The 72,089-nt window shown below is 34.4% G+C and overlaps 1 protein-coding gene across 1 annotated transcript; it reads left to right on the top strand.

The window, feature by feature from the left end:
• Positions 1-27,507: 27,507 nt before the first annotated feature.
• On the top strand, positions 27,508-58,308 carry LOC123555035 (uncharacterized). Its single transcript, XM_045345564.2, has 2 exons — positions 27,508-27,664; positions 53,628-58,308. Exon 2 carries the CDS (start codon positions 53,651-53,653, stop codon positions 55,160-55,162), a length of 1,512 nt encoding a protein of 503 aa, XP_045201499.2. The 5' UTR covers positions 27,508-27,664; positions 53,628-53,650; the 3' UTR covers positions 55,163-58,308.
• Positions 58,309-72,089: the final 13,781 nt, after the last annotated feature.

Raw genomic sequence — 72,089 nt, 5'->3', positions numbered from 1 at the left:
AAATGCATGTCAGCTAAATCAAGTATCCTCATATTGCCGCATTTCAGAAAACGTTCCGCAGAGTAAACAGTCACCCTACTTTCGTTTTCGAGCAAATAAATCGAAAACACGCTAATGTAAGTATGGAAAGTGTCTTATTTAATGTAAAAAGCGTTCCTTTTGACTCCCGGTTTACCCGCAAATGCGCTATAAATGGGAGAAAGAATCTATTTACTGGGGATTTTTTTCGAATACACCAAGGAAGCATATTGATACCAATATAACAGAACGGTGTTACACTTAAAACTCACTCTGTATTGTCTAATAAGCATGCATAATAATTAACTAGAGGTCTACGCATTTCCACATGTTTCCACGTTAAGCGTTGACCTCACGTCGACCTACTATATCTTGCGCCAAACATGCGTCATGAATAAAATCCTTTTTTTTTTTTCATAAAAAGACATTTAAGAATCGAAATAATATATAGCAGAACAAGGATATAATATATCTTAATAATACAGATCGGTTATTAGCCACGTGTATAATGCTCTCATGAAATTATTCCGCAGGCGTATAATCTCTTCGTATTCTTTCAGTATATTAAAACATAACCCTTTTCAAATGTTGTTCAAACGCGCCACCAGATATAAAAATAAGAAAATAAATCAAAAGATATCTCATAAAAATATGGCTTCCGGGTGGTCTAGTTTCCCTATATGACTTTGAAAACGTTGTTCTCATCGAAGTTTAAAGTAATTTTACAGAATTGCTTCTTGTTATATACACGCCCGAGCTGTGAAACTCTGGTGAATGTTACAGGGCCATCGTGACCCTCTTGTATGCATAATGATATCAACTTTCATGACGGTTGCATTTTGCTCGTTATGATGTTTGTGTTATTGTTTTATTCTGACCAATAACTATTCCAACATTCCGTTTGTTCGGGTTGTAACATTGGCATTTTCTTGTATACTTCTGAAATATATGTACAAGTACAACTGATTAAGCGAATTTGATGTAGGCATAACGAGTACTAAAGAATACCAGTGTCAGAACATTATCTGCTGTATTTCTTCTGTATTAAGCTTATTTTAAATAATCTATTCGCAATACAAAAATAATGCTCCAAACGTTTCAGTTAATTTTAAAGACTGTAGAATGATTATAGTGAATGAAAACCTTCATGTTACTAGTGTATTACTTCACCAAACAGATTTACCAAAATGTACATTGTACTTGTGTTGTACTTTACAAAACTGAAAACTTACCAAAATGTACATTGTATAATTCATGAACTATTATACTTTAAAGCTAAAGCACCACTTGAAATAGCAATAAATTTTATTTCTAATTCAAATTTACCTTTGTTCAAACCACGTCGCAATTTTGATAAATATGCTGCAATCAAAAGTTTTTTTAAGTTGTTTAGATACACTGTACTTATGCAGAGCCACCACGTAAGTCATGCCCGTATGGAGCTCCCGACAGTTCTTGTGATATATTTAGTCGACAGTGAAGATCCGGATATACGTGTCAAATTGAACCTGGGAGATCACATGGAACATGCTGCCAGGACCAGGAAGGTAACTGCTACTGACCTACACTTATACTCTTTTGTAACTGTTTCGTTTTGATGATTTAGATAATAAATCACTCACACCCTATAAAAGACTGTACTGCCCCTCTTGCACTCTGCCCTCGAGTGATCAAAGCAATAAACAGACACGCGAAAGGTAAGAAATCGTCTTCAAATTCATTATTTTGCATTACACTGCTTGTGTATTTACATTTAACGATAAGTCTAACATAAATATATGTATACGGTTATATAATAGATAAAACTGACATGTATTGTTTACAAAATGCTGCCAAAATGTTGACTGATCACACTCATTGCATGAAAATTCACCCGACCAAGTCACGAAACTGATGAATAACACGTCAAATTGATTTGTAATCCAATAATCCATGATATTTTCTGAAATAAGTATGCATACTACAGAAATATATGTAAATAAGATGTTTCATATCTGTTGCGTTTTCAAATGAAATCATTTTTAATCAACTTTCAACTTTCAACTTTTATTTCAATACTTAGGCTCATACATAATGAACAGCAAAGCATCACAGTAAAGAAAAACATTTCAAACAATATCAATGGCGGTAACATATGTATGTTTAGTGCAGCGATATATTAGGAAACGGCAGCCTAATTTATTATACACTATATAATTATTTGTTACATGGATCATAAATGTACGTGTTGTTTCTGAAGACAATTTATATTATTTACCATCGCGATATAAAATTAAAATTTATTTGTTTACTATTGCAGCTTTCCGAAGGCTTTACGGTTTACTTCAAGTTGATTGTTATTAATGAAAACTAGCTAGTATTAGCGAAACACCAGATTATCTTCTGTATAAATGGTTTCTAAGGTTATGATTCATGTAACCAAGAACATTAATTCAAAAGATACATCTATACAAATAGTTTTCAGCACGTAACAAATTTACCATTACAATGATTCATGTAACCAAGGACATTGATATAAAATATACATCTAGACAAATAGTTTTCAGTACATAACAAATTTACCATGACAATACAATGTACTAACAAAACAATGAAATAATTCTATTTCAGCGTAAATGTATTAGACAATGAAATTGTATTTCAGCATATACGTATCAAACAATAGGGTACTATTTTACAATATATAACAATTATACAGTTTGCCTTAAACATTTATATTTTTCATTATCTTATTCATAAATAAACTTAAGTTCCTAAGATTTTTATAGTTATCATTAGATAGTAATGCTCTAAATTTTATGATATTTGGTCGTTGGTAATACTTCTTGTCTATATATTTCTTTCTTATATCATTAAAGTGTGAACATACTAATACATAATGGAATTCATCACCAATATCATTGCAGAATAAACATTTTCTTTCGTTTGAAGGTGTTCCTTTCCATCTTCCAACTTCTATTGGTAAACGATGGTTTCTTGTTAAAAACGACATCATTCTTTGCCATAAATATGTAGGTAAAGTATTGATATACGTGCTTCGTTTATATACAGTTTTATAGAGCTAATACATATTTGTATTTGATGTTCTTTCAATTTCCGCATACCATGTTTGTATGAAAATATATCTTAGTTTTTGAGAGCATGATTTAATTAACCACTTGGGATTTGAAAAAAAAAATGACTATACCATATTCCTGAGTATCCTGATGTACAAAGTATATTTTTGATATTCTCAACCCATCTATCAATCTAATCGGTAAAAAACATTCACTGTGTTCCGACTAGCCAATTTTGATATTTGATCTGAACGCATATCTTGCGAGTACTGTTGGCAATAATATCCTTTAAAGGCGTAAATGGAATAAAAAAAAGATGCATACAAAAATTTCTCTTTTGATCAGTCGTCATGTATATAATGTCGTTTAATGTCGAACCCCTCGTGCTATGCTTGTACTTATCCATTTGGGGGTGGGGTGGAGTGTCTGTGATAATTGAATAATGAATTAAATGCTTCAGCATCGTTTACATGCAAGTATTCAGTGTTGGTTTTACACACATATACTATAATAAAATACAGAATTAGAAACTGAAAGTATACACAGGGTCTACTATGTCATGCAAGGAATTAACCGTCGATTCACTATGGAAATCACGCGAAGAAATATTACCTGACGATTTCAAATATATAGATGAGATGAGACAGTCTGTCCGTCTGCCAACAATATGATCCTCTGATTTTTTGAAAACTATTGCACCCGCATGTATCCGGCGAATGGACGTATAAATAGAAAACAATAACGAAAACATTATCGGAAAAGTCGAGTAAGTCCTTATTTGTAATTCAGGGTTAACTTCATGGTTAATCAGTCAACAAGATTCGAATAGTACAACTAATTTTTTACGAATAGCCTAATGGTTTCACTACCCGATTCCCCCTTTCTCAATAATAACATAAACATGATATCGTTAAAATACCGTGTACGAGTAGTACAGCTGTGTTTAGTCATGATTTAACCGTTATTTCTCATGTTTGAAATAATTTACATTTGATAGTGATAACGCTTGTACACACCGGGAATCTACCCATGCGGATTTATTCGTTTTCATTGCTAAGCCTGGCTCAATCCACTTCCGTTGTTTTAGAAATGGCGTGAGTTGTACCTCGTCTTGTTTCAATATCATCGGCAAATTTCGACATTTAAAGCTGTGTGTTGTTTGGTAAGTATAAATGTATGATAAATGATTATCAAATCACGGCGGGTAGTCGTAGGTAGACGATAGAGATATTGCCATAATTACGGCCTCTAGAGAGTTAACAGACTTTTCCTTTGATCTTATCTGGTGACGTAGTTTTTGACCCCAATTGACCAAGACTTAAACGTCACCTATAGATTATCCAGATTAATATTATGACAAAGTTTTATTACGATATGGTCATACATGTGGCCTCTAGAGTGTTAACTAGCTTTTCCTTTGATGTGACCTGGTAACCAAGTTTTTGACCCATCTGACCCAGATTTTAACTCGATCTAAATATCATCAAAAGTAACATTCTAAAAAAAAGTTTCATTAATAAAAGGTCACAGATGTGGCCTCTAGAATGTTAACTAGCTTTTCTTTGATTTGACCTGGTGACCTAGGTTTTGAACCCAGATTACCCAATATCGAACTCGTCCAAGATTTTATTGAGAGTAATATTCTGACCAAATTTCATTAAGTTTGGGTCAAATTGTGATCTCTAGACTGTTAACAACCTTTTCCTTTGATTTGACCTGGTGACCTAGTTTTTGTGCCCAGATGACCCAATATCAAACTCGTCCAAGGTACAATTCAGAGTAACATTCAGACAAAGTTTCATTAAGATTGGAACAAAAGTGTAACTTCTACAGTGTAAACAGTCAAATTGTTGACGACGGAAGACGACGACAACGACGGACGACGGACAGGGTGATCACAAAAGCTCACCTTGAGCACTTTTTGCTCAGGTGAGCTAATAAATCCTCATTTTTCCTCTAATGTCACTTCTGTCTGTAAAATGGGGACTAATTTAATTCGCAGAATGTATTTTCAGTAAAATAAAACAAGTTTTATTTTAAATTTCGTGTGTTTATGGCAAATACAAGGACAAAACTAAAACAGAGCTGTTTACTGTGCGACGTTGTCAAGAAAGCGATCCACAGAGGATTAGTGAATTCAATCTGGAGCCGTTTCATTACAAATCACCCAATTTACTGTTCATATTTTCACACCTTATTAATTGTAGTTGCGATGATCTATCGGTTTCAATGGGTTGAAATTCTAGAAAATATAGTATTGTGTGCGACACATCGTCTCATTGTGGTCTCATGATGGTGAACATTCGTGCCAAGTTATTTCAGAATCCCTTAATGCATAAAGAAATTATGGCAAGGACACGAGAAACAGACCATGTTTCTCATTTAAGTGTCACTTTAAAGAGAAAAGGAAAACAATAATATGGACATTAACTACATATTGCCGAAGTTCGTGTGTAAACTTTGAGAGGTAGGTGTTATAGTACTGAAGTAACTGCACGACCAAATTTATGAGGAGACATATTCAAACAGACCAAACAGATAGACTGCATGGTAACTGCTATATACCACTCTCCCTCAAACTTCGTTGGCGGGTTATAATTATGAAAAAATACTGCAGGAGCATAAGAAACGCCGATATCTTATAAATAAGTGACTCTCAAACAGGCATACAGTGTTTTTACGAAACTCGCAAGCACTTGTACAGCTCTTAAGCAAGCATGCATACAGTCAGGAAATAACACCGAATCTTCTTTCATTGACGGTTATAAACAAACTGGAGACCTTATCAATGATTTGATTTTATTTTCCCAAACTAGTATTGTTTTTTATCCATGAAACAGTGGAATTTACATGTAGGTCATTCTTCAAGCAAGAAAATATGTACTTTTGACGCCGACAATGTACAATTTCTAGACAAAATCACTGATCAATCGAGTTTTTTGCTACAGTTTTACCTGTAATCAGACTAACACATTATATACAGTGTCAGAATAATTTGTATATTTAATATATTGATAACGTAACACATAAGCACAGATAGTGCTTGACTCCCTTTTCATGTTGCCATTGCTATAAATTTAGAAATTGGGTTATTTATGTTGATTTGGGTTCATTATATGGATAGCTGGGTCCCAGCTTCGCACATTATGTCATATACAAAAGTTAAAGGGAACCAGATATTTGATAGAGCAAGTACTCGTTGTAAAACGTTATGTTTAAATTTGGACCGATCAGAAACAAGTTCTAAAAATAGCACGTCTGCTGGGGTATAAATAGGTAGATGGATCACAGAGAGCTCATTCGGTATCCAGCGGTTGAAGAAGACACATCGAGGATTCAACTAATAATTTATCCCAGTACCTTGAGAAGGAGACTATTGCAGTTACCCTGTCAGAGCGGATAAATTATTAAAAAGAAGACTTTGGAAGTTTTTAGACTAAAGAAGACTAGCAGAATTTCGATAAGGTTTCGAGCTTTAGGGCCAGCGCATAGGAGTTTTACCTTAAAGGTAATTGAATGCTATAGACGATAGATATAGGCTGAGCATCGGGAAGCTGAGACAGAGACCCAGAGTTTGATAATCTACTGAGATAGTAGGAGAGTTCCAGCTTATAGACGGTTCAGCATTATTGGCGAAGTACAGCCAAGGCATCGGGGATAATACCTATATGGTAGTTGAATGCTACATATGAGAGCATAAAGGCGTTGAGCATCCAGGAGTCAAGGCAATCTTATAGAGTTTGAGAGGACAGAGGCCGAGCATCTATGCGATAGGACTCGTATGTTGTTGATTCAAAGACATTGTCTGACGGGAACTTCAACAAAAAGACCAGTCAAGTATAGAGTCTACAGCCTATAGGAGTTTGAGCTAATCATTTTGAATTGAAGATTGATAGTTTGAAACATTTAGTGATTTGCCTGATCCCTGAAATTGTCTAGCTCATAATAGAAATCATTTACGAATCATTGGTACACGAATTCATTTAGGCAAGGTAGCCAGAGGAAAATTCTATATATGAAATATTTGGTCTCACCAGCTCTACGTTTTAACAAAGGACATTCTACATCGTTTGTCAGCTAGTCTAAGACATAGTCACCTTAGCGATTGGACCCAAACCATTGTTCAAGATACTAAAGGCGTAGGCACTTCCCTGGGTCATATAACCAGTATCCTGACATACAGGAACAAATCATGTTCAGCTTCCAATAAAATATAAATATACATACTTTCAAAGCAAATCAGGCACTTTAAAATGCTGATTTTCAACTTTTAGCTGTCAGTTTATTGTTTTGATCACTCGGAAAAAGAAGAGGGGGAGTACAGTCGTTTATAGGGTGTGACACTTTACCAAACTTAAATTATAATAGGATGATCCAGGCGTCTACTGATGTTCAGTATCGTAATCTGAAATTTGAACTTTTGCTCAAATAAATATATATATAATTACATTGCTATATGTATGTCTTATACATTATATGATTGTTGGAATGATGACCCTGATATTTGTCTGATGCCCCATTCAATTGGTTTATAAGTTTGATGATACAGAGTTATACTACAAATCGGATGTTCCAAGCTTTATACTAAACACTACTTATTGTAACGATTTTCATGATCTGCAGATTTAGTCACAGTATGATGACCCCGCTAGTATCTGATGTACCATATGCGAAGTCTGATATACCAGATCTTTTATATAAAAAATTTATCTGTTATAGCCATTACAGGCGTTTATAGCTTTAACGCTACACTAGTTTGTTATATATAAGTTTTCTTTATTTGGCGGCACAGCCATAGTGAAGGTTTTTTAACGAAAACTGATGATCCTTACACCGCTGTGTGAGAATCCAGTCACTAGACTGATGTACCACATATTGGGAGTCAGTAGTCCCAGTTATATATTAAAGTTGTGTACCGATATAGGTGTTATAAATCATATAACTAGTGGTATTAAACCATTTGTTACTGATATCATATATATATATAAACATATAGAATTACGTACACATAAACGTGTAACAGCAATTAGTTGTTTGTTTATGTATTTGGATTATATATATATATATATATATATATATATATATATATATATAAAGTATAAAATTGTATAAAATCAGTTTGATAGTTTATATCTAATTAATTAATGAGTGCTTAAAAAATATCGTTTATAACATTTACCATGTATTTGTAGATGAAACCCAAAAAGCAGCAGGGCAAATCACCTGTTAAACCAAAACCTGGCACGGTACAGACACAAGAAAGTAAAAAAAATGGTCGCGTCAGCAAACAGTGTACTAGTAAACAAACATCAGCAAAACTTAAAGACACTAGCAAACAAACACTTCCGAAGTTAGACCTAACTATATCTACGAACACTAATCGTAGGCGTTTACCGCCACCAAGACGGAGGCATAAAAGTAACACTATACAAGAATCATCTGAAGATGAAGATACTTTGGACCCGGAAAGATCACTGGAGATGCAATCCCAACAGACAGTGAAAACTTCCGGCTCAGATGAAGAAACTCTGGGAGACATTGTATCTGAGCCAAATAACTTACAAATAAGGGAGCGTATTGTGGTACTTCCTTTGGTACACCCATTTCAACACAAAATTCTATTCAAATTGATGAACAGTTAAAGAAGAAAATATGGAACCGCTCATTTATTGAAATGGTTGAACTTCTGTCGTCAAATCAAACCAACAATCAGGCTTTGAACCAATTTACCCATCAAGTGGCTAATAAAAATATAAATATTTCCCCTACAGCTATGTCCAAAAAGGTCAACTCCATTGACTCAGAAAAATACCCACAGGAAACGGTATCTCTATTGAAATATGCCGAGATAGTTGTGACAAAGTATCACGCCGCCCTGACCTTGTATGGCAACCTTATGACAATCAATTTCACATGTTAAAATCATAGTCTGACATACTATGGGACTTCATGCACTATGAACTGTGGTTACGTGCATGTACAGACCCTGTCCAGCCCCAAATACAGACTATACAAAGGCCCTTTCGGGTCAGAGTCATTTCCAACCCGTAGGCACTGGAACAAATCCCAAAAAAACAGAGTAGTCGCCAAGATCTTGACCAAATACCTGCTGGCCCTATAACAGGCAGGGGGAATGTCGAATTCCAAACTGCACATTGCCCCACATCTGTGGTCTCTGCAAACGGTCCCACTACTCTTTGCTCCTTCCAAAACAGAGAGTATACAGCTCAGCCCCTGCTCGGTCAATCACACGAAAGCAGCCCGCCACCCCGCCCCCCCCCCTCCCCGCCTCCCGCCCCTAACAGGCAATCTTCCAGAAAACTTTTGCCAAAATCTTCCAACGCCATGCTTTCTCAAGTCTGTGGGAGTAGAATCTTGCATTCCATGCCTATTTCTCTGTCTTCCATAGGGACCCTACTAGCTAAAGCAGAGCCGCTTACTTCCCTCTTGGATAGGTATCTGCATTCTCGTGCTATATGACCTTCCATATAACACATGAAACATGTGGGCTTTTTAAAAGCTGGCCTTTCTCTTTGTGTAAGCTGAGACACTGGCTGAACCTCGGACGAAGGCTGTATCTCCTTGCTGCATGACAAATTACTTCTATTCATCCCGTTAGATGTGATAGAACCACCATGAGCTTCAATTTATTGTTCTGCCAACTGTGTAATATCAGCTGTCGACTTTGCAACTCCTTCCTTTAAGAATAAAGCAAGGTCCTTGGAACAAGATTTAATGAACTGTTCTCAGATCATAAGGTCTTTCATCATTTCAAACGTATTGTCAACTTCTGTCATTTCTGTCCATCGACTGAAATACCTGTCCAGCCTTGGCCATGAACTGAAAAACAGTTTCACTACACTTTGGCTTGCACTCCCTGAACTTTAATCTAAAACCTTCCTCTGTTAACTGATAACGCTTCAGCACTGCTTTCTTCAATGCAGGATAATCATAAGCTTGCTCTGGAGGCATGCTTGTATAATATTTTACTTATATTATAAGTCCAGGCCTTTTCCTGCCAGTAATGAGCTGAGGCTCACAGCTCATGTCTCTTCTTTCCATCCCTGGCTTTTTGCAACCGCTCAAATCGTTCGAGGTATGCATCCATATCATCTTTACTTTCTTCGAACTTCGGGAATCTCGGCCGTAGTGTCTTACTGTTATGGTGCTCATCACCTTTATCATCTCTTAAAGCTCCGGCATCAGCCTTTACTTTCAACATTTCAAACTCCTGTTCCTTCAAAGCTCGTTCTTCTCTCAAACGTTTAATTTCAAACAATCTTTTTTTTCTGCCTGTTCTTCTTCATAATGCCGTGATTTCTTGGCCTGTTCAAGCTCAAACAGTCGTTTCTTCTCAGCTTCATATGCCTCAAATCTACGTTTTTCATCATCATGACGCCGCCTTTCCTCATCTCGTCTCTGTCTTTCGTCCCGTCTCAACATACGCTCCTCACGTTCAGTATACTCCTTCTCGGTTTCTATCAATATAATCACTAAGCTCAGAACCTGAAAATCCCATTCGTTCTCCCATCGCCACCCATTTATCGTAATCTATCTTGAAACCTTAAGCTGAAACTATCTTTAAAACTCAACTTTATGCTACTCAGGCTACCTTCGGTTACAGTGTCTTCTGGTACACCAACAGAACGTTAAAACCACTAGTCTCTGCACCTCCTAGGATATAGATCCCGGACTAGCCCCCAAATTGTCAGGATACGTGTTATATGACCCAGGGAAGTGCCTACGCCTTTAGTATCTTGAACATTGAATTGGGTCCAATCGCTCAGGCGACTATGTCTTAGAATAGCTGACAAACGAAATAGAATGTCCTTTGTTAAAACGTACAGCTGGCGAAAACAAATATTTTATATATAGAATTTTCCTCTGGCTACCTTGCCTAAATGATTCGTGTACCAATGATTCGTGTGTGATTTCAATTATGAGCAAGACAATTTCAGGGATCAGACAAATCACTTAATATTTCAAACTAACAATCTTCAGTTAATAATAATTAGCTCAAACTCCTATAGGCTGTAGACTCTTTACTTGACTGGTCTTTTTATTGAAGTTCCCGTCAGACAATGTTTTTGAATCAACACCATACCATACGAGTCCTATTGCATAGATGCTTGGCCTCTGTCCTCTTAACTGAAGGTGCAACTCTATATGATTGCCCTGACTACCACTAAGGTAAAACTCCAATGCGCTGGCCCTTGTTGAAATTCTGCAACTCTTCTTCAGTCTATGAACTTCAAACATCTTCTTTTTAATAATTTATTTGCCCTGACAGTGTAGTTGCAATAACCTCCTTATCAAGGTACTGGGATAAATTATTAGTTGAATCCTCGATGTGTCTTCTTCGATCGCCGGATGTTGAATGATCTCTCTGTCAGCCATCTACCTATTACACCTTAGTAGACGTGCTATTTATAGAACTTGTTTCTGATTGATCCAAATTTATACATAGCGTTTTACAACGAGTACTTGATCTGTCAAATATCTGGTTCCCTTTAACTATTACATATGATATAATGTGTGATGCTGATATCCAGCTATCGACATAATGAACCCAAATCTGCCACAAATGACCCAAATCCTATTATTAACTGCAATTCAACAATAATTATAGCAATGATAGCATGAACAGGGAGTCAAGCACTAACTGTGCTGATGTGTTACGTTAGCCATACATCAAATATACAAATTATTCTAACACATAGCTTTATTTTAAATCCTGATTGACTGAGGCAACAGGATATCATGACCTTGTCTTGTTGAATAACATTGTTTGAATATTCATGTAAATTTTATTTATGTTTTACTTAATTGAAATCTTGATTGTAGCAACAGATCTCGATAAATGATGTGAATTTGTTGAATCAATGTTGTACTATTTTGTGCAAATTATTTTTAAGACTGACGGGCTACAGCAATTAACAAATAACGTTGATGAATTCTGTTGATAAGACAGTTTACATTTTGTAGGTGCTCAAGTTTTACATATGATGTGGTATGCCTCACTTAAAGAAAAGGAATGTTATCACAATGTGTATGAACACTTACATGTAGTTATTATATTAATCCTGATTGGCTGAGGCAACAGGAACTATAACACACAATGCAAATCCTGTTTATAGATGACTTTAAATCCTGATTGGCTTAGGCAACAGGAACTATAACACACACTATACAATCCTGTTTGTAGATGACTTTAAATCCTGATTGGCTTAGGCAAAAGGACATAATTTTATTGTTTTTTATCTCGATAGTCACTGTATAAACACTAGTCATTTACCTCTATTTTTACTTTTGTGTTGTTAAAATGAATATTTGAATATCTAGTCACATTACCTTAACAGGTATACATACCTCCCAGTGCTCTTCAAATACTTTTCCCAGAATTGTATATCATATTATTTGTGAGTACGTTTTATTAAGTATATCATCGCCTCTCACTAAATGCTCATTCTTGTCTTGCCGTCTGTGGGTTGTTTCCCGATTAAGAAAACCACCACGCTGCGGCGTATTTTCATGGGCAGATATGTCTAAAATTCAATTTGTATAACTCGACTTTATTTCTCTGTTTAATATACATCTCTTACGGCTTAATAAAGCCCAAATATCAATTTATACCTAGTCTCTAATGAACATTTGGTGGTTGTCACGGGAAACATGAATGTGTTTTATGTGTCATAAAAGTTTTATGTGCCAGAAGACGAAACTCGGCCCGCAGACTTACTGTCTCGCCGCAAGTTAACTATGTACATATAATTAGCTTGGATGTTTATAGCAACCAATCAGCGTGTAGTTTAGCATTAATTCGGACGAGAAAGGTTCTACAATATTTTTCTTTTACCCGCCCAACCTCATCCTATTTTCAAAGAAAATCTGAAATGTTTGTAATTTTGTATTTGTCATGACAGTTTATTTTATTTGTCAGGCGTATTTTCAGGTCAAATATGTCTAAAATTCTATTTGTATAACTCGACTTTTATTTCACTCTGTTTCATATACATCTCTTACGGCCTAATAAAGCCCAAAGGGTCCCACTACTCCGTAACATATAACGTTTTTCTCATTTTTGTCAAACTATGATACCTGACAGTAGATACTATTGAATGATGTAGAACAACATCAGTGTTCAATGGTTTCTCAATATGTCGTGAAAAAAACTCATGTTTGAAATATGAAACTGTTAATGTGTTAGTTTTCTATAAGTATGATACAGCTGTGGCTTCAGAAATCGACGTTTGGCCATGGGTTGCATCTTACCTTTTTTAGATAAAATATTATGACCCTTACAAGCGATAATAGACGTACACCTGTCTTGAGAAAAAAACAGAATGGACTCATTCTGCCAAACATCTAGAGGCAGCTAGCTCTCAGTAATCTTTTGTCATAAAAATACCTAAAAACGTGTAATTTAAGTTGTAGAAAATATTCCCAGTAAAAGCTCGTATACAGATCAGATTTTATCTGATATATGTCTTAAGTTTACAATAAAACATTCCATAAATAAATACTAATATCCTGCGCTAAATATTCGACCACTGTATTTCAGAGAATTCGAGATCAGGTCTGTCTTATAGACATTAGGATGTCAGTTTATACTAATTTGTTTTAGCTCGATTGTGATGAAAGCTTCAAGCTTATTAGAACCACTCTCATGTCCGCTTCCTGGTAAAATCAGTACTGATGGCATATGAGAAATCGTTGGCATGACCGCAGTGGGGATGGAACCCATAACCCCTGGATTGAGCAGCCGACACCTTATTAGGATGCTTATGTTTCTTACAGTTTAACATCGCAAAGTTTTTTTAACAGGGGTACATTCTCTTGTTTTTAATTTATACGACTTACGTGATAACAGTAGTAAAACAAATATAAGATCTATATTTGATTTCATATAATGGTTGTTTTAGCCTCTAGTAAAAATAGGCTGAATAAAGTCATGAATTTTGCCGTAAACATATAAGTGTAATCCAGAATTCATATATCTAATTTAATGATATATTGTTAAATGAAATTATTGTTTGCAGTTCAGATGGGAAAGAATTATTTATAATAATAATGTAATATAATACTTCTAACATTATAATACGTATCAGAACGATAATGATTTAATTCAAGAGCAAATCTCTGCTTGTGATACATGTATATAATTTCAGTTCAGATGGCTTAGATGAGCGGATCCAATTAGATGGTCTGGACGAGTGGATCAAATCAGTAATTCAAGGGCCATAAATCAAAAAAGCCTGGGCGGATTTGGCTAGTTATCGAACTTGGCTAAGGTCTTATGGCCAAACACATTTTGTTAAAGTTTGGTGAAGATCGAATGAGAAATGTTCGACTTAGAGTGCGGACAAGAGTAAAAAGGCAGATTTTTCAATAATTCAAGGGCTGTAACTCCAAAATGCCTGGACCGATTTGGCTAGTTATCAAACTTGGCTGATGTCTCATGGTCAAACACATTTTGTTCAAGTTTGGTGAGGATTGGATGAGAAATGTTTGAATTAGAGTGCGGACAAGAGTAAAAAGGCCGATTTTTGGTAATTCAAGGGTCATAACTCCAAGACGCCTGGACCGATTTGGCTAGTTATCGAACTTGGCCGAGGTCTCATGGTCAAACACATTTTGTTCAAGTTTAGTGAAAATTGGATGAGAAATGTTCGACTTAAGAGTGCGGACAAGCTTTGTGACAGACACACACACACACAGACTGGAGTAAATCAATATGTTTCCCACACCACTGTGTGGTGGGAGACATAATAATGTGAAAAAAAAAACATTAACATCCAAATGTCTATAAGACAGACCCCTGAATCCCTGAAATAAAGTGCTTTAATTGATAATAACCGAAGTAAGTTTTCACGCAGAATGGATAAAAACCTAGCTTACATGAAATCTTGGAAGGATAAACACCTAACTGGCTAATATTCTGTAGAGTTCAAATGTACATGATGTATGCTAAACGATCGCATCTATTACTAAATATAATATTATATGTACTTGCCTTTTTCGATTAAAACTGTACTTCTTGTTCATTAGTGACAGTGTGCAAGTCAATGAATGCCAAGTTTTATAAGAAAATAGTTTTTAAAAAGCGTCTCATGTATTTCCAGAAACGTCGACCAAAGACGGGTATCCGAGGCATCCATTTGTTACATGACAGCGCCTCGAGTCACAAGGCTGGGATTGTGACGTCGTTTTTGAATGAACACCCACCCTATTATCCGGATCTAGCTCCCTGTGACTTTTTCCTTTTCCCTCGTCTCAAGAAAAAGCTTGCAGGCAGAAAATATACATCCCGCCAAAAGTTGGGGGCCGCCATATTTAACCTCCTTAGTTATATACCTGAAAAAGACTATCAGAAAGCTTTTAAGGCTTGGATTAAAAGATTGAGACGTTGTGTATCTGTCAAAGGAGATTACTTTGAAGGTTTGAAATAAAGATTTTCTTAATCCAACCTTTAGTTGTCATTTAACACCATTGGTTGCATTACTTTTGATCACACCCTCGTACTCTGCATGGTAAAAGACTATTTATTGTCTGAAAACATTTTATGACATACCTTAAATGCATATGCTTGTTTCACTGAAAAAAAAACATATTGCACATTTACAGAAAATATTACACTTAGTAGCAAAATGCTAGAATTTTGACAAAACAAATATAAAATAAAATTATTTTTATGACAGACTTAGAGGGATATAACCTATTTATGAGCATTTGAAACCATAATATCAAATTATCTGTAATTAAAATCATGAAAATGCATTTAAATTTAGGTAAAATCTCTAGAATTTTGTCCGATGTCCAAATTTGATCTTTCTATAGTTTTCCTTTCAGACCGCTGACCCCTGTAGTAATTAAACATGTTTTTTTCATGATTTGCGGTAAAAAAGTGCATGATTTCCATGAGGTACTAGGTCAACATCCACCTATGCTCATAATAAAGTCCTAACTTATCGCCATTGTTTCTCAAATATTTTATGCAGGATCACTTTTTTCAGCTCAAATAACTCTTCCAGACACTGATATTTTAATTATATGAACTTTGATGCAGTTAACTACAAAAATATCTAAAAGACATAGCAACTTGAAGTTTTTTCTTTTTTAGGTCCGCTGCCTACTTGCATATAAATGACGCTATTTTTTACAAATGTTATAACAGATGTTTCGAGTGAACTATTTAATGGAAATTTGTTATTGAAATGCAAGAAGGGGAACTTTCAAGAAGCTTTCTTGGCTTGACGAAACTTGTCGAGAAGCTAAGAATGTTTTTTATACTATTACAAGACTTTATATTAATTTGAACAGAATTGTGGATACTGGTATTTTTCTGAATAACAGAAATACTTACGCTATAGTTACGGATAGTGTTAAGCTTTAAAAGACAAAGATGAAATTGAACAAAATTAGAAGGAAAACCTTCAAAAGTTTTGGAAGTATTTAAACAAGTATAGGAAGGGTATTAATCGTAGTAACCAAGTTTCTGCTGAAGATAATTTTGAATCACTTGAATCCAACTTGTCAAACTTGAGGGAGTACGCATTTCCAAAAAATAAAATATTAAGGGTTTACACAAACCATTTACCTTTTACCTTAGATGTAATTTGATACAACATTTTTAGTGTAAAGAGAAGTAAGAGCTCAGGCTATGGCAATATTGCACCAGATTTTTTTTAATTGATGCCAAGGATTTTATATAACCATATGTAGTACAAATATTTAATAAAATATTTAATTCTGGAAATTATCTAGCAGCCTGGACAACTGGCACCAGAACAGAAAGAAAATGCCATTGTACATGTTATACCCTTCCCTAGGTATTCTATCAGAACCATGGTCATGAACGGGAAAGTGCACTAACCCATTTCAATCGTACATTTCTCACCTAAAACGCGCAGTTCGGTGAATTGGTTCCCAGCATATTGAACAAGCGGTAATTTATGTTATATCGTGTACAAGTCACTTTGTCTCAATATTTCATATTGCAGAGATACTCCACATATTTTATGCTTTCGTACACATTACAGAAAAATCTTGCGTGAACTTCCCTAATGAACATCCGGTCTAGAGGTGACAGCAGTGTGCACATGTTTGGCAAAATGTAAACAAACAAAAATAGAAAATATTCACACTTTTACAATAAAACTCGAAATGATGAATAAAATTCATCTTATATATTATTTTGAATTTGAAGTCATTCATTTATATACATCTGTACTGTTTACTTAATTCATATTGCACATTTATGCTGCATATACACATATTAGCGTACACGTGTAGTTAAACAACGACTGGAATACATTTTCACATCAGCCAATCTGAATGGTTTTGTAATCTAGACCGGAACTTCACTAGGGATGTTCAACGAAGTTTTTTGTGTAACGTTGAAAAAGTATAAACTACGCGTTCTTTCTCTCAAGTAAAATATATTGAAAAAAATGTTACCAGTACACAATGAAAGATATATTACCTCTTGTTCAATATCAATGGTACACATTTACCAAACTGCGCGTTTTAGGTATGAAATGCGCAATTGAAATGGGTAGGTATATTTTCTTATGGTTCTTACAGAATACCTAGGGGTAGGGTATAACATGTACAAAGGCATTTTTTTCTGTTCTGGTGCCAGTTGCCTGGACCGAGGGAATTATAATTCTATTTTTCAGAATGGAGTTGAAAAAGATACTAATACTTAGAGGAGAATTACGGCAATAAATTCTATAGCTATGTTAGTGCCACTTTCTCAAAGAAATATATTAAATAAGATGGTGTGAAATTGAAAGTATATCTAACGACGCACAATTTAGCTTTAAGGATAGCAGGGATACAATTGATTATTTTTTGTTGTACTAAATAAACATTTTGAATAGCATCTTTATTTTTTTTAAGTTTTATACATTATGAGCAATGTTTTCACACCAAAGTCACTGATGCACTACGGGATTAACTTCTTCAATTGGGAATTAGTTGAAAATTTATAGATATCATAAAGTAATTGTATGCTTTTGTAACACCTTGTGTAAAATTGCCATATAATGTTAATAAGTGGTAATCTAGATTTTTCAAAGTAATCATTGGAACAAGGGGAACCAGTCCAACCCCTACTTTTTATCCTATTAATTAATGTTTGTCATAGCACTGATTTTAAACACCTTAAGAAAATGAATACAAACCAGTTATCGTTATATTTACTACCATTTGCAAATGTTACGATATACGTAGAAGGTTACAAGCACAACATTTTTTTTGTATGAAGGTGTACTGTCAAATTGAACTTTCAATTTTTCAATAATAATTGGTATTTAATTTATCGGTTTTTTTTTTAATTCGGTTTATTCGTTATATCTTTTAAATGGTTTAAGATAATGAATTTGCTTTGACGGCTATCGTTTATTTAATCTTTCCTCTAAATGATGATGCAATTTTAAAAATTGTAAGTTTATTATTTCACTTACCTTTTTAACCCTTTATATTACCACCCTTATTTTCCATTGAAATAAATAGTAAAAGTCTAATTTTGGACAAAATTAAAGGTCATCTACGCTGATATAGCGCGCAAAAAACAACAACGGAAAACGGGGGAAATAATCATTTTTGCTTCGGTGATGTTTCAAAGAAAAATTATTGCTCGACTCAACTGTATAAAAATAGAATAAATATTTTTGTCGTTTCGCTTACCTTTTGTGCCTTTTATACAATCACTATTACTTTTATAATTGAGACTCGGACCGGCTCGGAAATTTCCGAAGTTTCCCGAATGCGAGGGGTAACATTAATTTGGACGTTTACAGCGACTTTGTGATCTAAAGGTAAATGTTTATGCCCAAGTCAGTTTGCGTTTTAGGTCATCATGATTTATCAGTATTTTTAGCTCTTTTTCTTTTCCTAGATTGATTTAAACATGTTGAAAAAATCTTATCATCACATATATCGACACTGCAGATGCATGGTGAAAAAAGGAACGAGAGTTCAACAAAAACAGAATTTTTTATTGAAAGAAAAGACACACACAAAGATCAATTTGCGTGTTCTAAGAGAAAGTGTCACCTTGATAATTTGTCGAATTGTTTTCTTTAGACCGTCAAAATATGACCAATGGATATATAACTATATTTGAAGCGTATCTTTAAGATGCCCAAATGTGCATTAGAATCACCACAACCGTAGAGATCAAAAAACCAAAATGTGTGTAGTAGGCATTTATTAAAATTACTTATTTTAGATAAACTATTCTTGCTTTCCGAATCATTTAACGAATTATAAGATGGTGTGTAAATTATCCACCTTTCAAACAGCGATCTGTTAGCATGTTTATTTCAGAAAATAATAAATGTCTGAATGTGTAATCAAAGATTAATATTGACAAAATAATAGTTTTTCATTTTAGATTTATAATTTTGTCAAAGTACACTCAATATTTAGATATTTCAAATAGGTACAACAAATCAAAGACATTTTTATGTACGCTCTGTTACGTAGTTAGTTGTCCCTTGCTTGTTACTTCATCTTCATCTTCATTTTATTACCTTTAATGGCAAATAATCTAGAAACCATACTAGGGGAGGGGTAATAAATTGTGATAATGGGTGCTGATACCGTGTATTTTGCACTTTTATGACACTGTACACAATAAACATGTTTCGTTGAAAGAAAGGAGACATTTATTTGCACCAATAAAATATAAATCAATACACTCGTAACAAATTATGCATTTTGCCGGCTACTTCAATGTTAGATTTATACCTCGCAACAAATAAAGTTTCTTAAATATGTTGATTGTTCATGTTTAATTATATAATGCGAAGCAACGTAATCCTACTGTAAAGGAATAAATGGCATAATCATGTCAAATCTAGAGGCATTTACCTCCAGATTTTGACTAGAAATGATCTTTCTTTAAAATTGAATATATTGAACATGAGTTTTTGTTAATTGACTATCTTAAAATGCCAAATAAAAAAAGTCGGGAATCGAACCCGGGTCGTCGCGGCAATAACAATTATCTTGCGGTCTTGACCAAAACGTATCTAAAAGTCGTTAAATATAACGCTTTATAATTAAGGAAGTTTACCTCCGGTATCCCGTTACAAACGCTTTTCAATTTTGAATGAAAAAATAGTAAAAACTACTTATTCTTATGTGTTTCCATAACTTATAATCATCACTTAGTAAAACAAATGGTAATTTTCAGATATCTAGAAAGTTTCTCTTTCTTGTCGTACGATCTGGAGGTCTGTCTGTGCCTTTTTCAATTATCCCATAATTATACCGCCGCTTATTATGTTATAGAAATAAAGGCGGAAGAAAAGAATAGATCTATTGGCATATAAATATTGCTTTTCATAGTTTTTGCAAAGAGTAAAGACACTTTAATGAAACAGGGAAAAGAAAGCATGTTTTAAACCAACAGTATTACCAATAAATGATGGAACTTATTTTACTGTATGCAAAAACTAGAACGTGATAAGTCTTCACTTTTTTCTTTTCACGTTGACAGTTTATGTGCTTTTATCAATTAAAAACAGAAAATAGAAGAGAAAGCGCATTTTTACAAATAAGAAAAGAGGGAGGTAGATAACGTGTTTTAAACAAGCATTATGAAGCATTTATATCTAGTTACTCTGAACAAATGTTACAATAACTATAAATCTTTTGCCTAGATATTTACCGACGTTTTCCTACCACCAAAAGCATTTCATAGTAAAAACAAGATTGTCCACTGAGTAATTAATTAGATAATTATAGCTTAAGACAATTAAACTATCGATTTTATTGAAAGCATGGTTTATGGTCCCCGCTAAATTTTGGAGATGGACGTAAGTTTACGGAAGATAACGATCAAAGCTACAAGATTATCGATTTTTCAAATAAAGCTTATCAGCAGTCGGGTATAGTACATAAGTTCGATATGATGAATAATATTTTTTCCTTATGAATATACTTGTGTATCTTTTATAATATATATATATTTGTGTAACGTATCATGTGTTATCTAAGGTAGTGTTAGACATGTGCTGATACTGTCTTGGTCATATTATACTTTTGTATCCTATTTTAAATGGTCAATGGCATTGTATTAATATTGAGTTGAGTTGTGATGCAGTCTAACATAAAATTATACGTAGTCAATATCACCGAAGGGCAAATATCTGTATGGTACATCAAAGGCAGACATCAAAATTATGACACAGTCCAATTTGATGGCGTCATAGAAATCAGCAAAAAGATTAATCAAAATTAAGGATTCTGTTTCACATTAACAACTGCATAATTATTACGTAACATTATGTCTACAAGGAATATATATATTTGCAACATTCAAATAATTATTTTAAATGTCTAATCTGGCCCTTAATAAAGGCATCAACTTTAAAAACAGAAATAGATTTCATAAGAACGTTTTTCCATAACTCTAAATCATGTAAATGTGCATTCCTTAAGCACATATTGATGGAATACCAATATCATTTTAAATTTAAGCATATCCAACTAGTTTGTTCATTGTTCTGCAATAATTACCATTTGCTTAATAATACTAGCAGTAGCTGCGCAAATGTTACGCGCAAATAACCAGTCAGCTCGATTTGTAAATTGTGCACTGCAAATAACCAATTTGCGATTAGCGCAACGATTACTAAATCGGGCAACCTTACTCACATTTGTGAGACGCGCATGGTTGCTGCCTTGTGCATTTGGTAAATCAGTCAGCGCTAAAGACTTACAGATTATACCAACATTTCATAAAACGGTCTTTCATATAAAATTGTTTAATGATATAAATGACAAAAACCAGACATACTTAAAGGTGTAAGATTTTTTACGTGTACATTTCATAAAATAATTAAAAAATGTGATCTATATATTTTTGCAGTTATTTGAAGAAGATATTAACGACCTTGGTAATTTACGTACTATTCATTATATATAGAACACTTATTCTGACTAGACTTTTATTCAACTTGATCAGAAGAATGGTATTGATAACATATGAGGTAAGTTTGAAACTCAGTCATTTCGGATGAACAAACTACGACTCACCAGACTGAATTTAAGAATAACCTTGTGTACACAACACATTTCATTTCATATACCGAAACTTGGAAGGATTTTTCATGGACAGTTTTTCATATCGGTCATGATAAGTCAGTAAGTAGGTCACTAAATACAATCATTAAAATCCTGCTCACACTTCTAAGGCAGTGTTTTTTCTCAAACATTCATGAAACTCCATCAGACTGTCTGTTTGTTAGTGTCTACAACAAAGACACCGACATCGTTATATCACCCTCTGTTCTATCAGTACTATAAACACTGCTTTGTTTAGCGCGGAGATTCCTTTTGCTGCATCTTGTAGCAACTTTCGCAGTTGTTGTTATTATTAATTTCATTTATTCTATATCTATTTTATCCAATCGTGAGCGTCCATTTGCAACACGTGGCCGTACAATATATTACCTTATTGGGCGCACATGCGTACAAATATAACTGTAATTTTCCGTATTTGGACGATTCAAAAAGTCCCATGTTACACATACGATAAAGCCCGAAACGCGTGAAAATGTTTCAGATGTTAATCGGGTAAAGTTGGCGCTCTATGTACAGAGTTCGATTATGTGTCTTGAATTCCGGACGGCAGAAATACAATATTCAAAGAATCATTTTTGATTTAAACTAAAATAAAATAGATATAGAATAAAAAGGTTATTTAACATTGAAAGACTCGTACCCAGCTGAGAAAAACCGTATTGGACGAGCCGCTAGGCGAGTCCGATATGGTTTTCCCAGCTGGGTACGAGTCCAAATATAATTCGTATTGTACAGAACAATGTTAAATAACCTATTGATACTGAAGCAATATGTGGATATAGATTAAATGAATGATGTAAATCCCAACAATATAAGTTTTCTATATGAATATTTTACTGAAGAATTTAAAACGTAAGAATCTAGAGGACAATGAAGTGCCATCATATACAAAATTGAATTGTAAAGATTGAATGTTGTTATTTAAATATTAAATTGACTGTGTAACAAACGGTCAAATACATTGTAGATATAACCTTCAAGCAGGAAAAAGCATAGATACATAGGAAGAAAAGCACAACCGAAGGAAATATTAAGAAAGATCAGAACAGAACATACATTTCATTTAGGATTTTAAGAATATGTTTTTCATCCATATTTCATAGGGTTGTCTTCCTTTCTACGGGATGGAATGTTTCAGCCTGTAAGGGCACAGAAACAAAGCCTTCTTTGTGCTAACTAGGAGAAGTGGATTTCAATTGCTGATACATCAAAATCACACATGTAACACGCAGGAAATGAATACGAAATAACCAATACATCAGCAATGAATTACTAACAACCAAAACTAGAATGTGTGTTTGCCATATTGTGCAGCCAAGTGGAACGTATTAACGATATGCACAACTAGGCTTGGTACTGAATACTCCTGTGAAGTTTCGACGAAATCTGTCCGGCATTTTGACCTGTTATATCCGGACAAGATTTTTCTATTTTAACTCTGGTTGCCACTTTGTGCAGCCGAGCGAAACATACCAGCGATTTGTACAACTAGGGTTAGTAACGATCACTCCTCCGAAGTTTCGTCGAAATACAGCCAGATGTTTGACCTGTGAACGCCGGACAAGATTTTTTCTACCTTTAGCTCTGGCGGCTATTTGTGCAGCTAATGCGGAACGTGTCGGCGATATGCACAGCTAGGATTGGTACTGATCAGTCCTATGAAGTTCCGTCGAAATCAGGCCAGCAGTTTGACCTGTGAAAGCCGGACCAGATTTTTCTATTCTTAGCTCTTGTGGCCATTTTGAGCATTGAAGCGGAACGTGCCGGTGATATGCACAACTAGGCTTGGTACTGATCACTACGGCGAAGTTTCGTCGAAATCCGGCTAGCAATTTGACCTGTGAAAGCAGACAAGCTTAATGCGGACCAACGGACAGACGGATGGACAGACAAACGGCGAAGGCAAACACAATATATCTCCCCCACCTATGAATATACAAACAAATGAATATGCAAACAAATCATTAACTAATTAAATCAAAATCACATTACGATTCTCGAAATTTACAATATCGCTGAATTTACGAGGTTAATTACGACATTGTTAAGGTAACACTAAGGTAATGCTATTTCGATAACTCAAAGCATACCTTATCAACCTGATGAGCCTGACTTACGATACCGTAAATGTGAAAAAGTGAATTAAAATGAAACGGGAATTTCACACAAAATAGTAATTGTCCTATCTTTAAGGAAACATCATACAACTTGTAATTATTTCATTTGTTGTCCTTTATTTTTCTGTTCATTTAGTTTAACAAACACAAGTAGAAGATACTAATTAAATCATGAAGGATGAAAACGAATGGTATCCGTAAGTAAATATCTTATTGAACAGTTGTGACATTTGCATAACATCATATCCTTAGGACGGTCGGCACGTTTTTCTTACAATCTCGCCAGGCATACAAATGTTTTTTATCAACACAGAAAATGACGTCAAATAACCTTCAGCTTTTTCGTGAATTAAAATGAAGAGAAAGTAATTCCACATGTCCACGCGGCATTACCTATCGTCTGCATATAACAGTAATTTCGCGCTGGATATACTTAAAAATAAGTGAAAATAAACGGCAGCTTTGTCTATCAATGATATTTTGATAAAGATAAAATGGATATAAACTAAAAAAATAAATCATTAAGTTTCAAATGATTTTGCTTTTGGCATCAACAAATTCATTGGTTTATTTTGAATCTTAACCTCTTAACCATACTTTGATTTGGTTTGGAAAACAATGAATTTATATTGAAGATAAAATAGCCAGAAAACGTAGGTATGTAAACATTTCCGGTGGATCATGTAATTAACCCCTAGCCTCCCAATTCCATGGTTCCATAAATTTTACTCCAGTTACACATGTATAAGTGCCCAAGTACGAAATGACGATGGCAGGGGTGTGAATTTCAATTCTGGATCGGAAGGTTACACGAATGACAAATGCAATTCTTGTTCATGTTTGGGTATTTGGTGGGTTTTAACAGGCCTATCTATTACATATATAGGAGAGCCAAGGGCATAGTAACAACCCATTCTGAAGCTTCTCGGTGGGAGGATGTGAAAAGCGTAATCCTCTTCCGTTTCCGTGGGTCAGTTGAATCTCCCCATGGGTAAACATTCTGGGAATAAAAAGAGAAGTCTGTAAAAGTGACGGGCTAGTATGACCTACATAGGTCTGTAATGCACATGACAGGTACGTAGCTCAGCATACTAACATACACACAGGCAGGTCGTCATTTTTCGACAATAAAAATAAATAAAATTTGAAGGCTAATGGGATGAGGTGTAAGATGAAATGAAGATTAAAAGAGACTTTTTACAGACATTTAATGTTGAACTGTAATAGAGATATACAGTACATCCTGCCTTAGCGGTCACCTACAGGTATTAATTAAGCAGCCACTTGCCTTAAGTAGCCAATTTAGAAACCTCTTAAACTGACTTTTCTATCGTTCTAAATGGAAAGTTTTAAAATATTGTTTTGATATAATTATTGATAACACCTTTTGACCCTCATCCTTGGATGATACTACAGTACTGGAGCTTATATTTGAAAAGAGGGAAGATCAAAGTTTAGATTTGTATTTTTGTATGATATAAATTGTTTGAGACAGAAATTATGGAAACATTTAAAGATATTTAAATATACGTTTTCTAGTATGATAAATATATGAATTTGTATTCGTATATTAAAATGCTCGTACAATTTTGAAGCAATGGTATGTGTAAACGTGTAACAAGAAGTTATCATTAGGTTCAACATATCTGACCGAATGAGTTCTGCTATTGTTTGTTTAAATTCTAAATTATGGTACATTAAGTCTATAACTTCCAAATCAAAGAATTTACGAGAAACTTAATCCACTCTTCTTGGAAAAAAGTAAATATATATACATCTCCAGCGGATATAAGACGTTGTTTGTTTCCTGCATTTTTTTAAAATTTCCTTCCCTTTGTAGTATTAAGGTTTCTGTGTGTTTATATTATTCGAACGCAGTTATCAAGAGCTTCTTTTCTCATTTTGTTTTACAAATGCAATGACACAGCAACTTATGTACAATGTACATATTATCAAGTAGAGATAGTACCTAAGTTTTTCAAATCATAGGTTTGAAGTTAAAAAGCTTTGAAATGAATACAAATGTCCATATATTTCTCAAAAACAGAAATATAGACAATATTCTAACCAGAAGTGTGGAGTTATGAGCATTTAATATTTTCATGTTAACGAAAATTTTGTGATCAAGGAAATGTAACTCTTCTTGAACATGGAGAGCATAAACATCAAAGGGACATAATAAAGTCAATATTTTCTAATTGGGTGCATTTGATTTAAGATTTAACTTTGATCTGGATTGCTAAATAATGATCCATGATACTGTGTGCTAAAAATTTAGAACATCTGGAACAGTCTATTAAAAGCAAAATTATGCTTTAGCAGTATCTAAATAGTTAAGCTCTAACTGGGACTCGAACCCAGTACCTCTCACACTTAAGGCAGACACTCTACCAATTCCCTGTAACAGCAGTAGCTAATAGCTATGCAGTTTAATTGCTGGATTACATTGCGTGAACTGGAACAATAATCTGTGAACTCCGGATTATCGGCGTATTCGCTTTGTTACCTAACGGCAATTTTTGTGTAAAGAAAAAATATAATCTAATGCTGCCAACGTCATAATCGGTCAAATCTGCCCAAATTTCTCTGACGTGTTGTTCAGAGTATGAACTTACTAACTGGTAGTACCAGTGAAATATTACTTACACTGAATCTTTTATATTTGCCCTTTTTGCAGCTGTTGAACGGCAAAGACGGTGAGTTTTGTCCAAATATAAGTAATTATTTTACCAGTTTTGAGAGGATTTCAATTGATGGGAAATTACAGTTACAAACTAAATACCTTTCTGCAACACATGGAATCATTAGCATTCACTGTCAGTCAGTATTATGACTAAGATCGACTGTCATTCATTCATTTCAAAGTTTTATAGATAGAGTCCGTTGTTTACATTTTTATCGTAACCGGTGCATTTGTAAAAATCACTTTAGTTTGAAAAATCAAAGTATGCGCAGAGCTATGGTACGGTCTCTATATCAAGTAATAAGATCCAAGGAAGTAAAAAGACAAAAATACTTGCATACGTTTCGCTGTCGAAATATATATCAGTTTCATCGGTTCAAATGTATCTGGTAACATATTCTGTCATTGTTTAACCGTAAAGCTGTTTCGACTGCTAAATTTGATTAAATCTAGTAAATCTTTTGAAGATTACTAAAATTTCCTTATTGACGTATCTGTGTCATGAAAGGATATCAAACCATGTAAACCTGTCTTCCACTGTTTGTAATAGTTGTAAAACGTTTGTTGATACACTTGGTACATTTGAGCACAGTGAAATAAAAGTGCCCGTCTACATTAGAAATTATTATATGAAAGACATTTGTGAAATTTTTGCTAAGCTATAGGACTAGGAGTTCCAAAATCTGCATAAGGCAAGTACATTTATTTTGAACATATCCCAGAGTTTTAGATATGCAGAAAGTAGTCAGAAAGTAAAGCAAAACTTAATTTCCTCAATTACCATGTATTTTCGATAAAGAGAAGGCACCAATTTTTTACCATAAGATAGGCACTACTTAAAGCATCTCGCATCTTACGAGAAGATTGAGTTAATAAAAAAAAACGAGCAAGAAAAGGTAACGTTACGACCACCCTAGGACTTGAGAGACCTTTAAGTTAGTCAAGCTAGACACTGAGTCACTCTAGAACACTGAATAAAATAACTGAATTTCTGGATAAAATACGGTGAAAATACTGCAATATAATCAATCAGACGAAATGCCATACATCTTGCATCATCCATGCAGGTAAAGCCCAATTTCTTCTCTGCCTCCGCAATGGTTCTTGTAGTCTCTTACTTTCTGACTGGTTCTTTGTCTCAGTTCAACAGACTGTGTGTCTTTGCCTTTCAGACAATTTCCCTCTTTCACTGTCTCTGTCCGATCCAGCAGACATGCAGGAATAATATATTTACCAATGTGTAATCTGACACGGAAGTGGTTTCATTTTGTTCAAAGACATTACAGCTACATATATTCAAGGGCACAGGAGTTTCAGGAAAGGTTGAACTTTTATCTGATCCGTCAGTCTGATGTTCTACTACAACTACCTTACGTCCATGGGTTTTGGACTTTGACAAAGGAATACCATTCAATGGAAGTAAAAGTCTATGTGAAGAAGCCAATGTTTCTCTTTTCCATTTGTTACCTAAAACATAAGGATATAAGGAGTAGGCTGGGAGGTAATTACATAATTTTATATGTCTTCTTCCAAACTATCAGGTAACTTTGACTTACCCCTAATTTCTATATTTCTAACTAGATCTCCAACCTCAACCTTAGACCATAACATTTCTTATGTCGATGACCATGTTTTCTAGCTGCACGACTAGCTGTCTTGTATGCAAATTAAGTCAACTTCTAAATCCAATAACATTCTAGAAATATCCTTGGATTTGGGGCGATTTGGTTCGATTTCTAAGAATGCATCAATCGCAAGTCGAGTATTTCGCCCAATATTTAAAAGGTTGGGGGCGTATTTCATGTGCCAGAATGTGGGTTGAATTGTATGCATGTACAAGCTTTCAAAGCTGATTTTCTATCATCCTCTAGGGTACCAAACATGTTCAACAACGTTTCATTAAAGCATTCTGGCATCCCATTTCCTTGGGGTGGTACAGAGTAGTCCTAGACTTTTCTTTAAGGACAAGTTTACACGGTGCAAGTATTACCCCGCTTTCGAATTCCTGCCTTGATTGCTATAGAGACGACTTAGAAGCCATAGTCAAAGATGTAATTTACAAATAACAATTTGGCAGAAAGGCTGGCAGTTTGGAAGGAGCTGGAAGGATTTGTGCAAATCCGGTGAAATGATCAGTTATAATCAAAACATTTCCGAATCCGCCCTTAGACATTTCAAGAGAAAAAACGCCCATGCATACAAAGTCCATTGGAAATGAGGAATGTACTGGAACATGCTTCGCAAGTTTTGAGATGAATACACTGAGGGCATTGACGAACACGATGCTCCACAGATTGCGTTGTCTGGGGCCAAAAGAACCTTGACTTTATAAGTGAAATGGTACGAGCACACCCCTGATGACCAGCTTCAACTACATCATGAAAATGGTCAAGTTGTACCAGCTGAACAACAGAATAAACATTTGATGTTCTTTTACGATAGAGAACAACACCTTCAATGTACAGGTTTCTACACTCAGACAAGTATTTCCTTACTGGTTCGGTCTCATGTGATTTCTTGCAATCTGTTAGTCTATGGCCAGCCTGTAAAAAGAGGGTATATGCTGGCTTAGGTTGAGTCATTGCCCTGCTCTTGTTCCCAATCGATAAATTTATGGTCACACCCAACAGAAATTTCATCTATTAGATTTTCTTCCAAAATTTGCTGTGATAAGATTTGTTTGTTTGTTTGTTTTGGGTTTGACGCCGTTTTCAACAGTATTTCAATCATGTAACGGCGGGCAGTTAACCGTACCAGTGTTCCTGGATTCTGTACCAGTACAAACCTGTTCTCCGCAAGTAACTGCCAAACATGAATCAGAGGTGGAGGGCTGATGATTTCAGACACAATGTCGTTTATCAAATAGTCACAAAGAACATCGCCCCGCCCGAGGATCGAACTCACGACCCCGCGATCCGTAGACCAACGCTCTTACCTACTGAACTAAGCGGGCGGGTTCCTGTGATAAGAAGAGGTTTTTTTTAAAAAATATGCATTATATGACAGAGCCTGAATAAACGCTTTCATAGCATCTGAAAATAAAAGTGTATTTCTTGAATTACAACTTGGATATCTGGACAGTACATTTGCATCTGAGTTGAGTTTCCTTGCTGTCAAGATACGAGTTATACGACCCAGGGGAGGACCTACGCCTTCAGTATCTTGAATATGAAATTGGTTTAATCGCTAAGGTGACTATGTCTTAGACTAGCTGACAAAAGATGTAGAATGTCCTTTGTTAAAAGGTAAAGCTGTTGAGACCATCTATTATATATATAAGATTTTCCTCTGGCTACCTTGCCTAAATGATTCGTGTACCAATTATTCGTAAACGATTTTAATTATGAGCTAGATGATTTCATGAATCAGGCAAATATCACTCAATGTTTCACCTATTAACCTTCAACTAATGAAATCAGCTCAAACATCTACAGGCTGAAGATATTATACTTGACTGGTCTTTTTGTTGAAGTTTCCATCAGCCAATGTCTTTGAATCTACAACAAACGAAGGGCCTACGTGGCCGAGTGGTTAAGGTCGCTGACTTGCAATCACTTGCCCCTCATCGATATAGGTTCGAGCCTAGCTCGGGGCGTCGAATTCTTCATGTAAAGATGCCACCAAGCTGGCTTACAGAAGGTCGGTGGTTCTACCCAGGTCCCCGCTCGTGATGAATAATGCACGGAGGGGCACCTTTGGTCTACCTCCACCATTAAAGCTGGAAAGTCGCCAAATGACCTATGACTGGGTCGGCGCGACGTTAACCAGCAAAATAAATAAATTAATAACAACATACGAGTCCTGTCGTATAAATGCTAAGCATATGTCTTTTGTTTAAGCTGTAACTCTATATGTTTGCCCTGACTCCTGGATGTTCATCGCCTATATGCTGTCACGTGTAGCATTTAACTATCATATAGATATAACTCTGATGCATTGGCTGTACTCCGCAAACAACGCTGAACTTCGTCTTTAAGCTGGAACTCACCTACAATCTCAGTACATTACCAAACTACTCATTTATAGTGGATAATATATTTGGCTAAGCCAGTTTACAATATGGTCCACATATGAATAAAATTATGACACACAAAACCTACACAAAGTTATAAATTATCAAAAAGTAATATGAGAATGCAAGATTATATACAATAAAGGACACTGTATTTAAGGTATTTCCGCAATCTTGAATTTAGGGTGACCTTCATTTGCGGTGTGAAAATATAGTGAACAAAAGCTTTCAATTGCAGGTGTTCCATAAAATAAAACAGCTCCGTTTGCAAGACCTGAACTAAAAGTAGCTGTATGAAAAGTAATTATAGTGAAATTTGGAAATAAACAAAGCAGCTATTTTACTTGTATTTTTCCAAATTTTTTGTTAGATTTATAACTCCTTTCTAAATACTTTATTAAAAATTCATGAATGGCAAAAGTTAGTTCAAAGTTTCAATTAATGCATAGGAGAATTATCTTACTGAATAGAACTAAACGTTTTACAAAGTCTGTTTTCAAATCTGACCACTTCATGTATTAAAACGAAAATACACTTATACATAGCTATTTTCAGCATATATAAAAGTAGTGCAATGTGCGGACAATGATTTTTCTATGTATGGTGTGCCAAGCTGCCTAAAATTGTATGACAAGTCTCAGACTTAATGTGAACAAGATTTGGCAACGATCCAAAATTCGTTTCACGGATTGTGCAAGTATAAGAAATGTTTATACTGGAATTTCTGCGGTAACTACCGAAATTACTTAGCGTAAATTTCTCACACATACATGATTGTATATTTATAAATTATATTAACAATCAAAATATTTGCTTTATCACGATATATGCAAATATTTTAGACACCCTTGAGACATTGGGCCACAGTATTTCCGCATACTGGTCCGGGACAGGTTAGATGTGTATAGTGATTCCTTATTAGATGTCTCGTGCGTCGTAAACTAGCCAAATTTGAGCTATCGTTTTTTATACAATATGAGAATTTATGCAGGATGTTTTTAAAAACACAGTGAGAATAAATCGCAGAAAAAAAAACATGCAACTAAATATGTTAGGAGGTAATACAATTTGTATACAATTGTAGATAACTACGAAAAAGACAAAATGCAATTGCTTGAACTTTTCGCGCGAAAACCTGATAATTAAAATCAGAAATATCTCAAAACTAACTTTTCTGTTCCTTGGTTCTTCGTTAAAGAATGATATTTTTCACACTTTCATAGATTTACACTGATAATAAATGTGTAATTCCGGCGTAGAAATGGACACTGACTTTACATTACTGCGGTGTTGACAGCGGTCCAGTACTAAGAATGTCTACGAAACCAAAGATAACGAGTTCTTCATCTGAAAATTACGAACATTGGGATCAGTGTTCAGTATACACCTGAAAATAATATACTTGCTATTTGCCGAGAGCACACTTGTTTTCTATCGTCGTTAATATAAAGTAGACTTTGAAATATTCGTACACATGCATTATGACATAAACACTTTTTTTTTAATATATGTTCTCTGAAATTTAATTTCACATGGTTGAAGTGAAGAAAAAAAGTTAAAATTGCTTCGTTTTATTTCTCACGGAAAATTTCGGAAGGTTTTTGATATTGGAATAATTATAGAACATATTTGCATTTAAAGTTGAAAGTTGATTGTTTTCTACAGGACGTAAAACTGAAAAAAGTAAGCACTTTTACTTTTCAGCAATGTCCCTCAGGTGAAATTTGGCATTGTTTAAAAGAGAAATCAGTTTTGTGTCAAATTGAAAGGCGTTATTCGGGTGAAACATATAGTTCCCGGAAAAGTTCTAAAATGGTTTATTTTGGGGATTTTTGTTTTATTTATAAATTCAATACAATGTGCAATATTTCCAGTTTTTTTAAATGATTGAAATTGAACTTTATTTTAGAAAAAGTTCCGATCTTTCATTAATATTTTGCCAGCGGATGCTTACAAATTTTAAGTGAAACGGCTTTCTTGTCCAAGAGAGACGTGTAAAGCGATCATTACACATTGCGTTTATTCTTTAAATTTAAAACACGGTTGTGATGTAATCCTTTGTTAGTTTTGTCCATTATATAGGTTATTGTACCGAAACTGCTCTATACACACGATTATTTTACTATACCTGTCCATTATTAACCTGAAACTGTCCATTCTTAAAATAATGGATACTTTAAGAATGGACAGGTACAGGTTAATAATGGATAGGTATAGTAACAACCTTGTACGTTTAGAGGTGCGAGTACATCAACCTATGAAATTCGAAAGTTTCGAAATATAAACCGCAACGGTTTTTTTTTTTGTTTTTTTCAAATTTTGTAGCTGCAATAAAAAAAACCCTGAATGGGAACGTATGATTTTAACCCAAATCGCCCCACAAATTATTAGTCAAATGAAAATCAAACTATGTGCCAAAAGTAAATCTTCAACCGTTAGAAAGTAGTAAAGTCCTCTTTGTGTACTCTTGAATCGCAATAGAAAAGTATCACAGATATACACTAGATATGGCACCTTCAGTCGAAAATAGATGATAATAAAACAAGAGCTGTCGGAGGACAGCAACGCTCGACTATTCAACAGTCCTGTCAATAGAATGAATATTAAAGTCGAAAAGGGGGCATCTTTTTGTAAAATTGCAAAAAGGGTTATGGAACCTGTGCTATCAGCTCATGACAATGGACAGTTGTGCAAGTTTCAATCCATTCTATAAGAAGGTACTGAGATACCAGCTTACATACAAAAGAATAACTAACAACTGCGCAGTCGAAAAAAAATAGCATAATTTTGTAAAAATGCAATGTAGAGGTATGACATCTGAGCACTGCATATCAGATCATCACAGTGAACAAGTGTGTGACGTTTTAATCCATTTCTATTCGTAGGTACTGAAATACCAGGTTACAGATAAAACCTTAATAAAAATTTCTAAGTCGTAAAAGGGGCACAGTTTTATTCAAAAGCAAAACAGAGTTATGGGACCTATGCAGCGTAAGCCAATTTCTTACTGTGAATAAGGTTCATGTAAAGTGTTTTGAAACTGTCCCTCAGGTGAATTTTTGGTTTATGTTTTTAGGCATCATAGATCTTTGTTTTTCATAAAATGTATACAAAACTGTTCAGAATAAGTAGAAGTGTCTTTCAAGAGAAGAGTTATATTTGGAATAATAAATTTTCTCTTACGACTATATCACATGTACTTTGCTCGCCCACATTCTGTTTTGTAGAAAATATCAAACTTTCTTTTCAAAACTATTTTGACATTATATCTATATTTATTGTGTGCCTAACATATTTCTCCAGGTACTACCAGTGTTGAAATTTTAAAAACATGTACATTTCAAAACGTTGCAAAAATTGCAAAGTGAAAGTAGAGCTTTCAAATTGACAAAATACTACTATAAGTACCAGAATATAATTTAGAGACATCCGTAGATAGGTTTATACGGCGGTGCATATGGAACCTTCATTGATGCACTGAGTGCAATTCCATGAAAAGCGGATACAATAATGGTTGGACCCTAAACGAGAAAACAATGGGCAGAAATAACAAACTGGAGTCCAATAGCTCTACCTATTCTTTGAATAATCAAGCTAAAAACATAATTTTCCTTTCTTTTTCAAATGCTGCAGACCTATCTTTCTCATGCAGCGTTCGTGTAAAATTGGTTAAATTTTTGTCATAACAGACATTTGATGCAGTCCTACCCAGAAATGTGCAATTTTATCTTTCTCCTACAAAGACAAAAAAAAAATAAAAATAAAAAAATTACAAAAAAACCCGTAAAGTTCCCTAAAGTGTTACTGCATGTTTCGGTATTTAGGTATTACCGTAAAATTTGGCCATAATGATCTTAATTTAACAATACATTTTTTATTTTTTATTTTGCAATAACGATGTTATTTATTGAAATAACGAAATATTTTCTCGTAAAACGAGATACGAGTCATAACTAGTAAATATCTCATGTATTACGTATAATTTGCTTCTAATAAAATTGATAGAATATCTCATGATTACGAGATAAGAACGATTGTTTTGTAATAATGATATAAAAAAACATACATACATTTTAGAATGTCTTCACCTGGACCCGTGATTTATATATAACTGCAAACTCAGCACGAACAAAACATGGACAACTATTCTTACATACATCATACGGCCAAGTTAAATTTTACTTTTTGTAAAGGTACTATAAATCATTCATAAATATGACGAAACGAAGTATGTTCGAAACTTCCTAAGAATCACCACAGAATATAATTAGTGCTTAAAAAACTTTTAATTGCAATAAATATTTATATGCAATCTACTTTAAACTCTATTGGACTGGCACAGAGACACAAATTAATGAATTGTCTTTGCCTCAAAGAGGACAATATTAGAGACCTTATATAATATCACGACAATCTTGAATTTTTCGTGAGGACCGTGTTTTAAGTCAGAGAAAAGCCTCAAACTGTCCATTATGTGAAAGAATGTACAATCTCGGCGCGATGTGCCTCGATTCGTCCATTCTTTCACATAATGGACAGTTTTCGGCTTTTCTCCTTCACATAACTGATCGGTAACATATTAAGGAGATCGGACAGTGCAACTATACTAAATGGATATCTCTTACATGAATAAGGAGACATATATTTCAGTAAGGAAATCTGAGGTAAAAGAACAATTATGTATTTAATTCCCTGAAACAAACATGGCGGCGAAATATTTTAGAAAAAACTTTGCACGTGTTTTGCGCATTAGAAAGTTTAACGATATTTTCTTGAAAAAGTAACGCTCGTGTGCACTATTTTGGCATTTCTCTGATTTGAAAATAAATATTTTATAGTAATCTAGGTTGAATACGATACCAAACAAAATTTTGCACCAAAAATTTTCACTCATTTTCTTCCAAAGCACTGTGGATGTAGGGTTCAGCGTAGCTTTCATGCTCGCAAGTTTACCTACAGATATATCTTTTCAACTTTTATCATAAAATTTTTATGTCCTTGTATTTCGAAAGCTGTTTCGAGGATTCTGAATTTTCACATGAATTTCTAATTTCAATTTGCGGAAGTACCTTAATAAGTTATTCCTGACATTTAATTGCAATTATGACTTATTGTACTGTCAGAGTATTGCCACTGAAGGTACGCTGTTTTTAATTTCTCCAGGGTATCTGAAGAATGTATGTGTTTAGGTGTATTTTTCCAGATAATTTTCCCAGAGTAGTGCAAAGACTGTCTGTTTGTTAGTGTCTACAACAAAGACACCGACATCGTTATATCACCCTCTGTTCTATCAGTACTACAAACACTGCTTTGTTTAGCGCGGAGATTCCTTTTGCTGCATCTTGTAGCAACTTTCGCAGTTGTTGTTATTATTAATTTCATTTATTCTATATCTATTTTATCCAGTCGTGAACGTCCATTTGCAACACGTGACCGTACAATATATTACCTTCTTGGACGCACGTGCGTACAAATATAACTGTAATTGTCCATATTTGGACGATTCAAAAAGTCCCATGTTACACATACGATAAAGCCAGAAACGCGTGAAAATGTTTCAGATGTTAATCGGGTAAAGTTGGCGCTCTATGTACAGAGTTCGATTATGCGTCTTGAATTCCGGACGGCAGAAATACAATATTCAAAGAAACATTTTTGATTTAAACTAAAATAAAATAGATGTAGAATAAAAAGGTTATTTAACATTGAAAGACTCGTACCCAGCTGAGAAAAACCATATTGGACGAACCGCTAGGCGAGTCCAATATGGTTTTCCCAGCTGGGTACGAGTCCAAATATAATTCGTATTGTACAGAACAATGTTAAATAACCTATTGATAATGAAGCAATATGTGGATATAGATTAAATGAATGATGTAAATCTCAACAATATAAGTTTTCTATATGAATATTTTACTGAAGATTTTAAACGTAAGATTCTAGAGGACAATGGAGTGCCATCATATACAAAATTGAATTGTAAAAATTGAACGTTGTTATTTAAATATTAAATTGACCCTGTAACAAACGGTCAAATACATTGTAGATATAACCTTCAAGCAGGACAAAGCATAGATACAAAGGAAGAAAAGCACAACCGAAGGAAATATTAAGAAAGATCAGAACAGAACATACATTTCATTTAGGATTTTAAGAATATGTTTTTCATCCATATTTCATAGGGTTGTCTTCCTTTCTACGGAATCGAATGTTTCAGCCTGTAAGGGCACAGAAACAAAGCGTTCTTGGTGCTAACTAGGAGAAGTGGATTTCAATTGCTGATACATCAAAATCACACATGTAACACGCAGGAAATGAATACGAAATAACCAATACATCAGCAGTGAATTACTAACAACCAAAACTAGAATGTGTTTTTGCCATATTGTGCAGCCAAGTGGAACGTGTTAACGATATGCACAAAAAGGCTTGATACTGATCACTTCTGTGAAGTTTCGTCGAAATCTGTCCGGCATTTTGACCTGTTATATCCGGACAAGATTTTTCTATTTTAACTCTGGTTGCTATTTTGTGCAGCGAAGCGAAACATACCAGCGATTTGTACAACTAGGGTTAGTACTGATCACTCCTGTGAAGTTTCGTCGAAATACAGCCAGATGTTTGACCTGTGAAAGCCGGACCAGATTTTTCTATTCTTAGCTCTTTTGGCCATTTTGAGCATTGAAGCGGAACGTGCCGGTGATATGCACAACTACGGTTGGTACTGATCACTCCTGTGAAGTTCCGTCGAAATCCAGCCAGCAGTTTGACCTGTGAAAGGCGGACAAGATTTTTCTATCTTTAGCTCTGGCGGCCATTTGTGCAGCGAAGTGGAACGTGTCGGCGACATGCACAACTAGGCTTGGTACTGATCACTACGGCGAAGTTTCGTCGAAATCCGGCTAGCAATTTGACCTGTGAAAGCTTAATGCGGACCAACGGACAGACGGACGGACAGACAGACGACGAAGACAAACACAATATATTTCCCCCACCTATGAATATACAAACAAATGAATATGCAAACAAATGATTACATAATTAAATCAAAATCACATTACGATTCTCGAAATTTACAATATCGCTGAATTTACGAGGTTATTTACGACATTGTTAAGGTAACAGTAAGGTAATGCTATTTCGATAACTCAAAGCATACCTTATCAACCAGATGATCCTGACTTACGATACCGTAAATGTGAAAAAGTGGATAAAAATGAAACGGGAATTTCACACAAAATAGTAATTGTCTTATCTTTAAGGAAACATCATATAACAACTTGTAATTATTTCATTTGTTGTCCTTTATTTTTCTGTTCATCTAGTTTAACTAAAACAAGTAGAAGATACTAATTAAATCATGAAGGATGAAAACGAATGGTGTCCGTAAGTAAATATCTTATTGAACAGTTGTGACATTTGCATAACATTATATCCTTATGACGGTCGGCACGTTTTTATACAATCTCGCCAGACATACGTATGTTTTTTTATCAGCACAGAAAATGACGTCAAATGACATTCAGTTTTTTCATGAATTATAATGAAAAGAAAGTACACAGGCTAAAGTCGCATTTGATTATAATCAGAGCTCATGCTCAGGGGTCATCCCGTTTCTAACGATATGAAAATTCCTGGGCTTTAGAATGATTTGTCAGCTTATCATCTACGAAAAAAAATATTTGCACTCAAACAAAATCCCACAAGGGTCCGTAACGTAGCAAGGGTATATGGAGATGTTTGGAACTTCGTGAACTAGTTCATGTTGTCTAAAAGTGCCAATATATATATGCATCTATATGCATATATATTTCCGTATTAAAGAGCTGCACCTCAGACAGTTCAGAAATATTTTCAAAATGGATTTCGTGTAATAAATGTTAATTCTACGGAAGCATGAAAGGGCCATCAAACGCTAATACGTTTTATTTCGTTACGGCCGCGGAAAGAATATAATTATAGATGATTATTATTATATATTATTATTATACCAGATTTATGTAGCGCCCTTTTCATGATAAACACGTTCAAAGGCGCTTTACATTAAAGCATGATATAATTATTTATCGCTTTTTCGGACATATCAAAACGCACCCAGCCCAGTGGGCCTATAAACCAATAATACATTGAATATGCACAAGAGTGACAAAATTATACATACATGGACGTAAAATTAAATAAAACTTCATTAGGTTGAAAAGAACATTTAAATACAAATTGATTAATGATTACAGCATAAATAAAGTTTCATCAATTGATCATAATTCCACATGTCCACGCGGCATTACCTATCGTCTGCATATTACGCTTCAACAGTAACTTCGCTCTTAATATACTTAAAAATAAGTGGAAATAAACGGCAGCATTGTCTATCAATGACATTTTGATAAAAATAAAATGGATATAAACTTAAAAAATAAATCATTAAATTTCAAATGATTTTGCTTTTGGCATCAACAAATTCATCGGTTTATTTTGAATCTTAACCTCTTAACCATACTTTGATTTGGTTTGGAAAAAATGAATTTATATCGAAGATAAAATAGCCAGAAAACGTAGGTATGTAAACATTTCCGGTGGAGCATGTAATTAACCCCTAGCCTCCCAATTCCAAGGTTCCATAAATTTTAATCCAGTTACACATGTATAAGTGCCCAAGTACGAAATGACGATGGCAGGGGTGCGAATTTCAATTCGTGATCGGAATGTTACACGACTGAGAAATGCAATCCTTGTTCATGTTTGGGGAAGTACTTGTAGCTATTTGGTGGGTTTTAACAGGCTTATCTATTTCATATATAGGAGAGTCAAAGGCGTAGTACAACCCATTCTGAAGCTTCTCGGTGGGAGGATGTGAAAAGGGTAATCCTCTTACGTTTGTGTGGGTCAGTTGAATCTCCCCATGGGTAAACATTCTGGGAATAAAAAGAGAAGTCTGTAAAAGTGACAGGCCAAATATGACCTGCATAGATCTGTAATGCACATGACAGGTACGTAGCTCAGCATACTAACATACACATAGGCATGTCGTCATTTTTCGACAATAAAAATAAATAAAATTTGAAGGCTAATGGGATGAGGTGTAAGATGAAATGAAGATTAAAAGAGACTTTTTTACACACATTTAATGTTGAACTGTAATAGAGATATACAGTACAGCCTTAGCGGTCACCTACAGGTATTAATTAAGCAGCCACTTGCCTTAAGTAGCCAATCTAGAAACCTCCTAAACTGACTTTTCTATCGTTCTAAATGAAAGGTTTTAAAATATTATTTTGATATAATTTTTGGTAACACCTTTTGACCCTCATCCTTGGATGATACTACAGTACTGGAGCTTATTTGAAAAGAGGGAAGATCAAAGTTTAGATTTGTATCTTCAATGTATGACATAAATTGTTTCAGACAGAGATTATGGAAACATTTAAATATGTTAGACTGAAAGTATGAAATATACGTTTTCTAGTATGATAAATATATGAATTTGTATTCGTATATATAAATGCTCGTACAATTTTGAAGCAATGGTATGTGTAAACGTGTAACAAGAAGTTATCATTAGGTTCAACACATCTGACCGAATGAGTTCTGCTATTGTTTGTTTAAATTCTAAATTATGGTACATTAAGTCTATAACTTCCAAATCGAAGAATTTGACGGGAAACTTAATCCACTATTCTTGGAAAAAAAGTAAATATAGATATATCTCCAGCGGATATAAGACGTTGTTTGTTTCCTGCAATTTTTTAATTTCCTTCCCTTTATAGTATTAAGGTTTCTGTGTGTTTATATTATTCGAACGCAGTTATCAAGAGCTTCTTTTCTCATTTTGTTTTACAAATGCAATGACACAGCAACTTAATATGTACAATGTACATATTACCAAGTAATAAGATCCAAGCAACTAAAAAGGCAAAAAGACTTGCTTTCATTCATTTCGCTATTGACATTTAAAAGCAGTTTCATTCAGCAGTGTTTAGATTATTGTGCAAATGTACCTGGTAACATACTGTCATTGTATTACCGTAAAGATGTTTTGACTGATAAATTTGATTATATCTAGAAAATCTGTCTTCCATTGTTTGTAGTAGTTGTAAAACGTTTGTTGATACACTTGGTACATTTGAGCACAGTGAAATAAAAGTGCCAGTCTACAGTAGAAATTAATATATGAATGACATTTTGTGAAATATTTGCTAAGCTATAGGACTAGGGGTTCCAAAATCTGCATAAGGCAAGTACATTTATTTTGATCATATCCCAGAGTTTTGATATGCATATCCAACAGAAATGTTTTATCAATCACTGAACTAGCTAACAAATTATATTACAAAGTGGAGCATCTTACTTGAAAGACTGAAACGTCGAGTTCTGACATTTCTTCAAATATGTCCTCGTAAGTAGGAGTCCGAAATATATGCGTTAATCACACAGCAAGATATATGACATTAGACAGAAGAAAGTACCAGTATTATATAGCTGACATACGAAATATCAATTTATATATTATTGACTGAAAATATTCAATATTCTATACACGTTGGGATTCATACGAAAGGTTTATATCATCAATTCAAAAAGTGACATGCATGTTTGAGGTCATTTGAAGATTTTTGCAAATGTTTATTAATACTCGTATCTTTATGTTAGTTTTACTAAATAAAATGCCATTGCTCAATACTTGTATTAATGTAACGTTATAGGGTTGATATGATTGTTGCCTTGCAGGCAGATGAAAAACATATATTTTTGGATTTTACTCTATATCGGTTTGAAAAAAAAAACACAACAGGAATGGGAAAAGCCAGATTATAAATAAAAAGTAATCAGAAAGTAAAGCAAAACTTTATTCTTCAATAACCATGTATTTTAGATATAGAGAAGGCACCAATGTTTTACCATAAGATACGGCACTACTTAAAGCATCTCGCATTTTATGAAAAGATCGAGTTAATAAAAAAACGAGCAAGAAAAGTTGACGTTACGACCACCCTAGGACTTGAGGGACCTTTAAGTTAGTCACGCTAGACACTGAGTCACCCTAGAATACTTAAAAAAATAACTGAATTTCTGGATAAAATACGATGAAAATACTGCAAAATAATCAGTCAGATGAAATGCCATACATCATGCACATTCATGCAGGTTAAGCCCAATTTCTTCCCTGCCTCCGCAATGGTTCTTTTAGTCTCTGACTTTCTGACTGGTTCTTTGTCTCAATTCAACAGACTGAGTGTCTTTGCCTTTCAGACCATGCCCCTCTTTAACTGTCTCTGTCCGATCCTGTAGACATGCAGGAATAATATATTTACCAATATGCAATCTGACACGAAAATGGTTTCATTTTGTTCAAGGGTTATACAACTACATATATTCAAGGGCACAGGAGTTTCAGGATAGGTTGAACTTTTATCTGATCCGCCAGTCTGAGGTTCTACTACAACTACCTGACGTCCATGGGTTTTGGACTTTGACAAAGGAATGCCATTCAATAGAAGTAAAAGTCCATGTGAAGGAGCCGATGTGTCTCTTTTTCATTTGTTACCTAAAACATAGGGATATAAGGAGTAGGCTAGGAGGTAATTACATAAATTTATATGTCTTCTTCCCAACTATCAGCTACCTTTGACTTACCCCTAATATCTACATTTCTAACTAGATCTCCAACTTAACCTTAGACCATACCATTTCTGATGCCGATTACCCTGTTTTCTAGCTTCATGACTAGCTGTCTTATATGCAAATTAAGTCGGCTTCAAAATCCAATAACATTCTAGAAATATCCTTAGATTTGGGGTGATTTGGTTCGATCCCTAAGAATGCATCAATCGCAATTTGAGTATTTTGCCCAAAATTTAAAAGGTGGGGCGTATTTCAAGTGCCAGAATGTGGGGTTGAATTGTATGCATGTACAGGCTTTCAAAGCTGATTTTCAATCATCCTCTAGGGTACCAAATATGTTCAACAACGTTTCATTAAAGCATTCTGGCATCCCATTTCCTTGGGGTGGTATAGAGTAGTCCTAGACGTTTATATATGGATCAGTTTACACGGTGCACGTATTACCCAGCTTTCGAATTCCTGCCTTGATTGCTATAGAGACGACTTAGAAGCCATAGTCACAGATGTAATTTACAAATAACAATTTGGCAGAAGGGCGGATAGTTTGATTCTGAGCTGGAAGGATTTGTGCAAATCCGGTGAAATGATCAGTTATAATCAAAATATTTCCAAATCCGCCCTTAGACATTTCAAGAGACAAAACGCACATTCACACCAAGTACATTAGAAACAAGGAATGTACTGGAACATGCTTCGCAAGTTTTGAGATGAATAAAACGAGGGCATTGACGGACACGATGATCCACAGATTGCTTTGTCTGGGGCCAAAAGAACCTTGACCTTATAAGTGAAATGGTACGAGCACACCCTTGATGACCAGCTTCGCCAAGAAGTCCTGTAAAAACTACATCATGACAATTATCAAGTAGTACCAGCTGAACAACAGAATAAACATTTGATGTTGTTTTACGAGAGAGAACACCACCTTCAATGTACAGGTTTCTACACTCAGACAAGTATTTCCTTACTAGTCCGGTTTCATGTGATTTCTTGCGATCTGTTAGTCTATGGCCAGCAAGTAAAATAATTTTTATGCGGGCTTAAGTTGAGTCATTGCCCTGCTCTTGTTTCCAATCGATAAATTTAAGGTCACACCCAACAGAAGTCTCATCTATTAGATTTTCTTCCAAAATTTGCTGTGATAAGAAGATATGCATTATATGGCAGGTATCTGACTTTGACCTGCTGACAGAGCCTGAATAAATGCTTTAATAGCATCGGAAAATAAAAGTGTATTTCTTGAATTACAACTTGGAAGTCTGGACAGTGCATCTGCATCAGAGTTGAGTTTCCTTACTGTCAAGATACGAGTTATATGACCCAGGGGAGGACCTACGCCTTTAGTATCTTGAATATGAAATTGGTCCAATCGCTAAGGTGACCATGTCTTAGACTAGCTGACAAAAGATGTAGTATGTCCTTTGTTAAAACGTATAGCTGTTTTCTAGTCTATCTCATATATAAGATTTTCCACTGGCTACCTTGCCTAAATGATTCGTGTACCAATTATTCGTAAATGATTTCAATTATGAAATAGATAATTTCATGGATCAGGCAAATATCACTCAATGTTTCACCTATCAATCTTCAACTAATGAAATCAGCTCAAACACCTAAAGGCTGAAGATACTATACTTGACTGGTCTTTTTGTTGACGTTTCCGTCAGCCAATATCTTTGAATCTACAACATACGAGGGGCCTTCGTGGCCGAGTGGTTAAGGTCGCTGTCTTGCAGTCACTTGCCCCTCATCGATATGGGTTCGAGCCTTGCTCGGGGCGTCGAATTCTTCATGTAAAGAAGTCATCAAGCTGGCTTACAGAAGGTCGGTGGTTCTACCCAAGTGCCCGCTCGTGATGAAATAATGCACGGAGGGGCACCTTGGGTCTTCCTCCACCATCAAAGCTGGAAGGTCGCCAAAGGACCTATGACTGAGTCGGCGCACCGTTAACCAGCAAAATAAATAAACGAATAACAACATACGAGTCCTATCGTATAGATGTTCAGCATATGTCTTTTTATTGAAGCTGTAACTCTATATTGTAAACAGAGCATGTTTGATATCAAATAAGGTTAAGAAATTCAACAGTTTTAGTTGTTTATTTCAGCAGAACACCAGGGAGAATTTAATGTCAATAATAGTCTAAAATCATTTACCAGAGATTTGTCACAAGTTTTCACGACCTTGTTTGTCAACCAAGTTGAAAAGTGTCCCAAATGACCAGCTTGGCCACTTATATAAGCTCTGAAAGTGCCAGGACTGTTAGAATTGACCAATCATATGGTTCCATTTGTCCTGTAAGTCTGGCAGGATGACAGGATTTTTATTGGAATGGCGGCCATATTGCCAGGAATATTTTAGAAAAAGTGAATTTACATAAATAATATGAATGATAATATGCTAAAAACACTTAAAATACAAGCCTTACTAGTCATTTCAAATGTTTAACCAAAAGCTTTAATAAAAACTCATAAAAGGAAAGAATTATTAAGGAATATAAATTCCTAGATGCAAGGATTTTGAATATTCCCGCCTGCCAAACTTAGAGGTCATAGCTGGACAAATCATTATTACAAAATACTGCAAGAATGGCTGAAAGATAGAAAAGTTACATAGTTTCTAGATGAGAAAACATTAAAAAGTTTCATGTGACACATAATATGTGAAGAACTAGCAACTAATTATTTATAAAGAGGCCTTGGAAATTTGACCCAAGGTAGACAACTCTTGTCGGCCATTTTGAAGCCAGTTTACAAAAAGGTTAGAAAATCAATGATTTCTTCAAATATAACCCCTTAATAAATGTCCTATAAAGTCCTATATGTTCAAGATGTCCTATAACATTGTATAAATATCTTAATTTGTGAGATATTCTCTTAGAATACATAAAATAGTGTCACAGTCTCGAGAAGTTCAGAAATCCTGGCAGGTAAGTGCCTTAAATACCTCCAAATATAAGCTTTATTATCAATTTATTCTGTTAGTAAAGTATCCTACATTGTCATCCAAAGTTTATATATTATGCTTCATTTAAGATATACTGTCTAGATTGTTTATTTATAAAAATAGCCACATGTAAGCTTGAGGTTAAATTTGGTATTGAAATTCTGAGTCTATTACAATATGTTTGCCCTGACTCCTGGATGTTCATCGCCTATATGCTATCACGTGTAGCATTTAACTATCATATAGATTTAGCTCCGATGCCTCGGCTGTACTTCGCAAACAACGCTGAGCTTCGTCTGTAAGCTGGAACTCTCCTACTATCTCAGTAGATTACCAAAAACTCTTCATTTATAGTGGATAATATATTTGGCTAAGCCAATTTACAATATGGTCCACACATGAATAAAATTATGACACATAAAACAGACAAAGATATAAGTTATCAGAAAAGTAATATGAGAATGCAAGATTATATACAATAAAGGACACTGTATTTAAGGTACTTCCACAATCTTGAATTTTGAGTGACCTTCATTTGCGGTGTGAAAATGTAGTGAACAAAAGCTTTCAAATGCAGGTGTTCCATAGCACAAAAACAGCTCAGTTTGCAAGACCTGAACTAAACGTAGCTGTATGAAAAGTAATACTGAAATCTGGAAATAAACAAAGCAGATATTTTTCCTGTATTTTTCCAAATTTTTGGTTAGATTTATAAATCCTTTCCAAATACTTTATGAAAAATTCATGAATGGCAAAAGTTAGTTCAAAGTTTCAATTAATGCATAGGAGAATTGTCTTACTGAATAGAACTAAAGGTATTACAAAATCTGTTTTTAAATCTGACCACTTCATGTATTAAAACGAAAATACACTTGTACATGTTGCATTTTTCAGCATACATAAAAGTAGTGCAATGTGCGGACAATGATTTTTCTATTTATGGTGTACCAAGCTGCCTAAAATTGTATGACAAGTCTCAGACTTAATGTGAACAAGATTTGGCAACTATCCAAAATTCGTTTCAAGGATTGTGCAAGTATAAGAAATGTTTAATTTGTTATACTGGAATTTATGTACTTACGCGCTGCTTATCTCACGGAAAATTTGGTGGAAATTGAATTTTCGGCACTTTCTGCGGTAACTACCGAAATTACTTAACGTAACTTTCTCACATATATCTGATTGTATATTTAAAAATTATATTAACAATCAAAATATTTGCTTTATCGCGATATATGCAAATATTTTAGACAATCTTGAGACATTGGGCCACAGTATTTCCGCATACTGGTCCAGGACAGGTTATATGTGTATAGTGATTCCTTATTAGATGTCTCGTGCGTCGTAAACTAACCAAATTTGATCTATCGTTTTTTATACAATATGAGAATTTATGCAGGATGTTGTTAAAAACACAGTCAGAAAAAAACGCAGAAAAACGTACAACCAAATACGTTAGGAGATAATACAATTTGTATACAATTGTAGATAACTACGAAACAGACAAAATGCAATCGGTTGAACTTTTCGCGCGAAAACCTGATGATTAAGATCAGAAATATCTCAAAAGTAACTTTTTTGTTTCTTGGTTCTTTGTTAAAGAATGATATTTTTTCACACTTTCATAGATTTAAACTGATAATAAATGTGTAATTCCGGCGTAAAAATGGACACTGACTTTACATTACCGCGGTGTTGACAGCGGTCCAGTACTAAGAATGTCTACGAAACCAAGGATAACGAGTTCTTCGTCTGAAAATTACGAACATTGGGATCAGTGTTCAGTATACACCTGAAAATAATAGACTTGCTATTTGCCAAGATCACACTTCTTTTCTATCGTCGTTAATATAAAGTAGACTTTGAAATATTCGTACACATGCATAATCTCATAAACACTTTTTTAAATGTATGTTCTCTGAAATTAACAAATAACTGGCTCAACAGAGACACCACACTTTAAAGTAAATTCAGTTTATTCACCACGAGGTTCAAAATGCACGGGAGTCTCGTGATAGTATATGCCTTTAATTTCACATGGTTGAAGTGTATATACAAATAGTTAAAATTGCTTCGTTTTATTTCTCACGGAAAATTTCGGAAGGTTTTTGATATTGGAATAATTATAGAACATATATGCTTTTAAAGTTGAAAGTTGATTGTAAAACTGAAACAAGTAAGCACTTTTACTTTTCAGCAATGTCCCTCAGGTGAAATTTGGCATTGTTTCCAAAGAGAAATCAGTTTTGTGTCATATTGAAATGCGTTGTTCGGCTGAAACATATAGTTCCCGGAAAAGTTCTAAAATGGTTTATGTTGGGGATTTTTGTTTTATTTATAAATTCAACACAATGTGCAATATTTCCAGTTTTTGAAAATGATTGAACTTGAACTTTATTTTAGAAAAAGTTCCGATCTTTCATTAATATTTTGCCAGCGGATGCTTACAAATTTTAAGTGAAACGGCTTTCTTGTCCAAGAGAGATGTGTAAAGCGAAAAACTATCATTACACATTGCGTTTATTCTTTAAATATAAAGGATCGGTAACAGATTAAGGAGATCGGACAGTGCAAAACTATACTAATTGGATATCTCTTACCATGAATAAGGAGACATTTATATTTCAGTAAGGAAATCTGAGGTAAAAGAACAATTATATATTTAATTCCCTGAAACAAACATGGCGGCGAAATATTTTAGAAAAACTTTGCACGTGTTTTGCGCATTAGAATGTTTAACGACATTTTGTTGAAAAAAGTAACGCTCGTGTGCACTATTTTGGCATTTCTCTGATTTGAAAATAAATATTTTATAGTAATTTAGGTTGCAGACGATATCAAAATGTTGCAACAAAAATGTTCACTCATTTTCTTCCAAAGCACTGTGGAGGTAGGGTTCAGCGTAGCTTTCATGCTCGCAAGTTTACCTACAGATATATCTTTTCAACTTTTATCATACAGTTTTTATGTCCTTGTATTTCGAAAGCTGTTTCGAGGATTCTGATTTTTCACTTGAACTTCTAATTTCAATTTGCGGAAGTACCTTAATAATTGGAGTAACTATTAACAATGAAATTGGAGAGAGATGGTAGAGACAGTTATTCCTGACATTTAATTGCAATTATGACTTATTGTACTGTCAGAGTATTGCCACTGAAGGTACGATCTTTTTTAATTTCTCCAGGGTATCTGAAGAACGTATATGTTTAGGTGTATTATTCCAGATAATTTTTCCAGAGTAGTGCAAAGTTTTGCGAGAAAAAAAATCCTTTTTTGGCATAGGTACTATTAGTTCATCATTTTCTCTAGATTTAAGTTCACGATCGGATGTTTGCTTTTGAGTAAATTTTTAACTAACGTAATCTGGACAATAATCACGAATCGATTTATATACTAGGATTGCTTTTTTATATTTAATTCGGTCAGAAAAAGTCATCCATTTCAATTTTGTAAATAATTCAGCAGATGGAGCATCAAATTTTTGTCAAAAATAATTCTTGCAGCAAGTTTTTGGAATTTCAAAACAGTTTCTAAAAGCTCGTCACTGCAGTTTCCCCATATGGTGCAGCAATAATCAAGATGTGGCAAAATATAGGCATTGAAAAATAGCTTTCGGGAGTGTAAGTTTAGGAAAGATTTTATTCGCAACAAGATATAAATATGCATTGCATTTTTTTATGGTTTGTTCAACCTGAGACTTCCAGTTTAGATGGTTATCAACATGTACTCCTAAACGTTTCTCAGTGGATGATTATGAAAGTCGTTGACCCTGCATTTGAATAGTATTACAGGTTGTGTGATTTGTTATTTTATTGTTGTTATATGAGGCAGTGATATACATAGCTTTTGTTTTGAATGTATTATTGTGTACTTCCGTTATTGATTTACCCGAGGCAGATATTGTTGTACCATCTGCAAACATGTCAATTGATGATTTGCCTGTGTGTAGTGGAAGGTCATTGATATACAGTATGAACATTACTGGCCCAAAAACAGAGCCCTGGGATACATCAGCAGAAATATCTTGGGCAGAAGATAGCTGACCAGCTACACAAACGTTTTGGGAACGGTTCTCTAAATATGATGATAACCTTGCTATAGAAGATTCACTGAAGTTGTACAATTTTAGTTTGTCTATTAACAGAGAGTAGTTAACTAGATCAAAGGCTTTGGTTAGGTCTAAGAAAATAGTTCCAACATAAGAGTTATTATTTATAGCAGTAATCCATTCACCGATTATGTTTGTGAGGACAGATTCACAAGAATGGTTCAAACGAAAGCTTGATTGTTTTGAATGAAGGAGATTATTTATTTCTAGGAATTTTTTCATTTGATTGGATACATGTCTTTCTATAAGTTTATATAAAATTGGGAGTATTGATATTGGTCTGTAATTACTTTTGTCTGATTTTGAATTCTTTTTGAAAACTGGTGTTATTTTTGCTGTTTTAAATTTTTCTGGAAATTTACATGTATTTATATTTAGATTTACTATCTTTCTGAGTGGTTGACAAATTATTTTGTGACTTATTTTCAGTAATCTTGGACCAATTTCATCTAAACCAGTTGCTTTTGATTCAGCAAGTGAGGGATATCTGGTTAAGGGTCACTCAAGGTAAATCGCTATGAAATTACCTTGCAATCGGATCAGAGATTTGAAAGAATTTGTAAGGGAGTCACCAAAGAAACCTTTCTGTGTTACTGTTTCAAAATCAGGCAAGCAATTTCTCTGAAGAGTTAGGTCCATGTTTCGAAAAAGAAAGTGCGTACATCACCAAATCATAGAAAGAAAGAATTGTTTAACATGAAAATTAAACAGCATGTAAGACATTGATATTATTCTACAAAACCACTATCAGTTTATTCATATATGTATTGAATTTTTAAAAAAGCTGTAACTTGCATTTGCGACAATGTACGAGTGCTTAAACTTTACAAAACTAGGTTAAAAATCGGTTTTGATCATTGTTTACCTTTATTTCTCTTTAAAAATTTCATTCTGATTTAAAGGGGGACAACTCTTTTTGAATATTTAGAGCATCCAGTTCTGCGGGACAGAACGGTAATAAAATGTATTGGACAGACGGGTTGTTTATAAAGATGTTGTTTGTTTTATTTAATTACTAAAAATCTCTGTGGCTTTGTGATATACTGCTAGACCTTAAAAAGATATCTTAAAGTTTTCATTTCGGGTGCTATGGAAACCAGAAAATTGTAATGACCACTTAGATGTGAAGGAATTTAAAAGAAGGCTACCCTAGAAAAACTCCTTTGAAGTTTGCTTGAAATCTTCATAGTGATGTCACCGATGTGGCTTTTTGTGTATCGGCCTATGCCATAGTACTTATTATCGTGGTATTGATATATACATGTATACTATGTCGTTTATCATAGGTGGGTCGTAGGTTCTCAACGCAAGGATCTGTAAAATATATGTTAATAATATATTTTAATAGATAAGTAACAGCTGCGCTGAACGATAGATGTACAGACATTAATCATAAACATGGTCATGGTTGATGTCGATGCATCGATTGGTCAGTGCAGTAAAATAATTAGAATAACAATAGAATAGTGATAGGAGTGCAAAGGTTACAAAGATATGGTAAGTATACTACGAACCACGGAGTTACGTTCCCTATCGTACAACAACTATCTACACTACATACTACGGACAGTAGGGTCAAAATGGTCGGATGATATAAAACACCAAGAATGAACCAGACTATTAGTGTTTTATTATTATTCCTTCTCTTGAGAAGGAATATTATAGTTCAATAAGTCACACTTGACTGAGCTACTGATACCGAAAGCTGTTGTCATTACAAGCTGGCCAATAAAACTCCGTGACCTTAGAAATAACCTCTGACGTTAGACTATTCTCCGACCAGATAGACATATATCAGCAAATTTAAATGTAAACAGCTAAATATTATCGTTACCTTGAAATGCATAGTTAATATATGAAAACAAACCCCATTGCGACCCTCTAATTATGTGCAACAAATTCACGCATCGAATCGTAAATGATTAACCGGGTCAATGTCTTATTACCGTATTTACTCTACTGAAAGTGGTAACAGATTTAATTTGTTGTTGGATTTAACAATTTATGTTAAATAACTAGCGTAAATACTTACTTGAAATTTTTTGGCAGTATAAAACAGACATTGCAACCAAAATTTTACAAGATGATCATTTTATATTTATATAGATATGCCCTAGAAGGAACTTTTGCTATGCTTTAACTTGTTTATTAGTATAGTCTAATAAATCGACCTGTGACAGTGATTTAGAAGGAGATATTCCTAAAAGAAACTTTGGAAGTCTTTCGCTCTGAATAATGAAGCATACTTTTCGGCTTTTGTGTAGTTATATTGAAATGTTATGCGGAATGTAAGAAAATGGCTGATGATAACTGTTGTTATTGGGAATATAGTTCGGTGAAAGGTTACTTAATCCGGTCATTTTCAAATAAAAATTGGACAGTGTGATTCCTAATACTAATAAATAATTAATATTATTAATTTCCGTTTCTATTCATAATTTTGTACCTATAATTGTGCTATAAAATTGTTCAAATTTCAGTATAAAATAGTGGTTTCTTAAATTAAATTAATGTTACCACGGAATTATGTAACCTATGTATCTAAATGTAAAATTCGAAAGTGTTGACACTATTCTGTTTAAGGAACACATCTTCACATTTCTATCTGTATTTTAACACAATCCATGTGAATAATATTTGCAAGCAAAATGATTTTGTCCATCAAAATGTCAAACCAGGAGTACTACTGTAAGTAGTTTAACTTTTGAACTTTGTTGAAATAAATGCAAACAACCCGAACATATTACTTACTTTAAAAATAAAATGAGCCGCACCATGAGAAAGCCAACATAGTGGGTTTGCGACAAGCATGGATCAAGACCAGCCTGCGCATCCGTTTTTGTCAGAATGATTGCATTGTAGAGCTCAAGGCCGACTTTCAAAATGGGTTATCTGGGGTCAAAAACTAGGTCACTAGGTCATATCAAAGAAAACCCTTGTGTATGCGATAGAGGCTGTATTTTTCAATTGATCTTTATGAATTTTGGTCAGAATAATTGCCTTAATGAAATTAGGTCAAGTTTAAAAATTAGTCATCTGGGATTAAATTTTAGGTCACTAGGTCAAATCAAAGAAAAACCTTACGTATGCAATAGGGGTTGCATTTTACACTGAATCTTCATGAAATATAATCAGACTGTTTGTCTGGATGAAATTTATGTCAAATGTGTATATGGGTCATCTAGGATCAAAAACTAGGTCATCCAGTCAAATTGAAGAAAAACCTTGTATACACAATAGGGGATACATTTTACATTGGATATTCATAAAGTTTAGTCAGAATGATTATCTTGACGAAATCTAGGTAAAGGTAGAATATGGGTAATCTGTGGTCAAAAACTAGGTTTCTAGGTCAAATCAAAGAAAAACCTTGTCTATGCGATAGAGACTGTATTTTTCAATTGATCTTCATGATATTTGGTCAGAATGATAGCACTGATAAAGAGTTAAGGTCAGGTTTGAATATGGGTTATCTGGGGTCAAAAACTAGGCTGCTAGGACAATTCAAAGAAACACATTTTGTATGTGATAGAGGCTGTAATTTTCAATTGAGTTTAATGAAATTTGGCCAGAATGATTGCCTTGATCAAATCTAGGTCAAGTTTGAATGTAGGTCATCTTGGCTCAAAAACTACATACATGTAGGTCACTAGGTCAAATTGAAGAAAATACTTGTTTACACTTAAGAGACCACATTTCCAAACTTAATGAAAATGGGTCAGAATATTTGTTTCCATGAAATCACTAAGTCAAACATGTTTACACTGTTATGGTGTGTTTCTCAGGTGAGCGACCTGGGGTCATCTTGACCCTCTTGTTTTAATGTGCAATGACACACAATAATTCATAGAGTTGTATTTAATATTCACTATTCTATTTCAGTTAACTGACATATGATGGATTTTGCAACATGAAGGATTTGGATTTTGACAGGTGACCTAATTTGTTTCTCTTCTTTTCCTTTCAGAAGTATTGAAAGTAACTTCAGAAATGGTAAAAATTATGAGAATAAAGGTGTTGAGGAAGACCGCAATTGTTGTCACAGTGTCATGTTTCTTCATTGCTTGCCTTACTGTGTGGAAAAATACACATAGACCTCAGAGGAAGTTCGAAAATACGCAAGTTAAAATAGGCATTTTGATTCCATTTCATGACATAAAATTTTCGCTCGACGATGTTTTTAAGTTGAAGACTGCGAATGATCAATTTGCATTCAAAGTATACAGGAGAAATGGTAATGTTGAAAAACGCCTAAATACCGATTTAAATGTCAATAATGGAGTCGCATCCTTTGGAGCATCTACTAAAACATTCACCCAGACGGTAAATCATTTGGCACATAGATCGGTAAAAGACGGCATGGATTACCTGATTTTGGTATGTAATGGCATGTTTTCTAATGTCCTCAATAGAGACGGGATAAAATATTCAATAAAGAAGCTTAAAGAACACATTGTATCAGACCTTGGCATAGTTGTCACATCCGAATTTGGTGAAACACAATTGACGCGGCCGTATTTTATTGTCATGCATCAGTCTCATCTGGAAGTGTTCAAACATTTCTTCCCCGTTGATCTTGATTTAGACAATTTGGAAGCAATTCAGTGGATTACGGATATTTATAAACCATATCATATCACAGAACTGAAAGTTCAAAACTCTACGGAGTCATTGCAATTGAGCGTTCAGTTTAAATTTGGAAACAGTTTGAACGATAAACCTTTAGAACAATATCGAAATAAAATCACTAACTATATCATTTCAAAGCAGTCAGTCCATATTGTTTCTTACTCATTATTTGGTTCAAATACCCGTTACACAGACGGCGCACTGGCAAATACAGAATTAATTAAAACCATATATCCGAGCTGGATAGTGTGGTTATATCACGACAACACCGTCTCCTTAAATATAACATCTACTCTTTGTGAGAAAACCATCGTAAAATGTATAGATATGACAGGAATTATGTTAAAAAACAAAATGTCTTGGCGTTTTCTGGTCGCTTCTGTGCCTTTTGTGTCACGATATATAATAAGGGATATAGATTCAAGGTTATCTGCACGTGAGAAAGCGGCCGTAGATGAATGGATTGCGTCTGGAAAAAGATTTCACGTGATGCGTGATCACCCATCACACTCTTCCTACGCTATGAGTGGTGGAATGTGGGGTGGTACAAGGGAAGCCATTCCTAACATGGAACTTTTGTTAAAACATCGAGTTATGAACGACAAATACCTTCAAGACATGAACTTCCTTAATAGCATAGTATGGCCGATTGCGCAACATTCTGTGTACCAGCATGACTCTTTCTCATGCGACCGATTCGGAGGAGGTCATCCGTTTCCTTCGAAACGTGTTGGACTGGAGCATGTCGGAAGCATTTATATAAATGGAAAAATGAGGAAAATAGACACGGATATTTTAAACAATTCAAAAGCGCCAGCACAATGTCAGTTTAATTCTAAAACCAAAAGCAAGCAGATTCATCGCTTGACTTAACATAAACAGCTTAATATCAGTTCTTAAGATATCGACCAAAATTCACTAAAGTATCACTTTAAATGTGAAATGTTGGATTCCTGACGTTAAATTGTATCTATTAAAATCAGTTTTCATCACCTACTACGCGTAAAACAGTAATTAAAACTGCCAAATATTATAGAAAAAGATACCAATTTTGTGGTAACTAATTACAGAATCTTACGTCTTAGCATAAAAAAATAATAAACCTTATTTTAGAGAGTATTCGCATGTAGTATTATCAGAAATATACATAAGTTTTTTCGATTGTTTTATTTGTAGTGCGTAAAAAATCTGAAAAATCATATAGATTAGTCAATGACTTGAGTGGCGTACAATGTAGTGAAATAACTTCCGCAAAAGCAGACATTCATAATGTTAATCAAAAACATAAAACTTAGGAAACTCAGACCCGTACCTTGGAAAGTGATAGAAATAGAATCTGCATTGACTGATCTCAAAATGCGGCAAATGAGAGAAAATCTAATCTTTTATGGAAAAGCAGAAGCAACGGGCGGTCAAACTGAGAAATTGTCAGGAAATCATCTGGAAAAAAAACATAAGACATTTTTGGAATGCCCAAAGAAGCTACAAATAGCATCAAAATTTATTTTGCAAACAGAGTTGAGAAAGAGGACAAAAAGTGAAACAAGAGCTCCGTAGGACAGCCAATGCTTGACTTATCGAATTGTTGTCCTATGGGACTTGATTATGTGAGGTTGGTTATTGACCTAGAAAAAAAATCTAAGTTATATGCCTTTAAATAATAGCTATATATTTACTTTAACCAGGATTCTTTTAAGTCCAAATTGGTGTGCATAATTTGCCCAAATTACGTGTCACAGTTATAGGACTTGATCCTGTGAGGTTGGTTATTGACCTAGAAGAAAGAAAAGATAAGTTTCAAAGCTATATGCCTTTAAATTATAGCTATATGTATTTGCACGCAAACTGTAACCAAGATTTTATAAGTCCAAAAGAACGCATAATTTATCCAAAATCTATGTCAGAGTTATGTGACTTAATGCTATATTCTCGTTTTATAACCCCGAAGACACATGTGAAGTTTCAATTCAACGTCTGCATTGGTTCTGCATTGGTTTTGGAGACTGTAACATTAAAGCAAAACTTTTACCAGGATTTTTTAAGTCCAAAAGTAGCTGATTCCCATGTGTTAGTCACGCCTTTAATTTAGTCCAGCTGCTTTTATGAAATGAATACCAGCTTAAGTATAAAAACAAGAAACGCGGCAATGCCACGAAACCAGGTTTTCAACACTTTTCATAAGAATAAAAAAGTATACCGAAGCACAGTGCACCACTTTAAAGCATAACCCTAACCCTAACCCTATTTTTAGTAACAATGACCTTGACCTTGATCCCAGAAACCCCAAGATCAATATCAAGCTACAACGTTATATAAGCTTTCTATACACCAAGTTTCATCATGATAGCTCATTCCTAAGTTAAGTTATTGACCGGAAACTCTTTTTCTATTTTAAGTAACAGTGACCTTGACCTTGAACCCAGAAACCCCAAAATCAATCCCAGCCTTTGTCTTGATATAAGCTACATACATACCAAGTTTTATATAAATATCTTTACCGAAACAAAAGTTATTGAACGGAAACACCAGTTTGACGCCGCCGCCCGCCCATCCGCCCGACCAACGACATACCCCAATCTAATATCTCAGGTTTTCGTTGAAAACCTGGTTAATTAGATTAAATTTCTTCTAAATTGCTATCATAACTGTGCAGTCATAGTATATCGTAATATATGATCCAGTTTAAATATATTGATACAAGATTTCATGCAGATATAATAACAATATTATTGCTAAAGCTTTCCCGTACTTTTCCCACATGTGTAAGAGTTTTTACGGTTTAGGTGAGGATTATCAATAATAGTTACAGTATTCTTTAACCGCTTGTATAATATTGTCCGTAAGTATTGACCTGGCGCTCAATAACCTTCGCCAATATTTTCGGGCGTTTTCGTAATTTTACGCGATATTGTGTCTTGAAAATATCTAGATTTATCAAAATAATAAACTTAGATAACCAAAAGCATAGTGGTGTAGTGGTAAGCTCTCCGACTTGGAATCGCGATACCAGGAGTTCGAATTAATTACTAACCATTTTTTTTATATAATTTCGTGTGCTTGTATTTGTATCTATTCTACATTATTTTATGAAACATTTTATTTTGTGTCATTAACAACAGTTCTTTGAATTGTCCGTTGAATGAATGAATGAATGAATGAACGAATGAATGATAAATTAATTAATTAATTAATTAATTAATACTTGTCCGGTCCTGAAGATTTTAAACGACATTTTGTAGAACGGTGTTATGAACGTGGAAGAATGTTGATTAATTGCAGAGTATTTTGTTGATAAGCCATGATAAGTGTGACAATTTTTCCGTCTGTTAATTTTACAGATAAGATAAAAAGCAAAAATATTTCGATCAGGACTTGACTTCGAACACACAACCCTGAAGTTATTTGCAAAACGCGTTGTCCGCACAGCTATATCTGCACATGATGCATGATGGTATATAATTGGCTTTTCGATAGTTATATCGTTATTTAGGTTCGGATACTGAAAATTAATTTACTGAAACATAAGCACACCCTATAAACGACTGTACTCCCCCTCATGCTCTTACGAGTGATCAAAACAATAAACTGACAGCTACAAGTTGAAAAACAACATTTTAAAGTGACTGATTTGCTTTGAAGGTATGTATATTTACATTCTATTGGAAGCTGAACATGATTTGTTTCTGTATATAATGTGTTTGTCTAATTACAGGTAGAATTATAGCAAAAAAACTCGATTGATAACTGATTTCGTCCAGAAATTGTACATTGTCGGCGTCAAAAGTACATATTTTCTTGCTTGAAAAATTACCTTCATGTAAATTCAACTCTTTCATGGATAAAGAAGCAATATTAGTTTGGTGAAATTAAATAAAATCATTTACTCACTCTTAAGTCGTGAGTAAATCAGTTATTCACTAATTCCATGTTCCTAACTACAGAAAAGACAAAGAATGATATAGGATACAGGTTTTTACTATTTGACAGCATTTCAATGAACAGTAAAATCGTATAAATTTCGTTTATTGTTAGCGTCTTCTGTCTTGTCGTATTGCTCAATATGCATCGGACAGCTGTACTGTAGTCCAGCGAGGACCGTCAGAGTTAAATGCTCTTCCTGAAAAATACTGTTCGTATTTAAAGCTAATGTTATAAAATACATTATGTTCGAATCTAACTGTCTTTTTCTAAAAGATATACCAGCTGCTGAAAAGAAAAACAAATTATTATTGCCCGCTTTACTTTGACCTGTTTACGCCTTCCTTCTTCAAAAGGGCGGTGGGTGGGATATATCTAAACTAAATAATTTCAATCTTGTTCTGTCAAATGTAGAACCTCGAGTGACAATATACACAAAACACCGCTTAAATAATACACTGAAAAGCATGAAATTACCTTGAAAAGAAGAATTAAAGGCGGTAAAAAATATATGCAGGAGCGTATAAAGAGGGGAACACAAAAAGCAAGGGTTAGCAAACGATGAAAAAACGTGAATAATTTTATTTACTAACTCTTAAGTCGTGAGTAAATCAATTATTCACTAATTACATGTTCCTAACTACAGAAAAGACAAAGAATAATATAGGATACAGGTTTTTACTATTTGACAGCATTTCAATCGAGCAAAACAAAGAAGGTAATTTTAGAATTTCGTGATTCAAATAAATGCAAGTTATGAAAAAGATGGTACTCCTGATTCTAATGTTTATGAATAAAGTGAATCTTATAATAATCAACTTGTTTAGGTATAAATATTTTAAAGAAAAACTAGATTTTATATAAAAGAAATTATACTCACTGTACTTTATTCTACCCGATATATAATCTGGTTCAGGAGCCAATTAAAAGCTCAGGAGGAAACAAGAATCTATGTTGCAGATTAGACCCACGTCACTGCTTTTTGAAAAAAAACAGGCTGAAAATGAAAAAGAGTCTATTAACATTTACAAAAAATAAAAAGATTTCAGCCCGTGATAGAAACACATGTACTATTTTAAATATTCTGAAAGAACAAACGTTGATTAATATCTAAATGTTTCACAAATAATGTTAACAACTAAAAACGAGTAAACTACTCTAAACAAAAATTTAAGGATAAATGCGATCTTTTGCAACCAAATAGACGACGGGTAAACGAAATAACTGCGTCCACATAATTACGACAACCGACCTCTAAACAACAGAAAACAACAAGTAACGCAAATCTTTGCACAACCCAAATTAGTCAACGGGTGAACGCACTCTCTATACAGCCAAATGTAATCGGGTAGACGCAGTCTCTGCACTAACGCACTGAATACACTCAAGTTCCTATGCAAAAGGCAACGGGTAAAGCAAATTCTGCACAACCCAAATAGGTAACGGGTAAACGTACTCTCTGTGCAACCCACTTTGACGACAATTTAATGCAATCTCTAGTAAGCGCAATCAAGTGGTAAGCGCAATCTCTGCACAACAGATAATGGGTAAACGCAATCTTCATAACATGGCAATCAGTAAACGCAGTCTCTGCATAACTCAATGCGATACGTTAATCGCAATTATTTCATTTTCAAATTTTAGCTGAATTTGTTCAACAAAATTGAAATTTTTAATGCTAATAATCCACATTACTTGCTTAATTAAAACTTTTCACAAATCAACCCGCAAAATGAAAATAACAATTGTAAGCCATTATAGTGTGAATTCACTTCAGTACTCTTGCGAAAATATCACGTAAGAAAATATACATACAAAATTACTTTTCTTATTGCAGGAGTCGAGTAACAATAAACGTTTGCTGTCGAAGCTGTATTAGTCCTTGAGAATACCTCAAAGATTCCAAATTAAATATCTGAAATAAAAATGCATTTGAACATCTTTAATTATAACTCTTGAAAATTCAACCAACTTAAATTCAAAACTACTTTATTCATTAAAAAACTGAAAATTTAATTTGACAACAGACTTATTTAAAGAAAACAAGTAATCTGCTAAGATAGTGTATCACTACATTCCTATAAAATCCGAAATTTTTACTATGAAACAAACTTTTAAATAAAAGAAATGAATTTTAATGAATCTATCATATGTGTACTGAAACATCATTTAAACATTTAAAATATATGCACAATGTAATATTACAAAATTAATTTAATATCTAATAAACATCGGAACAATTGCTGAAAGTTAGTTGTCCGCATTCCAAAGCCTTAAAATCTCATGTTGAAAAGATATGTGATATGAAAATCTCTAACTAATATTTAATGTAATCGGATCATTAAAAAATCTTAATATTTAACATATAACATTATTTATACTTATCTGAACTTTTCTTCGTTTCTTGTTCTCTCCCAAGTCATACAACCATTTCAAAACACTCATCTCAAAATTAGGTAAAGAAATTGTTTAAAGAAAAACCATGATTAATTTATTATCAAAACGACATCAGTTTCAACATTACATATTTAATAACTAAACACAATTGCATTCTAAGAGGAATCCATTATTAAGGATGTACGAGCGTTTTTTAAGGATCCGCCATTTTGAAAAATGTTTCTCCGAATAGTGCTTTCTAACAAAAGTTTTGCCAAAAATCAATGGTAGATAATTAAAATATGGCTAATAATGTACCATTTAAGCAAATAAATTCTACTTTTCGCGAAAAAAAAATTCACCCTTATTTTTGGCTGGTATTTGCCTAAAATTGACGTAAGATTTACAATGGGGTAGGGGTAGGTAATGTCAAATATCTATTTAAGTAGATTAGGTTTGGTTTTGAAATTTTCCTGACTGATACATATAATAATGAGCTATAATTGAAATAAAAGTTTTCAAGATAGCACATTATATTATCTAGAAAACATACATTAAAACAAAAAGAACAAAAAATATCAAAATTCACCAATTTTTAACAGTTTTTTCATAATAAATCTCTTAGATGCAAGGTGACCCCAACCTTTTTTCTTTCCATTTTGAAGCATTTCTGGGGGTCATTAAAGCTGCAAAATATTTTGAAAATCTTAACGTCAGAATTTTTTTTGTAGATCTAAATACGTTTTTTCCATTGACAATAAAGTGGGTGGGGTAACTATGTCAATATGTGAAAATGAAAGAGAATTGTTAGTGTCATTTATGCTTATATAATACTGGCATCACCTTGTATTCATATTAACCTGTAACACCTGAAATCCCTATAACATTAAGTGGGATATTATATGTTTCATAAAGTATCACCATTTCTCTAATTTTACAAAATTTCAGGAATGCTTAAGCAGTGGGTGAAGAAAATGCCCTATAAAATGAAAACGAGTTCGGTGACCTATGTTTTTCTTTTCTTGTTTGTCTTGGAAACAAATGTTCTTCAAGCCCACAGAGTATGAAAAAATTATTTACGTTAGAAAAAATTCGCTCCCACATCCTTAAGCAAATAACTGTCCAATATGTGCACCTATCGGAGCATAAAGTAAACAACCTTTAAGTGTCTATGATACATGTTCATTAAATGTCTAAATTTAAAGAGACAGACAAGCGTTCTTTTAAATTATCTTTCACATAACCGTCTTTAGCAGAATCCGAGCGCCACCTGCCATGTTTTTTCCATCATCTATTGTCAGTTTCTGAATTAGCACTGATTGTGGCTGCGCCTGATCTAAAAGAATGTAATCCATATTTCTTTGCATCGATTCCTAAACCTGTCATTTTTTCAATAAATATTTCTCTAACTCTGTTGTAAGATAACGGTTTGTTAACAGATCTCAGAATATACATATTAGTCTTTTTACAAAACACCACAGCTCTGAATACATACTGTTCCGAGAATCCCATTAAACCGGCGGCTATTAAGTACCTGCGTAACAAAATTACTGGACACATAATTCTTCCAGTTTTAGCCAGTAACACACGTTGTCCATCTCTATAAATATCAGTCTTAGACTTTTCAATATATAAGGTACAATAATTATCACTAAATTCAATATTACAACGTCTCAAATGTAAAGCTTCAGAAATCCTTAAGAAACCGGCGAAACTAATAACAAATAATGTAATAATTCTCAAATCTGCCAACGTACAGCCTTCAGAAGCAAAATGAGATACTAAAGATTTTAAAATATCTATCGTTATGGGTTCTTTTTTCTGTACGGGCTTAGCAACTTAACGAATACAACCTTCTAGACACAATTTTAACCATTTGTCTATACAGGGATTAGATTTAACATGCGCTATGTCGTGAGACCACTTTATGGCATAAATGATTTAATTTCAATTTACCACATCTTGAATCTTCCACTTGTGTAACAGATACTAAATACAAAGCTACTGTAACCGGTGAAGACGGTAAACATTCAAAACAGCATTTTTGGCACCAAGATACAAAGTTTTTAAGTACGTTTGAGTAATTTCGCACTGTAGAATGTTCCTTACTTGTCAAAACGGTCTCCTTTACTTCTGAAAAAAGCTAACGAAGAAGCATGGAATTACAGCATTTATCAGCTACTTCTTTCCATCTGTTTGATTCAAAAAGGCCTGTAACAATTACTATACGTTTAATACATAATAATTATATCAATCCATAACAATAAAAATGTACAATTTTCTAATAAGAGTTTTGTCCCCTACATTATTGTACCCCCCGACAACAAAGTTGTAAGAGGGGTATACTGGTTTCAGGTTGTCTGTCCGTCTGTCTGTCCGTAGACGCAATCTTGTGCGCACCATCTCTCCTTATCCCCTTGACAGAATTTAATGAAACTTCACACAAGTGATCAGTACCAACAGTAGTTGTGCATTGGGCATGTTAGGTTCTTTCAGAAAATAAATTTGCAGAGTTATGGGACTTTGTTTTTTTTTTGTTACTATACTATATACATAGACACAATCTTGTGCGCACCATCTCTCCTCATCCCCTTGACACAATTTAATGAAACTTCACACAAGTGATCAGTACCAGCAGTAGTTGTGCATGGGGCATGTTAGGTTCTTTTAGAAAAAAAAATTTGCAGAGTTATGGGACTTTGTTTTTTTTTTTGTTACTATACTATATACATAGACACAATCTTGTGGGCCCCATCTCTCCTCATCCCCTTGACACAATTTAATGAAACTTCACACAAGTGATCAGTAACAACAGTAGTTGTGCATGGGGCATGTTAGGTTCTTTCAGAAAAAAAAATTTGCAGAGTTATGGGACTTTGTTTTGTTTTTTGTTACTATATTATATACATAGACACAATCTTGTGCGCACCATCTCTCCTCATCCCCTTGACACAATTTAATGAAACTTCACACAAGTGATCAGTAACAACAGTAGTTGTGCATGGGACATGTTAGGTTCTTTCAGCGACAAAAATTGCAGAGTTATCGGACTTTGTTTCTTGTTAACATACTATGTACATACAGTCTGCATATGCAATCTTGTGCGTGCCTAATCTACCAAACCCTTGCACACAACTTAATGAAACTTCACACAAGTGATCAGTACCAACCCTAGTTGTGCATGGTGCATGTTACATTCTTTTAGATAAATATTCTGCATAGTTATGGGACTTTGTTTTTTGTTACTATACTGTATACATACAGTCTATATACATACAGTCCACATAATAATGCAATCTTGTGTGCGTCAAATTGCAATTACTGTGTCAGTGCATGCGGGGGGTACATTCATCACCTGTAGTGATAGCTCTAGTTACTGTACGTTGTATTATAAACTGCAATCAAGTCTAACAACTAAGACTTTACTGTTGAATTTTTTAGAACCAAAAATAGTATCTTTATTCTTTCCTTGAACATAAATATTTGAAGGGTCTTTAAACAAAAGAACATCGATTGTGTACAGTTCAGAAATAGATGTTTGCCCAAAACTCATAGGGAAAAACGGACTAGAAGGCCAATAAGGCAACACCAGAGTTCCCTTTGCCTTGCAAGCTACTGAGTGTTTTATTACTTTAGGCACCACAGACGGTACTAGCCAGTTATTGTCACTGAACCAGTTTTGAGTGAACGCATCAACATTTTCAGACGTAGGTGTCCAAAATAACGAAATTAACCTACAAAGTTTAGTATGATAATCATTGGCAAATCTATCCACATCGTGCGGTCCAAACATGCTGTCAATAAAATGAAAAACGTCGTCTGAAACACCATAATCATCAAAATCAATTATCTTACTGTACTCATCTGCCAGTTTGTTTAAATCTCTCTTTATCCAGAGGATCTTCAAAGAAATACAACTCTTAATACAAAGTGAATGTATATCTAAGGCAGTCTGTTGCAACTTCTCAATCATGCTTCCTTTTTCAAAAATGCTAACACAGTTTTGATTGTCCGTATGCCATAATACCTGTTTTCCGCATATTTTGTCTGCGAAACTTTCTAAAGAATATTTTATAGCTAATAATTTTCTCATAGTAGAACTTTGATTTTCTGACCAAATTTATTTGCAACAGACTGATCACAGCCTACTATATGTCGCACCACCTAAATTAGATACATCTGAACACACCATATTCGAAGGCAACGGATTACAAAATAGTTTTTTCCCACACACAATACGTAAATGTTCATTCCAAAATTGCAAACATGATAAGCATTTAATATTTGAACCAGTATCAATATTCCGATCCCATGAAACTCTGCTTTCAATAATTTGGTAGAATATTTTTGTTTGTAAAAACATACATTTCCTAAAACAGGTGCTATAGATATGATTTTACCTACAAACTGAGCAAGTTTACTAGCACTAGATATTGGTAAACAATTAAATATCTTTTCTAAGCAATTCTTGGTACTATCTAAACGTCTATTCGGAATTTTTAACAGACCCGATTGTAAATCCCATAAGTACCCAAACCATTCTAAAACTGTACTGGAACAAAAATAGATTTTCCTACATTTACTAAAAAAAAAACAGCTTGTTCTAATGTATTTTTCACAAATTCGGCATTTTCAGACGCTGTGAAAAAAAAACCTTTATTTATTCCCCAACCATCGTCAAGGAAAACAACGATTCTCAAACCATGGTTTCTCCAATACTTTACCAAAGATCTCTAAAGCTTTTTGAAAATATAAGGGGCACTACGAAGTCCGAATGGGAGCACAGAAAAAAGAAAATATCTGTTTTCTGTTAAGGTACCAAGAAAACCCCAAATAAGAATGATGTTCTGGTTTAACAGACAGATGATGATAACCACCAGTTAAATCAAACTTGAACATGTAGCCGTCTGGAATCAGAAATTCTAACGCTACTTTATAATCTTCAAATTTAACATGGTCTTTCCTGACAAATTCATTCCCAACACTTAAATCAAGGATTAAACGCTTTTTGCCAAAAGAATTTGTAGCCACTGATAAAGGATTGACATTATAGGGCTTATGAGAAACTTCATACACACATATTTTCTGAATGAAATCATTAACGGCCGAGTCAACAAATTCTTTGTTTTTCATAGCAGACATATTGTTTTTCATATGAAAAGAAGTAGGTTTTTGAACAAACGGTATCACATATCCGTCTTCTATACATGAAAGTATTTCATCGTCAGATGGCTTAATAGTTTCCTTCCAAAATTGTAACATTGTTTTAACCTGCCTTTAACAGAATTAGTTTGAATAATTTCATTTTCCTTATATTCACCGAAAATCGCTCATTAATTACTGTTCAAAAGTTTGATCAAAGAATAAATACTTATCATATTCTGATAATCTGTCTTCAGTCTGACTTGATCGACTCGACTTTTCCGAAAGGCTTTTCCTCGGTCGGTCCCATGTTGAATCGTTGTCCCAAGAATGGATTGATTTGAGGCACACCCGTTGGCAAAATGACCTTCTTTGCCGCACTTGTAACAGATGACATTGGACTCTCCGCCACGTCGTCTCTCCGTAAGTCCTCTGCTAAATTTGTCGCGAAAAGAACCTGTGCGTAAACTGTCATGAGAATAAGAATGAGAAATAGTAGATTTTTTCTCAGTTTTGTTTTTAGCCCGTTCCTCAGCACGTCAAATGCGCTTATCATCGTCTGAATCGCTTGCCAAGGCCGAAACTTCATACTCGTTAATTGTGGCCCAACCAGCCTCTGAACTATCGGCAATTCTGATAATTTTATTTCTGTGCTTGAGAGCAGACATTAATAAATTCAACAGCTTTTGACGCCTCTCAGCTTGACTGCTTTTTCTATATTATCAAGAATGTCACAAACTGACGTGTTAAATTCGTACTGTTTCTTGTTGAAAACACTTTTAAAAGTTACAAAAAAATCAGTCTTTACCTTTTTCAAGGTCGAAGCGGCTGCCCATTCCGTATCACGCTGTAACTCCCTCTTTAAATCGGTAAACCTTCCATCAAAATAATTCTTCAATTCGTCGAAAGCTGCTTCATTCCTCGAATTGTTCTCATGCGCCGGCGAATTTTGCGACACATCTAAACTAAATAATTTCAATCTTCTGCTGTCAAATGTAGAACCTCGAGTGACAATATCACAAAACACCGCTTAAATAATACACTGAAAAGCACGAAATTACCTTGAAAAGAAGAATTAAAGGCGGTAAAAAAATATACAGGAGCGTATAAAGAGGGGAACACAAAAAGCAAGGGTTAGCAAACGATGAAAAAACATGAATAATTTTATTGATAAATTCTCTAATTTGTTCATAACCGTCAATGAAAGAAGATTCGGTGTTATTTCATGACTGTATGCATGCTTGCTTAAGTACTGTACAAGTGCTCGCGAGTTTCGTAAAAAAGACTGTTTGAAAGTGACTTATTTATGAAATATCGCCGTTTCTAATGCTCCTGTAGTATTTCTTCATAATTATAACCCGCCAACAAAGTTTGAAGGAGGGTAGTATTCAGCAGTCACCATGCATCTGTTTGTATATGTGTCCTCATAAATTTGGTCGTGCAATTACTTCAATACTATTACACCTACCTCTCTCAAAGTTTACATACAGACATCGGCAATCTTATTATTTTCCTTTTCTTTTTAGAGTGACAATAAAGTGAAATATGATCTGTTTGAATAACTTGGCACACATGTATGAAATATGAAATGTGAAACCACAATGAGACGATGTGTTGCACACAAGGCTATATTTTCTAGAATTTCAACCTATTGAAACAGATATATCATCTCAACTACAATGAATAAGGTGTGAAAATATGAACAGTAGATGGGGTGATTTGTAGTGAAACGGCGCCAGATTGAATCCATTAATCATTTGTGGATCGCTTTCTTGACAGCGTTGCACAGTAAACAGCTCTATTTCAGTTTTGTCTTTGTATTCGCCATAAACACATGAAATTTAACATGAAACTTGTTTTATCTTACTGAAAATACATTCTGGGAATGAAATAAGTCTCCCTTTTACAAGCAGAAGAGCAATTAGAAGAAAATATGAGGGTTTATTAGCTCACCTGTGCAAGAAGTGATCAAGTTGAGCTTTTTTGATCACTCTGTGTCCGTTGTCCGTCGTCGTCGTCCGTCGTAAAATATTTTACTGTTAACACTTTAGAGGTCACACTTTTGGTCCAGTCTTAATGATACTTGGTCAGAATGTTACTCTCAATTGAATCTTGGACGAGTTCGATATTGGGTCATCTGGGCTTCAAAACTAGGTCACCAGGTCAAATCAAAGGAAAAGGTTGTTAACAGTCTAGAGATCACAATTTGGCCAAACCTTAATGAAACTTAGTCAGAATATTACCCACAATAAATCTTGGACGAGCTCGATATTGAGTCATCTGGGTTCAAAAACTAAGTCACCAAGTCAAATTTAAGGAAAAGCTAGTTAACACTCTAGAGGCCACATTTGTGACCATTTATTAATGAAACTTTTTTCGTAATTTCACTTTTGATGATATTTAGGTGAAGTTCAAATCTGAGTCAGATGGGTAAAAAACTTGGTCACCAGGTCAAATCAAAGGAAAAGCTAGTTAACACTAGTAATGTAACTTTGTCAGAATATAAATTTTGATAATCTATAGGTGACGTTTATATCTGGGTCACGTGGGGTCAAAAACTAGGTCACCAGATAAAATCAAACGAAAAGCCTGTTAATTCTCTTGAGGCCATATCTATGGCAATATCTCTTTTGCTTACCCGCGACTACCCGCCGTGATTTGATAATCATTTCTCATACATTTATACTAACCAAATAAAACACAGCTTTCGATTTAAATGTCGGAATTTGCCGATGATATTGAAACAAAGACGAAGTACAACTCACGCCATTTTTAAAACAACGGAAGTGGATTGAGCCAGGCTTAGCAATGAAAATGACTAAATCCGCAAGGACAAATTCCCGGCGTGTGCAAGCGTTATCACTATCAAATGTAAATTATTTCAAACATGAGAAATAACGGTTAAATCTTGACTAAACACGACGTCTGTACTACTTGCGCACGGTATTTGTAACAATAATATGTTTATGTTATTATTGAGAAAGGGCGAATCTGGTAGTGAAACCATTAGGCTATTCGTGACAAAATAGTTGTACTACTTTTAAATCTTGTTGAATGATTTAGCATGAAGTAAATCCTGAATTACTAATAATTACTTAATCGACTTTTCCGAGAATGTTTTCGTATCGTTTTCTATTTATACGTCCATTCGCAGGATACTTGCGGGTGCAATAGATTTTAAAAAATCAGAGGATCATTTTGTTGGCAGACGGACAGACAGAAGGGGGTCAACCTATATTCCCTGCTGTCTCATCTCATCGATATTTTGAAATTGTCAGGTAATATTTCTTCGCGAGATTTCCATAGGGAATCGACGGTTAATTTCTTGCATGACGTAGTAGGGACCCTGTGTATACTTTCAGTTTCTAATTCTGTTAAGATAGTATATGTGTGTAAAACCAACACTGAATACTTGCATGTGAACGATGCTGAAGCATTCAATTCATTATATAATTAAGTAGGATAGCGATTTGTAATCCAATAATCCATGTTTTCTAAAATAGGTATGCATACACCATAAATACATTGCATATGTAAACAAGATGTTTCATATCTGTTGCGTTTTTGAATGAACTGAATTTTCATCTAGTCGGTGAAAAAAACATTCACTGTATTCCGACTTGCCAATTTTGATATTTGATCTGAACGCATATTTGCGAGTGACACTGTATTTCATCTTGCGGCTACAATAGGCGATTAATGTCCTTTAAAGGCGTAAATGGAATATGGAATAGAAAATGAATTGTCTCTTTACATCAGTCGTCATGTATATAATGTCATTCAATGTCGAACTTCTCTTGCTATGCTTATACTAATCCATTGGGTGGTGGTGGAGTGTCTGTGACTCGCTTTCCTACTTAATTATATAATGAATTGAATGCTTCAGCATCGTTTACATGCAAGTATTCAGTGTTGGTTTTACACACATATACTATCATAAAATACAGAAATTGAAAGTATACACAGGGTCCCTACTACGTCATGCAAGAAATTAACCGTCGATTCCCTATGGAAATCTCGCGAAGAAATATTACCTGACGATTTCAAAATATCGATGAGATGAGACAGGAGGGGACTATAGGTTGACCCCCTTCTGTCTGTCCGTCTGCCAACAAAATGATCCTCTGATTTTTTAAAATCTATTGCACCCGCAAGTATCCTACGAATGGACGTATAAATAGAAAACGATACGAAAACATTCTCGGAAAAGTCGATTCAGTAATTATTAGCAATTCAGGATTTACTTCATGCTAAATCATTCAACAAGATTTAAAAGTAGTACAACTATTTTGTCACGAATAGCCTAATGGTTTCACTACCAGATTCGCCCTTTCTTAATAATAACATAAACATGTTATTGTTACCGTGCGCAAGTAGTACAGCCGTCGTGTTTAGTCAAGATTTATCCGTTATTTCTCATGTTTGAAATAATTTTCATTTGATAGTGATAACGCTTGCACACGCCGGGAATTTGTCCTTGCGGATTTAGTCGTTTTCATTGCTAAGCCTGGCTCAAATCACTTCCGTTGTTTTAAAAATGGCGTGAGTTGTACTTCGTCTTTGTTTCAATATCATCGGCAAATTCCGACATTTAAATCGAAAGCTGTGTGTTATTTGGTAAGCATAAATGTATGAGAAATGATTATCAAATCACGGCGGGTAGTCGTGGGTAGGCAAAAGTGATATTGCCATAATTATGGCCTCAAGAGAATTAACAGGCTTTTCGTTTGATTTTATCTGGTGACCTAGTTTTTGACCCCACGTGACCCAGATATAAACGTCACCTATAGATTATCAAAATTTATATTCTGACAAAAGTTTCATTACGATATGGTCATAGAGTGTTAACTAGCTTTTCCTTTGATTTGAACTGGTGACCAAGTTCTTTACCCATCTGACTCAGATTTGAACTTCACCTATATCATCAAAAGTAACATTCTGAAAAAAAGTTCCAATAATAAATGGTCACAAATGTGGCCTCTTGAGTGTTTACTAGCTTTTCCTTAAATTTGACTTGGTGACTTAGTTTTTGAACCCAGTTGACTCAATACCGAGCTCGTCCAAGATTTATTGCGGGTAATATTCTGACTAAGTTTCATTAAGATTTTGCCAAATTGTGATCTCTAGACTGTTAACAACCTTTTCCTTTGATTTGACCTGGTGACCTAGTTTTTAAGCCCAGATGACCCAATATCGAACTCGTCCAAGATTCAATTGAGAGTAACATTCTGACCAAGTATCATTAAGACTGGACCAAAAGTGTGACCTCTGAAGTGTTAACAGTAAAATATTTTACGACGGACGACGATCACGGACGACGGACACAGGGTGATCAAAAAAGCTCAACTTGATCACTTCTTGCTCAGGTGAGCTAATAGACCCTCATATTTTCTTCTAATTGCTCTTCTGCTTGTAAAAGGGAGACTTATTTAATTCCAAAATGTATTTTCAGTAAGATAAAATAAGTTTCATGTGAAATTTCGTGTGTGTATGGCAAATACAAAGACAAAACAAAAATAGAGCTGTTTACTGTGCGGCGCTGTCAAGAAAGCGATCCACAAAGGATTAATGGATTCAATTTGGCACCGTTTCACTACAAATCACCCCATTTACTGTTCTATTTTCACACCTTATTCACTGTAGTTGAGATGATATATTTGTTTCAATGGGTTGAAATTCTAGAAAATATAGCATTGTGTGCGACACATCGTCTCATTGAGGTCTCATGATGGAAAGCTTATAACTCCAAGCATAGGGCTATACCCTCAGCTGCACGCTCAGCACAGAAGCTACAGTCATGTCTGGTTCAACAAACTCGGGTGTTAGTGGTTTCTTTTTCAAAAATCAATTAGCCGAAAAGTTGATAAACCCCGTTCTAAGTAAACGGTAGTCCATTTAATTATTTCTGTTGAACGACAAACCATTTAGGCCAAGGCCCCTGTCACGATCAAGAACGCTTGTCCTTAAGACTAGTTACTGCATCTTGCAATTAAAATGCCGATGTAGTGACAAGCCCGGGAAATTAGTTTGGATTTTAGCGATACGGTCGTTATATCAAAAGCCATTTAAAGACATGCCAATTTTGTAGATCATATTTATTAAGATCCACAGAATCCATAAGGATGTCTTTATAAACTTTGCTGTAAGCTTTGAAGATTCTGACGCGAGCAAAATGCACTGTCTATTGGCATTGCAATATGTGGCAAGACTTGGTGTGTTGATGTTGTAACATGTTTAAAACAGTATCGGAGTAAAGTGGAAGGAAATGTCGAGTAACCTGAAGGAAATAATCGGTTTTTAAGGCGCTCGAGGTAGTTTTTTGGGATGGATCGATATTTACTCCAAACACCGTGAAAATTGGTTG

The sequence above is a fragment of the Mercenaria mercenaria genome, chromosome 15 (assembly GCF_021730395.1).
Source record: "Mercenaria mercenaria strain notata chromosome 15, MADL_Memer_1, whole genome shotgun sequence".
NCBI lineage: Eukaryota > Metazoa > Mollusca > Bivalvia > Venerida > Veneridae > Mercenaria > Mercenaria mercenaria.
The sequence above is the reverse complement of the archived record's forward strand: the minus strand, read 5'-3'. Positions and strand labels throughout refer to the sequence as shown.

Excerpts from the sequence above, each read along its gene's own strand:
- LOC123555035 (XM_045345564.2), top strand. The coding sequence starts at position 53,651 with ATGGTAAAAATTATGAGAATAAAGGTGTTGAGGAAGACCGCAATTGTT.